Raw genomic sequence first — 72,089 nt, 5'->3', positions numbered from 1 at the left:
TCTGCTCTAGCTACTATGAGAGCACAAGATTGTTTTATTTTCATTTTTTCGTAAAACGTCTATATTTGCGTCGCTGCACCGTGCAGAAAATGATTCTTCTTGTAAAATAACTCGTCTCTTACTCGTCGCCTAGTGATGACACGGAAGCGTGTGATTATTTCTTTCTGGCTACTTGCTCTTTATAATGTTTATCTTAGTGTGCAAATAATTCATTCCTTCATACAAGAGTTGAGAGTTAAAAACGATAATTTTCTTGTATGAATATCACGGTGGAAGAAACAGTCTGTAACTCACGCCAGGGTGTTCTGTTTAACATTCACTCAGATTCAATTGTTAATTGTTTGGTAGCTGTGTGTGTGTGTGTGTGTGTGTGTGTGTGTGTGTGTGTGTGTGTGTGTGTGTGTGTGTGTGTGTGTGTGTGTATGTGTGTGTGTGTGTGTGTGTGTGTGTGAAGAAAAAAGTGTACTGGAACAATCTTATACACAACTTAGGCAAATAAGTGTTAATAAATACTATGTTGCAGGCAAGGGGACGCAAGGCAGATTTGACGGATGGTGGCCTAAAGTCAAGGCAGAACTCACACCAAGGAAGGACTTGCTGCTTCTGAAGATCATCCTCAGTTTACAGTCATTCTGTGAGTTCTGATATTTCTTTTATGGGGAGAAGAAAGTGAGAGGTACTGCAGAAAACTATCGATATACCATACGATTTTGGCAGAAGGTGTAGAGCTACTTGGAAAAAAAAAATGGGGGTACTAGATAAAGTTATCAGTTAACAGTGATCTGTTCCATAATTCACACAAGAGTGGCTTTGGATGTGTGTGTTGTCTGTGAACCAAGTGTATTCGGCCCGTGCAAGCCGACTGGGTGCAAGTATACTTAACAGAATGCGACACTGGTTCAAACACAGCACCCCTGACGTCCACCAATGCAGTACGTGTCCAGAAAAACGCTCCCAAAGTACATTACCCTAGTGGGAAGCGAACACTCGTTATTTAGTGTACGAAAACGCACACTTTACCACTGTACCACAGAGGTTCCATATATATATATATATATATATATATATATATATATCTATATATATATATATATATATATATTTATCTGTGGATATAGGATATAGGATCTGGATTAGGATCCGGCCAAAAATGTAGTCAATTCTTTCTTCGTCCATGGTCCACTTTCCACAAAATTTAATTGAACTTCATTGAGAACTTTTGGAGACATTGTAAAGGATACTCCGGATCTGGATCCGGATCCGGCCCAAAATGTAATAATTTCTTCTCTGGCCCTTGAACCACGATTGCAGACAATTTAATCAAAATCTGTTCATAACTTTTTGAGTAAAAATGCTAAGAGACAAACAAGCCAACGTAAAGTAAAGTAATACTAATGACTGGTGTAAGAGAGTCGTAATACAAGCTGTTGAAAATTACGCTATTATGATGATATATCTGAAATTGATATCAAGCTTTTAAATGGTTACCAACAATTCCAACAAATTTTACCATCACCAAGTTATATCTATCTATCTGTCCATCTACATATCGAATATTCTCGATGTCTGTATACCTAATGTTCTATTTATCCATCTATCTGTGTGTGTGTGTGTGTGTGTGTGTGTGTGTGTGTGTGTGTGTGTACCAAATTTGTGCACATACCAGAAGTTTCAAAGCAGGAAAAGGGAGCGAAGGTCTCGTCATTACCAAAGGTGGTTTTGGCTCTGGCGTCGGTCACCCATAATGTTACTTTTATTCCACAAACGTTCCATGTATCTACCGTAGAAAAAAAATAATGATTCTGCATAGGCTTCATAGACCATCGCGTATATACCCTGTCATAACTGTGATTTGTTATTGTAGACTGATCAAGCACTGTCCTCCCTGCAAAAAAAAATCTGGGTTAAGCTATCATTTTACTGTCATATTTAAGATTTTTTTTTTCAGTAAGACGAACGAGACACATGAGAAAATGGTGCACTCTGTCTCAACTGCCCTTCCTGTAAAGAGAAATAATGGTATACCTCTGCGTGATAGTCTCAGTCCTTCTCTGGCTAGAAGTAATTTTGAATTTTCCTTTTAACTAGCAACATAGTAGTGCCTTTTAATTAGGCAGTAGTACAGAATGGACAAAAGTTTCCCTAATATTTCGCTTAGTCTGCACATCAGCTTCTTCTGTCGCTAATATTCCTAAAATGAGGGAGGCTCAGCATATTTCTCTAGTCATTTTTATTAAAAAGTGTTTGTAAGGAAAGTTACGGAGTGTGAAGTAAATGCAGTGAACTAATAGCTATTGTACCTGTGTCCATAATCTAATGAGACCAAACATATCGCATTGGCCGCCCATTAAACGGTTCCAGTTACTGTTTTGATGAGTGGAAAAAATACTAGCCTTGCATATTATTATTATTATTATTATTATTATTATTATTATTATTATTAGGTGTTCATAGAGGAAGGGCGAGAGAAGGTGTGGACTTCTCAGTGAGCTCGGAAGTGCATCAGTGTGTGACTGAATGGAAAGAAGTATCACTGAGACTGATGTGGGTGAAAGCGTAATTTGAACGTGAGTTGTTGGTATTTGTGAGTGCATATGGGCCTGATAACGAAAGGGATGCAGAAGAGAGAGAGTCTTTCTGGAATGATGTTAATGAGTGTCTGCAGAGTTCTGGAGCGAATGTGAATGTGGTAACAATGTGAGAGCTGAATGCTAAAGTGGGAAATGTAGCAGCTGAAGATGTAGTTGGTATACATGGTATGCCTGGAAGAAATGAAAATGGGAAACGACTGATTGGGATGTGTAATTCACCGGGTCGGTCAGGATCACTTGATGGTCGTGATCGTCAGCTTTTACCCTCCCGGAAGGGAGCTGAGAGCTCATATAGTCCGATCTAAGGGCAAGGCTGTGACCTTCACACACGCACACACCCGTCCCCTTGCTCCAGGGGGACAGTAACCACCCACTTCGTCAGTGAAACTTTTCGCAACCTGAGCGAGGCGCGAACTCCCGTCCACCAGTTGGCAAGCGAGAGCGTTACCACTGCACCAGCGAGCGGTGTTGCACCACCTTGAGAAGATATTCATAAGCATGCATGGGTAAGACAGGAGGGTGGAAGGGTTGTTGATAGAGCATTGATGGACTATGTGGTTGTGTCCAGGATGTAAAAGGAAGATTGTTGGATGTGAGAGTTTTGAGAGGGGAGGGTGGAAGTATGTCTGACCACTACCTGTTGGAGGGAAAGTTGGGAGTAGGTAAGAGATGGACGAGAGCGAGGGTAGTTAGGTGTGCCAGGGAGGTTTTGAAAGCGAGTGAGATGGATAAAAGAGAGAAAATGATAGAGTATCAGGAGAAATTAAAAGATGAGTGGAACGCAGTGAAAGATCACGAAAATGCCAGTGTGGAGGAAGAATGGCAGTTGTTTAAGAGTGCAGTAGTAGGGCATGCAGAAGAGGTGTCTACTGTGAGACGAGTGGGTGGTGGTGTAAGAAAAGGAAGTGAATGGTGGTGCGAGGAAGTAAGTATGGCTGTGGCTGGGAAGAGACGTGAAGTGTGGCTGCAGAGGAAGGATGAGGTGTCATATGAGAGGTATAAGGAAAAGAGGAATAGGGCGAGAAGGGCTGTGCGTGATGCTAAAGTGGCATCAGACGAGAGGTAGGGTAGACGGTTGACTGAAAATTTTCAATACAATAAGAAAATATTTTGGAAGGTGAAAAGGGTGTGAAAGGGAGAGTCTGTAAGGAAGAGTGAGTAAAAGCAGAGGATGGAAGGATGCTAACTGAGATAGATGCAGTAAGGAAGAGATGGGTGGAGTATTTTGAACGATTGTTAAATGTACAGAAGGAAAGGGAGGCTGAGACTGTGTTAGATGGAAGGGTGCAAGGAATAAATGTGTTGGGAGAGTTGAATGATTCTTTGATCACGATGGAGTAAGTGCAGGAGGCGGTAAAGGAGATGAAAACAGGGAAAGCTGCAGGTGTGGATGGGTGTGCTGTGGAATGCCTGAAAGGTGGTGGAGTGACTAGTGCTGAGTGGTCAGTAAGATTGTTGAATGTGTGTTTTGTGAGAGTTATGGTGCCAGTTGAGTGGGCAAGTGCTTCTGTGGTTCCGTTGCATAAAGGTAAGGGTGTTAAGTATGAATGTACCAACTTAGGGGTATAAGTCTGTTGAGTGTTGTAGGTAAGGTGTAATGCAGAGTGTTAATTAAAAGAGTTAGAGAGGATACAGAGGGTGTGATTGGTGATGAGCAGTGTGGCTTTAGGAGAGGGAAGGGATGCGAGGATCAGGTGTTTGCTGTGAGACAGGTGTGTGAAAGATATTTAGCAAAAGGCAAGAATGTGTTTTGGGCGTTCAGGATGTAGAGAAAGCGTATGATAGAATTGATAGGGAGGCTTTGTGCACTGTTTTAAGATTGTATGGACTTGATGGTAAATTGCTGAAAGGAGTGAAAAGTTTTTACGTAAATAGTAGAGCGTGTGTAAGAGAGGGAAATACTGTGAATGAATGGTTTCCTGTAAGAGTGGGGCTGCGGCAGGGATGTGTCATGTTGACATGGTTGTTTAATATTTTTATTGATGGTGTTGTAAGGGACGTGAATGCAAGAGTGTTAGGTGGAGGTTTGAGTCTGGTGAATCCTGATGGTAGAGAGTGGAATCTGAAGCAGCTACTGTTTGCGGATGATACTGCACTGGTGCCTGATTCAGAGGAGAGATTGAGACAGCTGGTAGAGGAGTTTGGAAGGGTGTGTGAAAAGAGGAAACTGAGAGTAAATGAGAATAAGAGTAAAGTGATCAAGTGTACGAGGTTGGTAGACGGTAGGAGGATGAATATAGTTCTAAATGGTGAGTTGCTTGAGGAGGTTGAGTGTTTTCAATATTAGGGCCACATGCTGCTGTGGATGAAAGAATGGATGCAGAAGTGAAGTTTAGAATGAATGAAGTAGAAAGGTGCTGAGAGGAATGAAAAAAGTATTTAATGTCGTTCACTTAGAATGGATGTATATAAATAGAAGGAGGTATGAGGGTGTTGTGGTACAGACTGCGTTATATGGGGCTGAAACATGGAATATGGGTGTAGCTGAGAGAAAAAAAAATGAATGAAATGGAGATGAGGTGTCTGAGGAATATGTGTGGAGTGACGCATATGAATCAAGTGAGAAATGATGAAGGCGAAGGAGGACTGGAGTTGTGCAGGAGATGGCTGATCGAGTTGAGCGAGGATGTTGTGATGGTTTGGGCATATGGAGAGAATGGATGATGAGCAATTGGTGAAAAAGGTAACTGAGTCAGATGTGAGAGGTGTAAGGCTGAGAGGAAGACCACGAACAGGATGGATGGACAGTGCGAAGAGAGCACTGGATGCGAGAGAGATGTCTGTTGAGCAAGGAAGAGTGGCTGCACGTGATAGGAATGACTAGAGAGAAATTGTGAATGAATAAATGGTGACGCAGCCCTGAGGTGATATTCTCCCGTATTTGGTCTGATCAGCTGATCAGGTCAGTTGCGGGTGAGGGGATGGGTCCATAATGTTGTGGCAGGTGTAAACCAGCTCTGCTGTCAGGCCCTGCTGCAGATGTTGCTGACTGCACTGCGCAGTTGACATTCGTGTTGTGTGGATGGAAGAATAGATGCAGATGTGAAGTCTAGAATGAATGAAGTAGGAAATGTGCTGAGAGGAATGAAAAAAGTGTTTCATGTCGTTCACTTAGAATGGATGTAAAGAGAAGGAGGTATGAGGGTGTTGTGGTACTGACTGAAGGGATCTGTCCCTTCTACCCTTAGGGCTAAGATGTGAATGAATGTGTGTGTGTGTGTGTGTGTGTGTGTGTGTGTGTGTGTGTGTGTGTGTAGATGAGCGTTTCGTCCTGTCTTGGCTACCTCCTTTTCATTGTGGGAAGCAGCCTAGGTATATAAATAGATAGATTATTATTATTATGCTTATTATTGTTGTTTTTGTCGCTGTCGTCGTTAACATTATCATTAACATCAACATCATCATTATTATTATTATTATTATTATTATTAGTTCCTAAAAAGAGACAGGCCAGAATCGTCCTGTCTCGGCTACCTCCCTTTCCTTGGGGGAAGCAGCCTAGGTATATAGATAGATAGATAGATTATTATTATTATTATTATCATTATTATTCCAGCCATAGCCAGTGCTGGGTCTTACCTCGTAGTGTTCATGCAGCAGCTGGGCATCACTTACAGCGAACTAGCCACCATGGCTGCCTGCCAACCCATTACTTCTGTCCTCGGCCCATTTGTATCAGGTAAATATTATCACCTGCAAAAGTTAGTTAACCGTTATCTACTAGTATTGCTTCCTGTCTTCTATCATTACTATCACATCTCCCCCTCCCCCTTTCTCTCTCTCTCTCTCTCTCTCTCTCTCTCTCTCTCTCTCTGAACCTAATGTATCATAGCACTACTGGTGAAGCAGATTATGCCGGGTAAGTATGTGTTTTAATGGGTCTGTGGGTGAGTCAATGTGGAAATGGTCCCTTGAAGAGCAGGTTAACTGTGTATATAGGTCTTGGGTTTGCATTGTTTAATGAACAAAAATAATGTTCTTGGGGGAATGAGTCCTTGGGGGAAATAGACCTAATGGAAACATAGGTCCAGTGGGTAAAAAGTCCATGAGGCAAATAGGTCCATGGGATGAAAAAATTCCATGTGGTGGTTTGGCCTTTCCCCATGATGATACAGTAGGTCCACGAGGGGGAAAAAAAAAACTCCAAGAATAAACAGGTCTGTGGAGGGAATTATGTCCGTGGAAGAAGAACATGTCCAGTATCGTAATCTTTCCTTTCCTTGACATTCTGTGTCCTACCTCACCCCACCTGCAGTTGTTACGATATTATTACCGTAGGTGCCATTCACTTCCTCTATAACCCACGTTTAGTCAATTCACCAAACCCTTCTCCTCCTCCTCCACCTCCTCCTTCATCTCATCTTTCTTTTTCTATTCTCTTCCACCTTCTTCTTCTTTGTTTTCTTCCTGTCAGGTCTGGTGGCTGACAAGACGGGTCGCTACAAGGTGGTGATCTGCTTAAATATAGTGATGACTGCTGCAATGATGATACTGTTGACTTACGTGCCAGCCAGACAGCCCACAACACTGAGCCTCACGTGTGCCAGCGATGGGCATGCCTTTACCTGGGACCACTGTGATTTGTGCCACCATCAGCATTATAACCATCCATTAAACTTGGTCCTTACCGTCAGTGTCACGGTGCTATGGTTTCGCACTTAAACTCTTTCAGTCCAGTATTCCTCTCTCTCTCTCTCTCTCTCTCTCTCTCTCTCTCTCTCTCTCTCTCTTAATAAGCTTATGGTTTTGATGATCGTTATTATTTTCCTTTGCAATTTTTTTCTTAGATCTTGACGACATTGTTCAGGAAGGTACCCTATGGCAACTCAAGTACTTGTGCCAAATATAAATGACCTTCACTTATTTTTGAAGGTCATATACTCATTTTTGGTGCAAAAATTACATATTTGAAATATCTCAGAAACTGTTTGAGATACAGTTATTTGGTTGAAAATCCTATGATAAAAAAAGTTTCAGAATTTTAGTTGAAAATTTTGCCATTTAGCCCAGAAAAAAGTACCAAATTTCAATCTGTTCAGTGTTTTCTTTGTAACACGTTTTAGAGAACCACAGAGGCTGTAACTTAACAGAAAAAATGGTTGTGGTACCCCTCATTATCTGAAAGGAATATGGTTACAGTTAAGCATACACTTCGCCAGTTAGTGAGACATGTTTTTAGGCAGTGAAAAAAGGAGAATTTGCATAACTTCAAAGACAGTCAATAACAGAATTAGTTATGGTGGAGCTTCCTTCTTTTGCCTACTCAATAGGTAAATATGTATTATTGTTATTATTATTATTAGTAGTAGTAGTATTAGTATTACTATTATTGCCAGTATAATTTTTCTTCTTCTTCTTCTTCCTTGTCTTCTTCTTCTTATTATTATTATCATTATTAAAAACAATAATGAATAGTACTACTGCTACTACTACTAATTACTAGGCTTCCCCATATAAGTGGCAAGGGTTATTGTTATCGTCAGCATTATTGAGCCATACCACATAAATGGCAAAGCTTAATGTTTTATTATTATTAGTTTCCTTTCTCTTTTTCTTCTTAGCTCTCGATGATATTATACAGGAAGGTGCCTAAGTGTAACCCAATTACTTGTGCCAAATATGAATGACCTTGACCTTTTTTCAAGATCATGTAGTCATTTCTGAAGCAAAAACTGCATATTTGAATTTGAAATATCTCAGAAACTGATTGAGATACACCTATCTGGCTGAAAATCCTGTGATAAAAAAGTGTACTGAGAATTTTGGCTGACTGTTTTGTCATTTAGCTTAGTGGAAAGTATCGAATTAAAATTTGCTCTGTGTTTTAATAGTTTCACGTTTTAGAGAAAACCACAACAACCGTAAAGCTGTAACTTTACCGAAATATAGCTGCGGTCCCTCTCATTGTCTGAAAGGAAGATGGTTGCAGTTATTGTGACAAATGTAAAATGTATCCATGCTATGCTTCATTTATTTCTTCAAACCATTGTCATCAGATCTTGTTGACATTACACAAGAGGCTACCTTAGGCTAATCTAAGAATATGTTCCAGATATGAGTGACCTTGAACTACTTATAAAGATCACAGACATGTTTATGATGCCAAAATTTCATACTTTAAATACCATTAATCGTTATGGACTTCCTTATTGTGGCTACACAATACATAAATAGGTAAATAGTTATTATTATTATTATTATTATTATTACTACTACTACTACTACTACTACTACTATTACTACTACTACTACTACTACTACTACTATTACTACTACTACCACTACTGAAACTGCTACTACTACTACTACTGCTACGGTTATTATTGCTACTACTACTGCTACTACTACTACTACTACTACTACTGTGATTGTTATTATCATTATTATTATTATTATTATTATTATTGTTGTTGTTGTTGTTGTCATTGTTGTTATTTATTGCAGCCACTAGACGATTTTGCTTATTTTATGAAGAATACCAAGTAGTGAAGGGATAATGAAGGATTTTTTAGAGAAAAAAGTTTTAAACTCGAATTAAAATCAACTGAAGAACATGCGAAGCAAATGATAAAACTTCCCTTATTTACTTGTTCTCTCTCTCTCTCTCTCTCTCTCTCTCTCTTTAAGTGAACGTAGGATGATCAGATTTGTGTTTGTATGAATATGATCTGACCCTTGACCCCACCCACTGAATCCTTTAAAAGTATTCTAAAACATGTTAGATAAAGAAAAGGAAGAAAGTTACGGGGTGTATTTGGCCAAGGAGTAATATTACCAGGTTTGTAGCAAAGGGATGGTGAAGGGATGACAGTGTTGTGAAAAGCTGTTTGGAGAAAAAAGAAAGGACAAAAAAGCTGAGCATATATACAACACCAGATTTTGTCTCTCCGTCCAAAGGCAGACGCCTTCATCCCGGGGAGGGTGACCACAACGAATCACCTACATACCAGCCACTACTCCACCTTTAGCCTGCCTCTCTCCAGTTCACACTCAGTTAACTCATATACCTCTCCACCCATCCCTCCCTCTCATCATTGTTCTTTCCAGTTACCGTCCCCGTCCACGTCACTGATATTCTCTCCAAGTCAGTCTCTAAATCTTCATCGTCTCTACAGAGATAAAAGGCCAAAAAATGCCCTCTCTCTACCTAGTCCCACTGTGACTCTTGCCACCATCACTTATCAGCACATCACTCACCCTGCTTCTTCAGACCAGTGGCAGGGGGCTAATGATAGGGGTTAAGGGTAGAAAGCTAGTGGCTGAGAATAAGTGGTAGGGTAACAGGGACAGCAGGGTAAAGTGAATGACAAGGATGTGAAGCTAGTGTTTCTCGATCCAGGAGTATATCTAGAAGAAGCTCTGTCAGTGTCTCCTCTCTCGAGTTTTTAATGTGACGTGCTTCACCCTAGCAGACTTTAGCGACCATAGCAAAGCCTCACCATACAAACCGCACCACACACCATATCACCCTCTCACAACACACCACATAAAATAACCACACCACAAAAATCACCCTTGCTTACCACACTACACCACACCACAAAAATTCACCCTCGCACACCACACCACACCACACCACAAAAATCACCCTCACACACCATACCACACCACATCACACCACAAAAATCTCCCTCGCACACCACACCACACCACGCCACAAAAATCACTCTCGCACACCACACCACACCACACCACATCACACAACTCGCTATACCACCCTCTTAACACACCACATAAAATCATCCTTCCACACCACACTACACCGAGGGGATTGGTCGAAGGGCCCTGAAACTATCGTATCTAGTACTTCTGGACTTATTCTAAACTGAAGAAGATCCCCAGTCACATTCAGCTCAGTAAGGACAAATGAAATCAGATGGGGGATCAGTATGCCTAGTAACCGAGGCCTATCATTCTTAATTCATACCTATGATTCACCGAACTTCATGCAACCACGACTTGCTCCTGATGTTGTGAGAGTGGCCCAGTTCTGTCAGGTAAACAAACCGACTGAAGTGCATCATAATGAACAAGACGATGGGTTATATCAATGTTTATTGCCTGCAGAAGCGTCAGTAATGCAGAGAGTACATTTTGTTGAGGTTTTGTCTTACCCCTAGAGTACGACCCGGAGTTTATCAGTGTTATATGAAGGCTCCTAATTGTTCTGCTGAGTGAATTGTGAAAATAGGGAAAACGAAACTGTCCAAGAATCGGATCGGTCTGGAAATCGAAGTTGGGTTGTTTCATTTGTAAGTTGGATGCACTGACCAAAACAGCACAGGCTCCCCATACCAGCAGTCTTTACACGACGCTCTTTTATAGCAGTGCCACGCCTCACCTGCTTGAAATTACTGCACTCCTGTCACTTTACCTTGACTTAACACTGCCATCTCAGTATCTTCAAACCTGAGTTGTAGTTGTTATGTGGAGTATCCCTGGTCTGTCTGGCCGAACAGCCCCACCAAGCACAGGCTAACAACCCCTCCTGCAGGGCCATCTTGTACAGTAAACTGCGAGACGTTTAATTATATGACAGACAACGCCTCGCCAAAGCGAGGTGCGGGAAAGTGTAAAGATCCGGTTCATGGATGGATGCCACATTTGCGTCTTTCCATCCAGTTAACAGGGGCACCATTGCGGGACCAACATCATCCGGTAAATTTGTTTTTTGGTTACCATCCATCACTGTAAATTGTTTCCTGGGTTGCAGGAAACCATTCGGCTTGTCGCTCAGAGTAGAGGCTCCTGAAGTGAAGAGAAGAGTTACAAGAGGGGTGGGAGAAATAGGAAAAAGGGAGGGCAGACACAGAAAAAGAATGATAAAGTTATAGACGAAGCAGGCAGGACTATATCTAGAGAGTGGATGGTGGTTGCAACCACTGACCACTCTGAGTTGCAATCACTGGAAATAATGATGGCCAAGAAGGGTTATGGAAAGAATCTAAGGCCATAGAACTGGATTACTATTATAAAATTGTGGTAGTCACGAGGTGTTGTGGAAAGGATGAATGGCCATATCATTATATTTTCTGCCACTGAGCTACGTGAAATAAGCAACAAAAGAAAGGAATGCTTGGTTAAGTCAGGATGAAAGAAGTACAGTACAGCATCATAGCCTTATGGAATCATGTACGAAATTACCGTTCAGCATCATAATCAGGAAAAATACAGTTCTGTTTTAACGTTTCAAGAAGCCCTGCTGAGATATGTCAAGAGGTCCTTTTCCCCTGATCCTCTCCATTCAATGTCGTGTTTTTAATTTTAGCCTTGCAATCGGCTGACTTATCTATTCAACTTTGGACAGACTTTTCAAGGTAGAATGGCTATTTATAGCGTTCATTTGTCCCTTTACTACACGAGGCTACAAACTGGAAAAAAACAAAAAATCTAAGGGAAACAATGATAATTTATGAAAACAATTAATCAGATGGAAGAGTATAAACATAGACACGTAATTATTAATTACAAAGTGTAATAAAAGTATGATATCGTATACATTGTTTCCGTTGTGATATGTGAGAAAATTCAGCAAGTTATTCTCTAGCTAATTATGAGTCAAATGCTTAAACATGGGTTGAATTGTCAGTCATTGCGGAACTTCAATTACTGATGAACTTAGGGGCGAAAATGGTCTCCTTCATAATTCACCCGCAAAGTCATCAAAAACTGTCGCATTATAAAGGCTGAGAATTAGACCCATGATGACATAACATTTTTACTCAGTATTATTCAGTTTTCTCTCCATAAAGATTGAGAATTAGACTCATGTTGATACAGCAATGTTTACTCAAAATTAACCAATGAATATCCTCGTGAAGCTTCTTATGTCTCTCGCGGGACACTGTATAAAAAAACTACAGCAGTATTCGATATCCCAATAGGACTGTGTGTTTTCGTGCTCGTCGCCGCCAGACCACATGCGGATGTGCTTTACCGGCGATCACACTACCTGCATCAACCTAAACACCACCAGTGGGGTAAGAAAATGACTTCACCCACTTGATGTGATTGAAATATTAAACTCGTGTGTGTGTGTGTGTGTGTGTGTGTGTGTGTGTGTGTGTGTGTGTGTGTGTGTGTGTGTGTGTCGTTCCATTTGAGTGTCCTGATCTGTCTGTCTGTCTGTCTGAAACTGTGACGTGGTGTCAGTGTGTGAGTGTGTGTGACCATGGCGTGCATCGACATTGTTCAAAAAGGCTCCCTAGTACTGAGTACATTATGGTACTCTACTGCTGTGTATTATTTATGTAATCTTTCATGTTATAAATAAAATAAAATTATCAAGCAATAGGTTGACAACTTGAAGTACTGAAAATAAATCGCAAAGGTAGAGGAAAGATTTGCAACCCCGGAGTCGTGTGGACGTGATGCTGCATGCCAAAGTTGCCACCATCCCTCTTTCGGGGGATAGGAAGAGGACTGAGGGACGTTTTTATAAACGGACAGCTTTATTGCCTGTCATGTGTGTGGTACCACGTGAAGGCACACCTCTCCAGCAATATACAGCTGTCAAAGAACAGAATAACAATTGAATAGCAGAAAATAAATCTGCCAAGATGAAGGTGCTGGAAAGCCTCCCATCCATGTTTCACAGAGTTAGGAGGATTTGTAGCACCTCTTTTTGAAGGGTTTATTTTCCACCGTGCACTCATGTTCCCATCTGTATAACTCATAGCTTTGATATATCGACACAGATTTTGTAAACAGACGAGAGTGTAGGTGTAAATTTATCGTATGCCAAAACAAACTGTTTGAGAAGGGGTGCCAGAACTCTTCCTAGGCTAACACTAATATGGCCCATTGTAAACTGAAGTGACATGGGAAAGAATTTATAACAGATTTCCACCAATGTACGAGTATGGGATAAACAAGTCTCCGTAACAGCATTTTTTTCACAGATCGTCTTGTTTTTCGTATCTTATTAGTATTTACTCAAAGTTGATTCTGAATTCTTTTTGTAGCTGCACAATATGAGACGAGACAAACGTATAATCACGGAATCGTCTTAAAAAAATTAATCTTAGGAGAAAAATCTGAGGCCTCTGGTTTCTGATAAAACTGTGTGATTTTCGGACAGGTGGCGCTGAACGGTACAACTATGCTGAGTGATAATTGCAGCCCCATGTGGTCTGAGGTGAGGTATAATGATGATGTATTCCGGAACCTGACCTGCCCAGCCCACTGCCCCATCCACTGCCAGGTGGCCACCCAGCCCACTTGCCCAAATCCCACCCATCCCGCCAACAACCCTGCCACTTTCTGGGCCTTCTTGACTGTCAGACTGCTATGGATCCTCTTCTTGTCATCCTACTTCTTCATGATGGTTTGTGTATCATTAGTAGGTGTGAACATGGGCGGATCCAGGAGTGTTGCCGATGCTGCCCAGTGCACCCCCTTGCTTCATCACACGGAAAACTAGTGTATATCACGTTTTATAGAATTCATCTTTTACAGGCTATCATGTTTATTTTTCCCATGAAAAAATCACGTAACATCCTTGGTTGCAGCGTTACTTAGTTGGTTGAAAGAACGGGGTTGCCAAACTCTCATTACTGTGGGAAGTGATGTGAATAACACCTCAAAAATGTTCCTAAATCCGTCCCTGCAACTCCTGTTGTCACATTTCCATGGCTCACCATCACAGTCAGAGTTCGCCAACACTTTCCTTTCAGCAGAGGCGATGGAAGGGGTTATACGACATATTTTTTTATGAGATAACTATGTGAAGCACACAAGAAAGGGCATGAAAAAGGAAGCTTACTCTCTAACGTTTGGGAAAGAATGAGAAGTATTGAAGGCAAGACACATGTGAAGCAAATAACAAAAAAGTTTGAAAAGGAAGTTTACTCTGTGATGTACAACTATGAAGGGCAGGACACAATGCTGGCAAAGTAATATCTGCGACCTACTGTTGATGTTAGCAAGATTTTAGTAGACACTGATACCTGGGGACACTCAAACGTATTTAGGTGAGGTTTAGCATAACGTCACCGAATTAACGCAGAAAAACATTTTCGTACACAACTTCACTTTTTTTTTTTTTTTTTATGTGTCCGACTCTGGACAAAGGCTTCAGAGCCTACATCTCGGGGGCAGTAGCCTATCCCAAGGCCCAGTAGTCCTCCTACACCTCCACATGTCACCACTTCGGCGCTAACACCCACCGTCCATATTGAATACATGCTAGGGCTGTCTCATACAAGACTGGTGTATTGGTATTAGCGGGGGTATTTTTACGACATGTCGGCGGGTCATCTGGTAGATCAGGAAAGTCTGCTTTTAATGAAATTCAAATATAAGTAAGAATTCAACATTCTGTGGAGTTCTTCGTGATATTGCAGATACGATTTTTTGGGGAGTGGGTGGATGGGTGGGGGGAGATAGAAGACTGGCATTCCAAGACCGTTCGAGATACAGACTTGTAATTTTCAGGAGTGATGTATCTTGGATGCAGGCTTCATTTGGCACAAAAAAATTTTTCTAGCACTAGCGCCCTGTATGTTATTTTTTTTTTCAGTTTTTGTTCTGTGCAGCAAAAGCTAATGAACTGATTGCATTGCAGATGTTCCAGCATGTAGTCGTCAATATACTGTACACTAGTGTACCTGGGTATTGCTATTGAGATGCAACAGATACTTTTTGAGATACTGAGGAAAATAAAAATGGGTGGCTCAATCCTGAAAGTGCTCAGTCAGAAAGTATTTGGGCGATTTCGGCCTAACTCAGTGGAAATGTAGTTGGCCATGGTTGAACATGATTTGCACAGTACTAATGACCTTGATCTCAAGGTCACAGGTCAGAATCTGTAAAAAATATGAGTCATAACAAAAGTCCCATAATATTAGATATATAATAAGCTTTTTTTTTTTTTTTTTTCAGAATCCTTAGAGTGTCTACTTTTTAAGATGTCATAACAGCAATAATGACAAATCAATATTTTTTACTCTTTTTGACTATTTTCGAACCTACCATTAAATACTGTGTATATTTCATAGACTACACCATATATGATGTACATTTTTTATTATTTGTCATTCTAATCTGGAATGCGACTATCTGGAATGTGTAGTTCTTTGAATATTGTTTCAGTAATTTAAGAATTCTAGTTATTGCTATTATTGTTATTATTATTATTATTATTATTATTATTATTATTATTATTATTATTATTATCATGGGGTGATGGGGGGCACCCATCTTCCACTCAGTGTGGAGATGCCATATGATCTCTACACAGAGTGACAAGCCAAATGATTTTCTGTACTCAGGAAACCATTTACTGCACTAGGTGGTAACCATATAACTGGGGTTTTTGGCAGGGTTAAGTGTCCCCCAGATTCCCTTATCCATAATCACTTAAGCATGACTGTCGTTTCACAGAGCCTCGGAGGGCTCAACCAAATGGGCAGATTCGCATGGCCATGTGGAATGTGGTGTGAATGAGGAGAGCAAGAGGGTGGAAGTGGTGAATGTGTTCAAGAGTGCAAGATATGCCGTGATGGCATTGTGTGAAACGAAGATGAAAGGGTGTGAAATGGAAGAGTGGGAGGGTGTAAAATGTGTAAGATTGGGAATGAATGGGCAAGATGATGCAAGGAAGGAGTTGCTTTGTTGATTAATGAACTGTGGCAGAGTGGAATGAGAGACAACAAATGTGTCAGCTCGAGGTGTATGTATGTCAAGTTCAAGTTTGAGAAAGTGAAAGTGGCAGTGACTGTAGCATATCCACCGTGTGAGGACAGGAGTGAGAGAGAGAGAGACAATTTGTGGGATGAGCTGGATGAAGCAGTGGAAGAAATGCCCACGAGCTATAAAGTGATCGTAATGGAGAATATGAATGGAAGAGTATGCACTGGTCCTGAGGATGACATAATGGGTTGTTATGGAGTACCAGGAGAAAATGATAACGGGACATGACCAAAGAATATGTGTCAGGAGAGGAAGTTGTGCATTTGTAATTCATATTTCAAACACAGAGATGCACAAAAATAAACATGGTATAGAGAGAACGCGGATCGTATTGAAAGAAGCCTGATTGATTACGTGCTCGTAGAGAGGTCGATGATGGGAATGGTTGCTGATACGAGGGCCGTGAAAGGACGATGTGGAGGTCTGTCAGATCATATGACTGTGGTATGCAAGATCAAGCTGAGAGGAGAGAGGTCGATCAGGAGAGAGAGTAGCAATTAGGGCAAAAGACTGAAAGTTGAGAAGCTGAGGATCAAAGAAATGGCAGATGATTACAGGACCATAGTAGAGGAGGAGTTAGAATCAGTGAACTGGAATGAAATAGATCTGGACAGCCTGTGGAATGCATATAGGGATTGCTTAGTTAGAAATACTAAAGCAGTGTGTGGTGTGGCAAGAGTAACAACAAAAAGAAAGGTACGGGATGGTGGGATGAGGAGGTTAAGACAGCGGTGGAGGAAAAGAGGAAGAAGTGGCTAAAGTGGTTACTTGAAATAAGAACTGAATATAATGAGAACAAGAAGCACATAAAGATACTAATGAAGAGGAAAAAGGAGGTAAATGATGATGTGGGAAGAAAAATGAATATGAACTACTCTGAAAATAGGAAGTTATTCTGGACAGAGGTCTGGAAATGTAGAAGTGAAAGCGGAAAGAAATGAGATGGTGTGAAGGATGTAGGTGGTAGATTACTAAGCCATGGTGACGAAGTAAGGACCAGATGGAAAGAATACTTTGAAAGCCTGATGAATGGGAAAAGAGAGAGCAGAGCGGCTGTAAACATGATTGGTTTTGGGGTTGGGCAGAGAAGAATGCAGTGTCAGGAGACTTGACACTCGCACAAGTGAAGAATGTTGTGAAGCGGCTGAAGAATGGGAAAGCAGCTGGGGTTTATGAGGTGTATGCAGTGTTGCTTAAGTGTAGTGGAAAGAGTGGAATGAAGTGCTTGTTGGAGATATGTAAGAAGGTATGAATGAGTGAAGCTGTGCTTGCAGAGTGGAAAAAGTTTTTTTTTTTTTAATGCGAGGAAGAAGGAACCAAAGACCATGAGCCCGCAGCAACAGTCCCCTCCAAGAGAAAAACAAAACACAATAGAGAGCCAAATTCAAGATCCGATCATTTTGAGGTGCCTGGACACACTGCGTTTGAAAGACTGGAGATCATAGGCAGCAGGAAATACAGACAGAGGGAGACAGTTCCAGAGTTGACCTGTTGCATAAATGAAAGACTTGGAGTAACGGTTAACTCTTGCATTAGAGAGCTGGACAGAAAAGGGATGAGAGTTTGCTGCCAGACTGCCAGATGGGTGCTATGCGCCCGTCGTAGAGGTGGAGGACTGCAAGTAGACAGTTCAGAGGAACAGTGACCATTAAAGTAGCGATAGAAAAGAGATAAAGATGCAACAGTGCGGCGAAGAGACAGAGGTTGAAGGGAGTCAGTAAGAGGAGGAGAGTTAATGAGACGAAAAGCCTTTAACTCCACCCTATTGAGAAGAGCTGTATGTGGGGAGCCTCCCCACACATGAGAGTTGTACTCCACACAGGGGCGGATAAAACCCCTGTATAGGGTCAACAATTGTGCAGGGGTAAAGAAAGAGCGGAGTCGGCTTAGCACACCCAATCTCTTGGAAGCAGTTTTTACAAGAGATGTAATATGATCTTTCCAAGATAAGTCCCGAGTAAATGAAATCCCAAGCATGTTCAAGGATGATTGTACCCCTGTACAAATATAATGGTGAGTGAAGTGAGTGCAAGAATTATCATGGCAAAAGTTTACTGAGTGTGGTAGGGAAGGTAAATGGAAGAAATATTATAGAGAAAGTACGAGAGATATCAGAAGCCCTAGTGAGTGATGAACAGCATAGCTTTAGGAGTGGCAGAGGATGTTTGGATCAAATATTTGCAGTAAGATAGATAGCAGAGAAGGCTTGTGAGAAGGACCATATGGGGTTTATGGCATTCATGGATTTGGAAAAAGCATATGACAAAATGGACAGAGAATGATTGTGGAAAGTTTTGTGCATGTACGATGTAGATGGTAAGCTGCTAGGTGCCGTTAGAAGTTTTTATGATGATGGTGAAGCATGTGTAAGGGTCAATGGGCATCTAAGTGAATGGTTCACGATCGGTGCAGGCGTGCGACAAGGTTGTGTGATGTCCCCATGGTTGTTCAAATAATATGTGGATGGGATGATGAGAGAAGTAAAAAGACGAGTGGTGGAGAGAGGGATGGCATTAGTAATGAATGGTGATGGATGAAATATCTCAAATTTGTTATATGCCGATGATGCAGTACTGCTTGCAAGTACCAGACAAGAACTTGGTAGTTCAGTGCAGAGTTTTGCTGATGTCTGTGAGCATCGTGCCTTGAGAGTAAATGTAAAGTGATGGTTATTGAGAGAGAAGGTGACTCCCAGTGTGATGTTACAGTGAATGGAGAGAGACTGGAATTGGTGAAAGAGTTCAAATACCTGGGTACAGTGATAGAAAAGATAGGAAAATGCGCAAAAGAAGTTGAAAGTAGAGTGACACAAGAAAGAAAAGTACCTAGTGCAATGAAGGCCTTGATAAGAAACAGAGGCTTGAGTGCTACAGCTGCACGCAGCTTACTTGAAAGAGTGTCAGTGCCAACTTTAACATTTGGATGTGAGACTCTGGAGTGGAATGAAAATGAAAAGTCAGGAGTAAGACAGTGAAGATGGGATTGCTGAGGAATGAATGTGGAGAGCAGAGGGTGGATAGGACTTGATATAATGTAATTCGTGATAGATATGGAGTGAGAAAGTCGGTGGACACTGTCACGGGGTTTTTTATGTATATACAATATTAAAGTATAATATTCAATAATCTTGAGAGCACGACAATGAACTGTCTTGTGAAAATCAATCAATAATTACTTTATCCGGCTTACTTCGCCGATTCTCTAAGGACGAGAATTTATAAACTTTCTCAACAGTACACAGCAGAGACTAATGACTCACTCGTGCTTTTTATTAGTACTGTTGGCCTCTGGAGAAAGTGACTCCACCCCTGACAATCAATAACTAAAGCTATTAATGATAACAGGTTCTTGCTGATGCATTAACTCCTGGTTGCACAATGGATTTTAAGCTTAATACAAAAGGACTGGCCTAAGTACCAGTTATGAATAGCAAAGCATTTATGCAAACTAGGAGCTATAATGAAATAAGCTTAATATGGAAAATAAAACACGAGTTTACATTACATTAAGCTCAAGAAAAAGAACTGTTAATTTATTGATTACAACAAAATAAAATTAATGTAACATTTCAAAATGAATTCAAAATAAGGAGATCGCACGCACTCACTCTCTCAGAAGCTAACTCTTAAACAAAGGGAAAAACGAAAAGAAATACTGGTCAGAAAAGTGGACAAAGCGGATGACTGGGCATCGTTACTGAGGAAGGACACTGCACACGCTGAGCCTCTCGCCAATCACGCTAGGTGGGAATCCAACAGCGGCGGTGGGAACTAGGTGTCGTTGCTAGGGAAGGAAGCTGCCACACACACTACCTGCTTCCGCGACGCTCAAACCTTGACTAACTTCAAATCGTGAGAAAGAGGCGAGTGTCGAGCCGCACTTGCTAATGGCTAGAATGAGCAAAACATGCCCATAACAAAGTACTCAGCGGAGGTGCTAAAGTCGCGCACAAAGACAATCATTTATGACACAGTGAAAAATTGTTCTGAAAACACTCCCGATCGGGTGAATACGTGGCGGTTAAACTGAGCGATAAATACTGGGATTCCACTAGAATTCGCGGTTTCCCACGAAAGTTAATGTCACCAGCTTATTTAAATATAAAATCTCTCCGACTCGTGACATTATGCCCCATGAAAATCTTTTTTTTTTTAGAGAGAGAGAAAAAAAATTCAATATACATACATATAAATCCTAACTCAGTCACACAAGATTCACACTGTGGTGTGTGTGTGCTATCCTGCTACAGGAGAAAGTCACAATCACCAGTGAGCGAAAAAAAAACTCGTATTTATGTCAATAGGAGCAAGCTTGAGGGAAAAACTCCTTGACAACAGTGAAAAATCCTGTACTCAGGTCAAACTGAGCAAAAAGTTCGCTACATTTACATTAACAACTAATTGTTATGTAACATGATGTATGTAATAGACGGTGTAGGTGTGACAGTTGTGGTGTAACTGTACCTACGTGTAAAATTACATAATGCAAATTTATAGTAAATAATGACGACGAGGCAGAAGAGAAGGGGCGGCAGCATGCGACAGGGATGACCAGCTGTTCTGCACGGCAATGCTGCACCCACCAGCTGCACCTGCGAAAGGAATCAAGGTGGAGCATCAAAAGTGTCATTTCTCTCTCTCTGCCCAGCAATCAGTACTTATGTCAATATTAACCGGGAAACATAGTCTTAGGATTCACAAATCTCTCAGGACCCTTATAGTTTACTGGTTAATGCTTATTAACTAGGAAATGTGCCAGTTCTTGAATTGCTCAAATCTCTTAGAACTGGCAGTTTACTAGTTAACCTAAGGTTACTAACCAGGAAACGTGCCAGTTCTTGAATTGCTCAAATCTCTTAGAACAGGCAGTTTACTGGTTAACCTAACTCTACACTTAACCCCTTAACCGCGGGGCGTCACTTTCGTGATGCTTGGGAGCAAGGGATCATACCGCGGGGCGTCGCTTTTGTGATTCTGTGTTATTTTGAATTCACCCGGGCTTCCAAGTGGGGGTTGTATCATCTATCAGTACTGCCAATGTCCAACACTAGTCAGCACTCCTAATCTCATCTGTACTCCCATCCATTGTTGACAATTTAGCCATTTCTCCCCGTTCTTGACTCCCCTCCCTACCCCCCCTCCATTACCCTATTCTCTCACCTGCCCGGCCATGCTACGCTAAGTAAATCTTCCCTGGAATTTTTCACTGATTTCATCCATTGAAATAGGCCCTATGTCGTATTCTTATACCAAATAATATATACAAGAAAGAAATAAGGTAAGTGAGAGTGCCATACACCTGGAATTGGCTAATTATCACCTGACAACACCTCACGTGCACTCGTTCGGTAATTTTCGCTGTTTTTTCCCCCTTGAAATATGCCGTATAATCTATTTTCGTAATAAATATACATGTAAGGAGGGAAGGGAGAAGCCTAAGTGATATTTACATTCACCTGGAACTACCTAATTTATAATGTATTGTCTAGATTTCCTGCCAATCATATCAGTGCTACACAAAACTGTTTCAAGATTTAACATTGGTAGCTCTGATTATATATCTCCTAAGTAGGCCTCTAATCTATTTTCGTAATAAATATACATGTAAGGAGGGAAGGGAGAAGCCTACGTGATATTTACATTCACCTGGAACTACCAAATTTATAATGTATTGTCTAGATTTCCTGCCAATCATATCAGTGCTAGACTTAGCTGTTTCAAGAACCAATATTGGTAACTCTGAATAACCCCTAAACAGGCCTCCAGGCTGGCCCTGCGTTATCAGTTTACTCTCATCTTCCGAAGTGAGGGGACGTATGTTTCTTCTTGCTGACTTCAAGGCCTTTTTTTCACCCCCATGCAAATGGCTCTGTGACCTTTACCCCCTACTAAACCTCGTGTGGAAAGAGGTAAAGGGCTGACAATTGATAAAAGAGTGACTATGATCTTTCTATTCAGTAAAACAGTGCAAGTGGAATTGTAAATAATGTGTAAATAATGTGTAAACAGCAAGTGAAAGTAATGAATGTAAATATACGTGAACAATGGAAAATAGTTTTATAAGTTATTTCAAGTGACAGTGCACAACACAGTGTAAATAAAATAGAAATGTAAATAACGTAAATAAAATAGAGAACGTAAATAGAAATGTAAATGAGTAGTATTATAAGAATACGAGTATATACCCTAGGAGTAATGAAAGTGAAAGTTTCACTCTAGCATGTCTGAATGCTGTGAGTTACGAGAGTGAAGATGAAAGTGACATTCACTCTCAATGCCAGTATACAGGACGAGAAAGTGAATGCTACGTATTTTACTGAAAGAAATTGAATCCCTACAGTGACAATAAACTAATACTACTGAAGGAAACTTATGGATAAAGACTGTAGATATATATAAGTGTTATATAGTAATAGAAATATAAAGTGTGAGGGGTTTTATGAATAATAAATGACAGAGTAACAAAAGCGAACTAGTGCCAGTGCGACGATCAGATGCGCTCGTAATTTCCATTGCTTTCACAGTGTTTTTTTTTTTAGTATGGATCCCAAACTACTTGAAAATTGTAGAATAGTGTTTATAGTGTTTGTATCTGGCTGTGGTAATCATATTACGGGTTGTCAGGAAGTGTAAAGTGGAGACTTCGTTACCCTACTTCAGAGGTCTCCACAAGTCCTACGGTAACGACGAAGGCTCAACAATCATTCCAGGAGAAAGCTGAAGGTATTTGCCATAAGCATATGTAATTTTATTATTCTAGGACTAATAACTGATTTTTGGCAAATATTTTTTGAGAGTCTGTCGGAGCCAAAATAACCCCGCGGCACACGCAAGTCATTGGTAAACAAGCCCGCGGTATTGGGGTTAAGGTTAATGACAGGAAGCTAAGAATCGCTACGCAATCTCGGGCAGGTCACGTTTTAACACCCACCGTGGGTGTGAACACTCGTGTGGATATTGTGCATTCTCCGGGAATCCTCAGAGAGGCCTGCAGCTCGAGACGTTCCACAAGGTAATTCATACACAACCTCGGACTGTCTCTGAAGGGTTCTCAAACTTCTCCCTTAACTTATGGTATACATGTATGTACAAGGCCTGGACATACTGCGTCCTGTGGGGCCAACGGGTGAGACGTCAGGTCTACACTTTTAACTGGGAACCAGGCTGGTCCTTGGATTATTCAAATCTCTGAGAACGCCTACCTTACGGAACCCAGCATACAACAGTTGCCCGTGTTAGTCAGGAGTTAGCAGGTGAGATGTCAGATCTGCACCTACTTCACCACTGCCCTGTCTCTCAACTGACTCAGAGATTACGGGTGTGGTTTCAAACGGCGCAGGAAGGACATGTCCCTGATTAGTGGTACGTGGACACACATTGCAGGAACGCACAAACCTATCTATTTCTCGTCCCATCCCTGGCCAGAAGAGGTCAGCTCGGATACGGCCCTGGGTCTTCCTTTTGCCCATGTGACCTCCTCAGGCTGAACAATGACCCCATTCTAACACTGCTAGGTGGTACTTGGCGGGAACGACAAACTGCAGTCAAACCTCGCCCTTGGGTGTTCGTGACTCACAGTAGAGCCGTCCTTGTTTGCAAAGGAACTTGGCTTGACCTCCCTTTGAATACTTTATCACTCTACCCTTTTGTTTCTTTCACACGGCAGCAAGTGTCGGGTCAGAATGTTGTTCTTGAACAACAATTTGGCTACACATCAGATCTTGCGGCGACTCAATGGTCACAGGGGTGACACAATTTGGAGCCTCAGCCATGGCTCGTGTTACTGCAGCCAAAGTCTGAGTAGCGTCATCTTCGGTGCAACTATACTTGGCACTAGGAATGTTGCCTATGATTAGGTCAAATAAAGGTTCTGGCATGACAACTGTGAGTGTCGTACCAGTGTAAAATGGAGATGCCACCTGGATATGTGCCTCAGGGAACAATCTCACTGATCCATCAATAAGGTTAGCTTGGATCTGTCGACCTGTGTACTGCTCAGGCCGAACTAGACTCTGCCTGACAGAGCAACCTGAGGAACCATTGTCTCTCAGGACCTTCACAGGGATGTCTCCCACAAACCCTGGCTGAACAAGGAAGGCACTGTCACCTGTGGGAGGGCCTGTGGAGGAAGCAGCTAGCCACTGATTAGGCTGCTGAATAAATGATGTGGCAAACATGGTGCCTTGTGAACTAGATACCTGAGGGGTCGTACTCACTGCCTGGGGAGATGGAGCATTGGCCATCTGTGGAGGGGGGGTTCGCTGTCGCTGTGGGACTAGAGAACTGTGGGGGAGTACCCGTACTGGTAGGGGCGTGACCACCGTGCTGCTGCTGAAGAATGAAGGCTGTGTTAGCCTCCTGCCTCCGAGGGGCTGGTGCTGAAAAGGACAGTTCCGACGGTCAGTTGAGTGGCTGATACTGCTGCTGGTTAAGGTATTTGTCGTACCTCTTCCACTCAGGTTTCTGGGTATTTTGCCCCTGGTCCTTCGTCTGCGATTTTGGACCTTGGCCATTATTCTGACAACTGCCTTGTTCCTGGGGTTCAGTCTGAGATGGTTTCCCAAAATTATCAGCTTTCCTGTTCCAGGTATGCTGCTTGAGAGTTTGGTACCCGTATGCAGTGAAAAATGCATCAGCCTTCTTCATCATTTGGCTGGCATCCCTTACCTGGCAGATCTTAAGCTGAGCCATAAGTTCAGTAGGCCACAACTTTTCTAGCTGCGTGCGCAGCATAAGGTTAATTATCCCCTCACGTGTGGAAGGAGTTTCATCTTTCTCCATCCACTCATCTAAGTAAGCAGTAAGCCGGTCAAGAAACTGAATGGCAGTCTCTTTTTCCTGTAAACGCGCCCTCATGAATTGACTCTTGGCATGGTCAACTGTAAGACTGTACGCTTTGACAAGTGTGGCCTTCATCATCTCATATGTGAGATTGTCTCCACGAATTCTGTAGAGAATATCGAGGGCAGGGCCCTCAAACAGGCTAAGAAACTGAAGCCGCTTAGCTGCATCATCCAGCTGGTACAGTTGAGCCATGTCTTCAAAACGAGCTATGTATGGCTCGATTCGATCACCTTCTTTGTATGGGGGAAGCTTGATGTGTGGAGTCGCCATAATATGTGCAGGGATAGCGCTCGTGGTGCTTGGGCCAGCTGCACCAGATGTGTCTGAAGCCAAGGAATCTCGCTTAAGCTTCAGCACTTGAAGTTCATGTTTTTTGCGTGCTTCTCGCTTGGAACGTTCGTGTTCTGGTTCTCTGTCTCGTTGTTCAAGTTCATATTCGTGTTGTTCTCGCTCTTGTACTAACTCGAGTTCACGTTGTTTTCGCTCGTGTTCATGTTCTCTCTCACATTCCTCGCATTGTTTTCGCTTGTGTTCACGTTCTGTTGCGCGTTCTTCACAAGCATCTTTCTCACATTGTTGCTCGTAATTAAACCGTGAGAGGACATAGCTTTGGATTTTTTCTGGGCCAGTAAGGCCCATACCTTTAGCTTCCTGTACATAGACGTTGCCAGCCATGATGCTAATTCAATCTAAGTAAACTAGAGACTCAGTACTGACTCCAATTCTCAGAGAAAAATGCCAGTAATCAAGAATAAAGAATATAGGCACAGGTTAGTGGTGACCAGTTTTATCTAATTAAACTGGTAAAGAAAGAAAATTAAACAAACAACTGTCTGTGAAAACTATTACATAAATTAATAAAAATGAATTAATAATCACCAGTAAGATAGTGCCTCTAAACTTTAATGATAAATGCCTAAGTATGAGTGAGTGAGTATTATCTCATGAATAGCTTTAGAGCTAGGAGTTATTATCCTGGCAAGGTCGCCAAATGTCACGGGGTTTTTTATGTATATACAATATTAAAGTATAATATTCAATAATCTTGAGAGCAAGACCATGAATTGTCTTATGAAAATCAAGCAATGATTACTTTATTCCGGCTTACTTCGCTGATTCTCTCATGACAAGATTTTATAAACTTCCTCAACAGTACACAGCAGAGACTAATGACTCACTCGTGCTGTTTATTAGTACTGTTGGCCTCTGGAGAAAGTGACTCCACCCCTGACAATCAATAACTAATGCTGTTAATGATAACAGGTTCTTGCTGATGCATTAACTCTTGGTTGCACAAAGGATTTTAAACTTAATGCAAAAGGACTGGCCTAAGTACCAGTTAAGAATAGCAAAGCATTTATGCAAACTAGGAGCCATAAGTGACATAAGCTTAATATGGAAAATAAAACACGAGTTTACACTATTTTAAGCTCAAGAAAAAGAACTGTTAATTTATTGATTACAGTAAAATAAATTGACGTTACATTTCAAAATGAATTCAAAATAAGGAGATCGCACTCACTCGCTCACTCAGAAGCTAACTCTTAAACAAAGGGAAAAACGAAAAGAAATACTGGTCAAAAAAGTGGACAAAGCAGATGACTGGGCGTCATTACTGAGGAAGGACACTGCACACACTGAGCCTCTTGCCAATCACGCTAGGTGGGAATCCAACGGCGGCTGTGGGAACTAGGCGTCATTGCCAGGGAAGGAAGCTGCCACACACACTATCTGCTTCCGTGGCGCTCAAACCTTGACTGACTTCAAATCGTGAGAAAGAGGCGAGTGTCGAGCCGCACTTGCTAACGGCTAGAATGAGCGAAACATGCCCATAACAAAGTACTCAGCAGAGGTGCTAAAGTTGCGCACAAAGACAATCATTTATGGCACAGTGAAAAATTGTTCTGAAAACACTCCCGATCGAGTGAATACATGGTGGTTTAAACTGAGCAATAGATACTGGGATTCCACTACAATTCGCGGTTTCCCACCAAAGTTAATGTAACGAGCTTATTTAAATACAAAATCTCTCCGACTCGTGACAGACACCAGAATTGAAGTGAGTGTATTGAGATGGTATGGTCTTGTAGAGAGAATGGATAACAATAGAGTGGTGAAAAAAGGTATATCTGACCGAATTTGAAGGAGGAAGGAGGCAAGGTAGGCTAAGGAGAAGGTGGAGAGATATGGTGGGTGAGTGTGTGAGGAAGGAAGGTTTGGAAGTCGGTGAGGCTATGAAACTGACAAGAGATTGAGCTGGCTGGATGAATGTTGTGAGGAGAAGTGCATGATCAGGGTTTTGGCACCCCTTTTTAACATGGCAGCATCCGCATTGACTCAGTCGGACACGTTTATGTGAAGCTACAGAATGTGGTGAATGTTTTTGACGTATCCGATAGTGCCAGGATTCGGGGGGCTTGAATGATGAGTGAATGGAAGCATGGCCCATTGGATTGGGCAAATTTGGGCTGGTGGGACATTGCTACTCCTCATCCTGCCCAAGGGTGGGAAAAGAGGTCCGAATGATAAACGATGATGATGATCATCATCATTATTATGACCCCCTAGGGGTAGGGTTTTTTTCAAGAATACTCCCCCAGTATCCCTGCTTGTCGCACGAGGCAACTAACAGGGTAGGCGGAGGGTTACTGCCCCTCCCCGGAAATCAACTAACTAAAAAGACAAACAAGAAGCCTCGGACAAGGACTGACCAAATGATGATGACCAAGGACCGGACAAAGGACATGGTACCGATTGCAACATGGAATGTAAGGGGTGGGAATGATAAGGTGAAAGAGAGAGAGAGAGATCGTCCAGGTGCTTGAAGGTGCGAAAGTGAATGTATGTGGACTAACTGACACTAAATGGAGAGGTGAGAGTGCGAGAGAATGGGAGTATGGATGGGGTATATGTGCAGGAGTAGGTGAGAATGAGAGGGCAAAAGGAGTGTGAATTGTTGTGAGTTAAAAATGGAAGAAGATCATAAGAGAGTAAGAATCAGTTGGGTCAAGGACTGTGTGGGTAAGATTGAAAGTTAGAATACAAATGTGGGCAATTGTGTACGAGTATACGCCAATGTGAATCGTGCAAGCAGAGTGAGAGAAGATTCTGGACAAATGTAGAAGTTTGCATGGAAAGGTTTGGAAGGAATAAGAGTGTTCTTGTTCGTTGATACGAATGGTAAAGTAGGGAATGTGAAGGTGGATGGAATAGTCGGAGAGTGGGGTGTGCCTCCTAACATAGATGAGAATGGCAGTGTGTTAGTAGACATTTGTGCTGGGAGGGGGTTGGTGATAGTCAATATCTTCTTCAAGCACAAAATGATGCACAGGTATACATGGCAAGTGATGAGAAGGGTGGGTGGTGACCTGAATGAAAGGAAGGCAATGATTGATTATGTGTGTGTGGATGAAAGAATGCAAACATGTGTAATGGATGCAAGAGCTTATAGAGGTTGGGGAAGTGTACTTTCAGACCACTACTTGGCGGTGGCCAGAATCAACACCCAAGTAAGATGGAGAAATAGGAGAAGGGAAGGACGGGAAAAAGGAATAGTTGCAAGGAGAGTGGAAAGGTTACACGAGGATGAGAAAAAGGCAGAATATAAGAGAGAAGTGGAGGAACTATTGGGTAAATATGAAGTGGAGCAGATGCAGGACATGGAAGGTGTGTGCAACATATTCACAGAAAAAATGTGTGCAGCATGTGATGTGGTGAGTGGAGTGAGGAGAAGACGGAGGGGAGTGCAAGGAACAGCGTGGTGGAATGAAGTTGTGAGACAGGCTGTGGCAAAAAAGAAGAAAGCATACAATGAATGAATCAGAAATAGGGGCGTGGAAGAAGTTGAGAGGCGGAAGAGAGAGTTATATGTAGAAAGGAAGAGAGAGGTGAAAAGATTAGTAAGAGAAAGAAGAGAGTGGATAAGGAAATTGGAAGGAATTTCAGTGTAAATTGGAGGGACTGAAAGAAAATGTTCTGGAAAGAGGTGAACAGAGTAAGACAGGGTGGCAGTGAAGTCAGCAGGGGAGTGAAAGATAAAAATGGTAGATTACTAGTGGAGAAGGGAGAAAAAGTGAGCAGATGGAGAGAACGCTTTAAAAAATTGTTGAACATAGAGGATGGAAGTAATGCGAGTATAAGTGGCTGAGGAATGGCTGGGAGAAGGAGGGAGGTGAGAAGATAGGAAGAAATCAGTAGGATAGAAGTTGTGGAAGCAATGAAGAAAGTCAAACTGGGGAAAGCCCCGGGAATTGATGGAGTATGTGGTGAAATGCTGAAGCATGGGGGAGAGATAGTAGCAGAATGGATGTGGAAGATGTGCAGATTGGCCTGGGAGGAAGGTAGAGTCCCGGAGGATTGGAAGTCAGGTATAATTATTCCCTTGTACAAAGGAAAAAGGGAAAGAGATGTGTGTGGTAATCATAGGGGCATGTGCTTTCTTAGTGTAATAGGAAAAGTGTATGGTAGGATGCTTATTGACAGAGTTAGGGAAAGAACAGAGGAATTAGTTGGAGAAGAACAGGGAGGCTTTAGGAAGGGAAGAGGTTGTGTAGATCAGATATTCATTCCTAGATCTTTAGTGGAAAAGTTTATAGAGAAGGGAAAGAAATTGTATGCGGCTTTCATGGATTTGAAGAAATCATATGACAGGGTATATAGACAAGGACTGTGGAAAGTATTAAGAATACTCGTATATGGAGTAAATAGGAAGTTGTTGAATCCTGTGAAGAGTATGTATGATGGTGCTAAGGCTGCAGTGCGTGTGGGTAGTGAACTGAGTGAATTTTTCTTTTGAAGGTTGGGTTGAAACAGGGATACGCCACGTCTCCATGGTTGTTCAATCTGTACATGGAAGGTGTAATAAAAGAGGTACAAGGTAGGGCAGTGGATGATGGAGTGGCCCTGGTGAGAAAGGGTAGTGTTTGGAAACTCCCTGTGCTGTTGTTTGCAAATGATACTGTGTTACTGAGTGAAGACGAAGGGAAGATGCAAGGCTTGGTGGATGAATTTGGGAGAGTGTGTAAGAAACGGAATCTAAGGGTGAATGTAGGGAAGAGTAAAGTGATGGTCTTCAAGAGAGGTGAAGTCAGTGAATGTACAGTGAGGTTGGATGGTGAGGAATACGTTTAAGTACCCGGGTAGCGTGATGAATAAGGATGGAAGTTTGGAGGTTGAAGTGCTAGAAAGGGTACAACAAGGAAGAAAGGTTGCTGGTTCCTTGAAAGCAGTGATAAGAAACAAGGAAGTAAGCATGGAAATGAAAAAATTACTACGTGACAGTACTGTGATACCAACTCTAATGTATGGATGTGAAGCTTGGACGTTGTTGGAAGGACACAAGTCAAGAGTGAAAACAGTGGAAATGAGTTATTTAAGATAAGCCTATAGAGTCACATGGAAAGACAGGCTGATAAATGAGGATATAAAGGACCGTTGTGGTGTGGATGTGGATGTGATAGGGGGCGTTAGGAGGAACACATTGAGGTGGTTTGGCCATGTGGAGAGAATTGAGGGTGAGAGACTGAGGAGGAAAGTGTATGTGAGGTGGAGGGGGGATAGGGAGAGGGAGGCCGAGGATGAGATGGAGGGATGGGCTGGAGAGGTATATGAGAGAAGGGGGTGTGAGCTGGGAGCAGGACAGTGATATGGCGGGGGACAGGGCGACGTGGAGGCGATTTGTTTGTGGCCACCCCGTATGGGATTGAGGCTTCTGGCAATAGATAAATAGATAGAGATGATGATTATTATTATCATCATCATCATCATCACCATTGTTCTTCTTCTTCCTCTTCTTCTTCTTCTTCTTCTTATTATTATTATTATTATTATTATTATTATCCAGATTACACCTAAATATTCTCTATAGTCAATTTGTTTCCATCCAGAGTATCTGGGCGACTCTCACCCATTGAGTACTAAGTCGTGGTAACATGAAATTCTAGAAGCTTTAGTTGTGAGGCAGAAATGAGTCTCGTTGGTTAGTAGTCAAACCATACAGTCTGACTACACTTGGTCATCAACTGAGCTTAAATGGGTTAGGTTTTCCCGTGGACTAGAAAAGGAGATTGAGAAACTCTGTTTTTACTTAAAGTAAATTTAGAAAAATGTCACGAATTTGAATGCATATGTCACGAATTTGCATGGATATTTTTTAAAATATTTTCTTATGCATATTCTTTTTTTGTCACGAAATTGCATGCATATGTTGCCTCTCTGGTATTATTTATTATTCATTACCATCCCAGGACGCAACGACCCTGGCCATGATTAAGAAGCGAGGTGGAGACTTTGGGAAGCAGCGGATTTTGCCCATAATCGCAGGCAGCATTGCCCCACCCATCACCGGTGCACTGATCGACTGGTACAGTACTGGTCTCGGTGAGTAATCATAAATATTCTGTTAATTACGCAACTGAGAAGGTCAAGAAGGTTAATAATTGTTGTCAAATATATATATATATATATATATATATATATATATATATCTATATATATATATATATATATATATATATATATATATATATATATATATATATATATATATATATATATATATATACAGAGTGAAGAGCTCTCAGTAGCGACAGCATATTCATTACTGATGTTTTCCCTAATCCTTTTACTTTATTAAGGCCATCCTTGCAGGCGGTAGACACTAACTACTGTCGGCGCTGATATGTACTGAAAACCAACATTCACCAACCTCCGACCCAATTGGTCTAGTTTTTGCCACATCATTTATGTAGTTAATTCCATTGACTCAATCATCTAGGGTCTGGAGTATTTGTTCAAGTTATATCATACTGTACCAAGACAGTGGAGAGGTTCTTTATTAGTATTAACTACCATGGTACTTACAAAGGAACACTTAATGATTTCCTGCCTCTAAGTGAGGCATTGAATTCATTACCGGGCTAAGAGCCAATACTACAAAACGCCAGAGAATCCGTTTAAAGACTGGCAACATTAAAACTTTGATATCTCGGAAACTGCTTGTGTTATTTATTTATTCTTTTTTATGTAGCTTATGGTATTTCCTTTATTGCAATAAAAGGTACCGGAGCCAACCCACCCCCGAATCACATCTTTTGTACGTTTCTGCCAGAATCGTGCTAAGTCTGTTCTTCGCTCTGCTAAAAATTATTTCATCCGTACTAACTTCAATTCTTCCTGTTCCATCTGGCACCTTGCCAAAAACCTTTCTGACAACTTTGCCTCATCATCCTTCCCTCCTATTTTCTACTCTGATGGCTCTGTAGCTATTTCTTCTACTGATAAAGCAGATCTCTTCGCTCAGACTTTTGCATCCAATTCCACCTTAGATGATTCCGGTGCTGTTCCTCCATCACTTCCCCCCGCTGACTTCCTCATGACTAACATTAAAATTTCTTCAGCTGATGTATTTTCTGCCATCACAGACCTCAATACTAATAAGGCATATGGGCCTGATGGAGTCCCTCCTGTTGTTCTCAAGAATTGTGCTTCTGTGCTTACACCCTACTTACGCAAACTCTTTCGCCTTTGTCTATCAACTTGTACCTTTCCTTCTTGTTGGAAGTTTGCTTTCATTCAGCCAGTCCCAAAGAAGGGTGACCATTCCCAACCCTCTAGCTATCGTTTAATTGTTTTAACATCCTGTATCTCAAAAGTTTTCGAGTGTATTCTTAATAGAAAAATTTTAAAGCATCTTTCCTATCACAACCTTCTTTCTGATCGTCAGTATGGGTTCCGTCAGGGACGCTCCACAGGCGATCTTCTTACCTACCTTTCAGACTCCTGGTCATCCTCCTTTCTGGACTTTGGCGAAAGCTTTGCCATTACACTTGACATCTCAAAAGCTTTCGATCGAGTCTGGCATAAATCTTTAATTTCCAAACTACCCTCTTACGGATTCTATCCTTCTATCTGTGCCTTCATCTCTAGCTTCCTTTCTGGTCGTTCTATAGCCGTTGTTGTAGACGGCCATCGTTCTTCTCCTAGATCTATTAACTCTGGTGTTCCTCAGGACTCTATCCTATCACCAGCTCTCTTCCTTTTATTATCAATGACCTTCTAAGCTGTACATCTAACCCTATCCACTCATACGCTGATGACTCCACCCTTCACCTTTCCATTCGATTCCCGCAACGTCCATCTCAGCAGTTACTTCAACAAACAAGGGATGAGGCTATAGGACACCTAATGTCTGACTTTGCTCGTATCTCTAACTGGGGTAAAAATAATCTGGTTGTTTTTCATGCATCAAAGACTCAGTTCTTACACCTATCAACCTGACAAAATCTTCCACAGGTATACCCACTAATGTTTAATAATATTCAACTTAGTCCTGCATCATCGTTGAACATGCTTGGACTTTCATTTACTCGGGACTTATCTTGGAAAGATCATATTATACCTCTTGTAAAATCTGCTTCCAAGAGATTGGTTGTACTAAGCCGACTCCGTTCCTTCTTTACCCCTGCACAATTGTTGACTCAATACAGGGGTTTTATCCACCCCTGCGTGGAGTACAACTGTCATGTGTGGGGAGGCTCCCCACATACAGCTCTTCCCAATAGGGTGGAGTCAAAGGCTTTTCGTCTCATTAACTCTCCCCCTCTTGCTGACTCCCTTCAACCTCTGTTTCTTTACCTCACTGTTGCCTCTTTATCTCTTTTCTATCGCTACTTCAATGGTCACTGTTCTTTTGAACTGTCTGCATGCATTTCTCCACCTCTACGACGGGCACGTAGCACCCGTCTAGCAGCAAACTCTCACCCCTCTTCGGTCCAACTCTCTAATGCAAGAGTTAACCGTTACTCCCAGTCCTCCATTTATGCAACAGGTCAACTCTGGAACTGTCTCCTTTTGCCTGTATTTCCTGCTTCTTATGATCTCCAGTCTTTCAAATGCAGTGTGTCCAGGCATCAAGAAATGAATGGATTTTGAATTTGTCTCTCTCTTGTATTTTGTTTTTCTCTTGGAAGGAACAGTTTTGTGGGCTCGTTGCCTTTGGTTCCTTCTGCCTCATTTTAAAAAAAAAAATAACCTCTATTTTCCGCTATCTGTCATTAATCATGATGATATCGTGTGAAGAAGGATTTTTTTGCCCCCCATTGCCTGACCGATCGTATAAGAAAATATTTTGATCCTACTAATAACTACAGAAATACATAATAAGAGGCCAATAATATATTAACATAATGTCCCAGGGGTGTCATACTGTGGAATAAAATCAAAAGTTCTATGACATATGTATTATTATTTTCACAATAATAGCAGCTTAAAGGTCGGAAACTTTGTGCGTGTTTTTCTTGGAGTTTTTAACCACCAATGAACACGAGCCACATCACAAACATCAAGAAAAACATAATAAATTATTATATTGCTGATAATAATAGAAAAGCAAGACAGCATTCAATGTATGAGGACATTATTAGAAAACCCCTGTAACCTGGATGATAAAAAAAAGAACCCATAACTCCATCTTGTCAATCTCTGATTTTTATCTTAAAATTACTAAGGAATTTCAGTGGGTTATGATCGGTATAAATGACTATGGGGTCAAAACCAGAACACAAATAAAATGAAAAATGCTGTAAACCCAAAATCAAGGCCAAAAGCTCTTTCTCAATAGTTGAGTAGTTCTTTTGAGGTGGAGTGAACTTTGTACTGTAATAAGATACAGGGTGTTCAATACCCTGATCATCCTCTTGCAGCAAAACAGCCCCAGCTCCCGTATCACTTGCATCAACAGCCATCTTAAAAGGCTTAGCAAAATTTGGAGTAGCGAGCACTGGCTGACTTAACAGGATAGCTTTAAGTTTGCTGAAAGAGGATTCACAGTTATCGGTCCAAACAAATTTAACTCCCTTTTTCAGTAGGTCTATAAGTGGTGATACAAGAACTGAAAAGTTAAGAACAAATCTCCTGTAATAACCTACCATTCCCAAAAATCTTTGTAGCTCTTTCCTACTTTTAGGTCTGGGAAGATCACTTATAACCTGAACCTTAGCTGCTGGTGGTGCAACATGTCCATCACCAATTACGTACCCAAGGTACTGAACTTTAGCTTGACCAAACTCACACTTTGATAAATTAGCTACAAGATTAGCCTGAACCAAACGCTCAAGAAATTTACTGACACGGCATAGGTGATCTTTCCAGTTGTCACTGAAGATTAATACATCATCAATATAAACAACACACCCTGCCAAACCCTCTGTTACAACATTCATGAGCTTCTGAAATGTGGCTGGTGCATTCTTCATACCATATGGCATTACAGAACATGCAAAAGTCTTTCCTAGTGTTACAAAACATGAGATCTCCCTAGCACGTTCAGTCATAGGTACTTGCCAGTATCCCTTTAACAAATCAAACTTACTTATGTACCTAGTCTTTCCGATCTTGTCTATGCAATCTTCCACACGAGGGAGAGGGTAAGTGTCTGTTTTGGTTATCTGATTAACACGTCTGTAGTCGATGCAAAGCCGCTGTGACCCACCTGGCTTAGGGACTAGAGTGACAGGAGAACTCCACTCGCTCTAACAGGGCTCAATCATCTTGTCGTTCAACAGGTAGCCAAGCTCCTTCTGGATGAGAGGAACTTTCACTGGGTTCACACGGCAAGTAGGCAGTTTAATTGGCTTTGCGTCACCAACATCGACATCATGCATCAACACAGTGGTTCTTCCTGGAGTAGCACGGAACACTTGCGGGTACTCCTGCAGTAATGCCGAAAACTCCTGCCTTTCCTCGGGAGCTAGATGAGAAAGCTTGGTCTGGAGATCATTCATGATATCAGGATTCTTCCCCAAACTATCACTCAGGCTCATACTGCATGGGAGAACTTCACTTGCAGACCCGGGTGGAACAGCTACAGTGCAGACTGGGTTATTTTCGTCCTGCCTGTGATATAACTTTAGCATGTTGATGTGACAAAGTTGCTTGTTCTTTCTACGATCTGGTGTGGCGATGACATAGTTGACATCACTGAGTTTCTTCTCCACGAAATAAGGACCACTAAACTTGGCTTGAAGAGGTTGCCCATGCACCGGTAGCAGAATCAAAACCTGATCTCCTGGCTGAAAGTGGCGTAACCTGGACTTCTTATCATACCAAGTCTTCATCTTATCCTGAGCAGCTCCTAAATTCTCTCTCGCCAGCTGTAAAGCAGTGGACAGCCGTTCTTTGAACTTCATCACATACTCCAGCAGGTTGACGTCATCTTCCTCCGACAGCCAGCATTCCTTGAGTAGCTTAAAGGGTCCTTTTACTTCATGGCCAAACAGTAGTTCAAAAGGTGAGAAGCCCAGTGATTCATATGGAGATTCTCTTGCGGCAAATACAACAAATGGAAGACCTTTATCCCAGTCTTTCTGATGTTCCAAACAGTATTTCTTGAGCATCGATTTGAGTGTTTGGTGATATCTCTCCAATGCTCCTTGGGTCTGGGGATGGTAAGCTGAAGACGTGATCTGGGTGATGCCCAACTCTTTCAGAGACTGCTTGAAAACATTTGACATGAAATTACTTCCCCGGTCTGACTGTACCTCCTTGGGCAGACCAAACTTTGTGAAGAACCCTAGCATTTCCTTAACCACGTTCTTTGCTGAGATATTTCTAAGTGGAATGGCTTCAGGATAACGAGTAGCCATATCAATCAGGGTCAACACATAAGAAAATCCTGAAGAAGTCTTAGGAAGAGGGCCCACAATATCCACCAACACACAGGTGAAAGGCGCCTCAAAAGGAGGAATGGGAACTAGAGGTGCAACCTTTTCGGTCTGATTACACTTCCCCACAACTTGACAGGTGTGACAAGACTTACAATACCAGGAAACATCTTTGAAGATACCTGGGCAGTAGAAGTGTTTCAAAATGCGTGCCACAGTCTTCCTCACCCCAAGGTGTCCTGCCAAACTGGAATCATGAGCCACTCTAATGATATCCTGCCTACAAACACGAGGGATGACAACTTGATGTACAACTTCCCACTCACAGTCGGCTGATGCTGTTGGGGGTCTCCACTTCCTCATAAGTACTCCTGACTTTATATAATAACAAGTAGAAGCACCAGCTGACTCTTCCTCACTGCAAGCAGAGTTAGCTAGACCTTTCAACTCAGGGTCAGCAACCTGCAACTCAACCAACTCTTGAAGAGACAAATTATCAACACTACGGGGTACTGCCTTATCTGGTGAGTGGTCCAAATTAGCAAGAAAAGTGTCAGCTAGGATAACATCATCATCATCATTATCCTCTAAATCACCAGTAACTTTAGACTTAGCCCTAGTGACAGCACATGCAGGGAACACATCAGGGACATCACAATCACGGGCCGCAGCCATTGGCTCACTAGACAACTGAGGAGCTGGACACACTTGACTTCCACCAATATCATTTCCAAGTAAGAAAGTTACACCTGACATTGGGAGTGTCTCAACCAACCCAACCATAACGGAACCATTAACAAAACCAGACTCTAAATTCACTCTGCACAGAGGGACAGAGAAGTAATTATTCCCTACACCTTGTAAGATTACAGTTTCATCAGAGGAATTAACATTAGAGCCAAGAACACTGGTCAGCATAAGGGATTGGCAAGCACCTGTATCACGATATATTTTAACTGATTTCCTGTCATTACTGTCCAGAGGACTGACAAAACCATCAGACAGGAAATTAGCACATGAACTCTTGAGAGTGTCACCCACGTTACTGCTCAAAAGAGGAGCTCCATCATGAGAATTTAATTTAGGCCTCAAAGCAGGTTCAGTTAACTCAGTTAAAGAATTCTAGAAACTCTCAAGGGTGGACACTAGACCAATTGACTGAATATTTAAAGACTCCTTTTTGTTCACATCACGCTGTCTCCTGAAACATTTCTCCGTAGTATGACCAAGCTTACTACAATAAGTACATTTACTTTTCTGAAATCTAGAGGTGGAGCTGGTATTTACTTCCTGAGAAACATCATCTTTATTCTCTTTCCTGTTACCCGTACTCTGAGTAGAGGCAACGTACTTACTCTCAGCTTTCCTTTTTTCTCTAGAATATCTCTTGTGAGTGAGAACATATTCATCAGCTAAAACTGCAGCATCAGACAAATTATCTATCCTTCTCTCATCAAGATATAGGCTTACATCATTATTAATACACCTTTTGAAGTCCTCCAGCAAAATCATCTGCTTAAATTTGTCAAAATCAGAATCCACATTCTTAGATTTTAACCACTGCTCTAACAGATCTTCTTTGATTTTTGCATACTCAACATGGGATTGCTTATCTTGCTTATGAGTTGTCCTAAATTTTACTCTATAGGCTTCGGGAACAAGTTCATAGGCCTTAAGAATCAAGCTCTTAACTACAGTACATCATAATTATCAGATTGATCCTGAGGCAAAGATGCATAAATTACTTGAGCTTTACCGGTGAGAACAGTTTGAAGGAGTACTGGCCAATACTTTTTGGGCCAATTAAAACCTGTAGCTACCCTCTCAAACAACTGAAAATACTTTGTTAAATCAGATTCATTAAAAGGAGGGACAAGTTTAATATTTTTAGCCACATCAAAATCATCAGAGCTAGATGATCCAGTTCCACCTTGTTTCATGCGATACTCATGGTCTGCCTGAATCCTAGCTAGTTCAATTTGTGCCTGAGCCTGTGCCTGTGCCTCCTGAATACGAGCATTTGCCTGAAATTCAGCCTCCTGAATACGAGCCTGAGACTCGGCCACCTTAGCACTGGACTCAGCCTCCTTAGCACGTGCCTGAAACTCAGCTTCCTTAACACGAGCCTCCTGCAGAGCTAGCTGTAACTTAGCTATTTCAATCTGTGTTTGCTCATTTGGAGGAGTTACATTAAACAAGCTTTTATTAATCATGCCAATAATTTGATCTTTAGAATGATGAGAGTGAACTGCAATTCCCAATTATTGAGCAACAAGCTTAAGTTCATTCTTTGTTCTGTTTTCTACATCACACACTGTTTGCACATTTGACAAAAAATCTTTGGCTTTATCAAGCGTAGTAATAGTAGACATCATGAATAAATCACAGTCACAAAATATCAAGCAATATCCTTATGATAATATCCTGAATATCCTGATAAGAGGTCGCCAAATTTATGTTACGGAACAGAGAAAGATAATGTACACTTTAAGTGAGAATACTAAAAATCACTACTGTCCCGTAAAGTTCCAGGTTCAAAACAAAAGAATTAGGTAAAATTACAAGTTAAAGTTTAATGCTCAACCTAACAACAAAACATTCAGGACTCATAAGGATAATGTAATGGCAAAAACAGGTTAAATATATGGTTAACTGCAATAGCCTCTATTAACACGAAATTAGCAAGAATAAATTTATCTAAGTCAGCTCTGATAAAATGAGAATACCGGATAATACTCAGTGAATGCAAGATATAATATTACAGATACAAAATATTATCAAAAATGACATAAAACACATGAATCACAAAAAAACCTTACTAGGCCTAAGAATTAACACTTTATGGTATACAGTACAAGGAAAAAAAGCAATAACACTTATACTCAAATTACACAGCTGCTAGGTGGTTGGAGACTTCCTGAGCACTCACAATAATAACAATTGCACAGGGGAGGACAGAGATGTGAACAAAATGAGGAGTAGATCTAAGTGGCAATAATGCAGAGACTGAGCTCATTATATAGGGGCCGACAGAGCTTGATACAACTTGTAAGAAGGACGCGCAAATGAAGCCATGGGGACAAAGAGTTGACAATCCTGCTCTGAACAACAGAAAGAACGACTTACTTTACTATAAGGGTAGAAGGGGGGAGTGAGGTAGAACACGCTCGTGATCAAACATGCAGCATAATTTACGTTAGAATTACACAAAGGATGATGAAATCATAGGCTATGTAACAATATATATATATATATATATATATATATATATATATATATATATATATATATATATATATATATATATATATTCACAATTCATCCCCCTAGTTCGCGCGTATATGGGCGGCAGAGGACGTTGCATACTAGAAATTCGCTCCTATATGGGCGGCACCCCCCTTCATGAGCAACCCTTGAGATGACTTTCAGACCTAAGTATACAGGGAAAATAAGACATATTAGGCTACCTAAGATAAAAGAAACCAACAAGATTATGGCTTTACTAGGTAAATCAACAAGGATATGGCTTAACTAAACCAACATGAATATGGCTGCTCACCTGTAGCCGTTATTGCTTTTTTGGGGGGCAATATCGTGTACTCACGGTCACCCCGGATTTGGGCCATTCTTCGCTGCCCGTCTCGCTTAAAAGGAGTTGAGTTTGTGTACTAATAAAAAATACACTAAAATAAAAAAAAAATAGGTCCTCGTGTAGAAGGGGGATAGCATACTTGGAACTTGCGTACTGTGAGAATGTACTGTATATATATATATATATATATATATATATATATATATATGTGTGTGTGTGTGTGTGTGTGTGTGTGTGTGTGTGTTTATATTGTGTGATGATAATCTGATAATTTTAACACATCAATCAAGTGGGGATCCATAAAGGACAATGTAATGGTATGTCTCAAGCTGCAATGGGGGTGGGGGAGATTGTTGAAACTGTTTGTGGATGTATGCATCCTTCACACCTCATATTCACATTTACCATTTCTTTTTCAGGTTACTCGGACTACACCCCTGCCATGTTCCTTTCTGTTGCCGTATTGTTAGTCTCGGCTGCCCTTGTCATCCGTCTCCGTTTCACTGTGAGTCTGTCCTGCCTCATTGCATGTTTCTTATCAGTTGTCATGTTCGTGACTGAATGATTGGTAGCCGTCAGTATTTCAGTCAACCAGGCTGATGGAATGCTGGCCAATAAAGAAATGGATGATGAATGGCTTGATATTTCTTTATATAAGTGATAGATGTTCTGACACATACTAGAGAATTAGCTGAAAATAATGTGTCTGGGGTGTGGGTAGTGGAGTGAAGTAAGACTGTGATTCAGGTGGAGCACACGGAGAACCGGATGGCGGCTGACCTGAAGAGGCTAATGACCAAGAAGGAGGTGAACGCTCTCCTTATCTTGGCATTTGCTCTCGGCACCAACTGGGGTTTCGTTTCAACCTACCTTTTCCCCTTCCTCAAGACCCTTGAAGCGCCAAACTCCGTCATGGGTTGGTAATTTCTGTATGACACTGTTCAGAAGAGAGAAAATTATATCTGTCTGTCTATCTGTCTGTCCATAACCAAATCCCTTAATTCAGGAACTCGTGGGTAAAATGGATTCTCCTTCATGTCATTCTATCATCTGCCATCAGGCTAACCTTTCTCCACTTCACAACCACCTCTCTCATATAGGTCTCTATACTATCCCTCCTTATCATTCTCGGTGTCCTTTTTCCAGTATCCACATACCCTTTCCTAGTTAGTCTGTCATTCTACATTCCCTCCACGGCCAAAACATCTTATGATACTTCCCTTTACCCTGGTAAAAGCAAACGTACCCACTTAAGTATGGTGAGTTACTTTAAATTTTGTTGCTTTACTCCAAGGCAAGCTTATGAGCGACTTTAGAACTGAAGGGGTGAGATACAGCTTTAATCCCCTTTATACGTACTGTAGAAAAACCGTAAAAAATATGTGATTCGTAAGAGGCATCTAAAAGTGATCAGGAACCCCATCGAACTTAAACTGGTGAAGGCGTACAAGATGCTTCCTCCTACCTCCCCCAGGACAGAAAGCGAGGACACCACCAATGACATTATTTATCCACTTCAGCTGGGTGACGACCTTACTTGGTGGCGCCGTTATAAGTGACAGGCTCCATTGCCGGGTTATACACTCCCAACTCCCTTCTATCCCACGTAATAAGGATGGTGAACTGTAGGAGAAGGAGAAATTCAACCTGCAGTCCACAAGTTTCATGCTTCAGATAAAGCAGGAGATACAACATATACTTCTTCTTTGTGCCCCAAAGTGATAAAAAAAACGTTATTTTGGACCTTCTCATTCAATGGAGATAACTAATTCGGCTACAAGAAAGTTATACAAATAAAAAGGTACTGAAATGACATATTAAATTACATGCAAAGTGTTCTGTGAACTGCCAGTTCACACATAACTGCTTGAGGCTAATGGGTGGTAACCACAGTTAAGTCGCCATCTGATGGGGAGTGGGAATCTACCGATGACGTACAGTAGGGCTGCACGTGCTGATAGTAAACCCCAGCTAGAATGCCCATTTGGCGGTCCCTGGAGGTCAGTACCTCACCTGCCGCAGTCACCACCACTAGCACCACCACTAAGGATTACAGCACGAATTGTAATTATCTAGTTATTGTTATTATTGCTTTGTTTAAAATGTTGGGAATGTCTTTTGAATTTACATGTATTTACCTTGATTTCTGAAACATTCACCTTAAACACCTTGGACCACAAGGCATACAAGCACTCACCAACATATCAAAGTACAGCAACTCACACGACATAATACCCAACATTTGGAAGCATGGCATTATCATCACTATCCCTCAACCCAACAAAGACCCCACGTTACCCTCCTCACACAGCCCCATCACACTCCTCTGCAACCCCTCCAAAGTCACTTCTCCCCCCTCGCCCACTGAACGACTGATACTATAACTAGTCACACCTCACATTTCCCTAGCCCAGTCACAACATGGCTTTAGGCCACTACGCTCCACAAACACCCTTCTTATAGACCTTACACAGAGAGTTTTCGATGGTATGAATTTAGCTAGGCCACCACACAGAACACTCCTAATCACACTAGACATCAGCAAAGCTTTTGATGCCATCCCCTGTCACAATCTCACAAACAAAATACTCAACACAAACATGCATAATAACACAAAAAGATGGCTGGCAAACTACTTAGCAGGCAGATGTGCACACATAACATTTGCCGGTCAGTCTTCTAACATCAGAAACTTCACAAACGGCGTCCCACAAGGATCTGTTTTGTCCCCTACACTCTTTAACCTATACTTGCACGGCTTACCCACACACCACAGATACACATAGTTTCCTATGCAGATGATCTAACACTTACATGTATGCACCAAAACGCAAACACAGCTGCACACATCATTTAACCTTACCTCAACACACTACACGAATGGTTCACTACTAACATGATCATAATAGCCCCAGCTAAATCTACAGTGACCTTTCTCACAAACTGGACAGCAGAACACAGTCACATCCCACACCTCACCATAAACAACACTCCCCTACCACACACACACACACACACACACACACACACACACACAATCCTTGGAGTAACATATAATACATCAGTGTCATTTAAACAAAACATCACAAACATTAAAAATATAATAACACCAAGACTCAGTGCCTTGAGGTCACTTGCCCATACAACATTCGGACACAACAAAGAAACCACCACCACAGTATACAAACAATACATACGTTCAGTGATGAATTATGCAAGCCCTGCCTGGGCTCCTAACCTCAAAAAAACACACAACACTCTACAGGCCGTACGGAACAAGGGCCTAAAAATAATCAAAGGCTGCACAGCTACGACACCCACAGACCACCTACATCAAGAAACCAAAGTCCTCAAAGTCAAGGATCACCTAGACATGAGAGGCACCCAGTTTCTTGCTGCAGCCTCCACAAACCCACAACATCCACTATATTACATGGCAGCACAGGCACCCACACCAAGGAACATCAAAACAACACCCAGCACACGATACCATACACAAATACTGTCATTTCTCCCCCCTCGCCCACCTCAGACCAGCTTCCAGAAGCATATCCACACTCAGCTTACTCGCCGCTCCATTCAGTCACCTAAAGACAACACATAGCTGCATGCACGGCCTCCTGATATCCACCCTTCTGAATCCTATCTCCCTCGTGAGGACAGGGTCCACCTGGCCAGGCTGAGATGTGGGCACCATCCAGCCCTCTTAAGCTATCAGAAGATGCTGGATGACTCTGTCGCTGATGCCTGTCCAGGATGCAACACAGCACCCTATACTATTAAGCACATTATGGAAGATTGCATTGCACACAATCACATACGCCAACAACACAACATACACTCTTTGAGAGCTCTGTGGGAAAGCCCGGTCTCTGTCACGGCCTTCCTAAGGGACCCAGGGCTGTTCGGCCAGACTGCCTAGGGAACAACTATTACTACTACTACTACTACTACTACCTTTATTTTTGAGAAGTGTGTATCTGTGTTTACATACAAGTACATACTCCTACAACCGGGAGTTCAAGATGATGATTGTCAATCCTGAAACCAAACACAAAGAAACAGACGCATATATAAACGTAAATAATTTATACGTACAGCAACAAATTTCTGCTGAATGTTACGATGAGCAAAAGTATTAATTTTAAAACAGCAAGGAGACTGTGATCAGAAAGAGAGAAGAATCTATTCAGGTGATGATGCGTATTTATGAAGACAAAGCATTTCCATTAGTTCATATGGATAAAAGGCACTAACCTATAATGCCAGACACAGAAGAACGGCGGAATGTTGGAAATGAAGTGCTGAAAGTCTTTATGTGGGTGAGATACTTATTAGATATAGATAAAAGACACCGACAGAGAGGTGTGGGGGAAGGTGTAGAATAACAGATTGAGTATGAGTGTCACATTATCAGTAATCATCATTATAGCACAGTTAATCAGACAAGCATCCCCAAATCCTCACACCTCTGTTGATGACCATGTATAGTCAGACTAAAGGATGGATTTACCAAGCACCAAAGGAAACTTATTTTTACCTCATAACTAGTGCTCAGTGAAGGTACAACTAAATATTGAAGTTATGGAAATAGTCCAGTTCCGTCAGATGAAAAAAGGACACTATCCAATCGTTGTCATTCTCAGTGTAATTATCGTTAAAATGTCGTGGCGAAGATCCAGATATGATCCTAAAACTCAGTATCTGGAAAATTATCAGCTGAGTTCTCACTGACGTCGGTCAGGCATCCTTTCAATCGGTATAGCCTACCAGCTTCCCAAACTCTCGGCTTTCTCTCCCACAGGGAAACGATCCACACATAATTTTTATAATTCTTGTCAGATATAGACCATTGCGTTGACCGAGGTCAAAAGCAGGGTGCAGACCTTGTATCATCTCTCCATGTTCATTCTTTACCAGATTCATTGCTATCTTCGCTGTCATTCCTTGCTTTTTCCCACAAGCATTGTGTTTAGAGAGGGCTGACTTCACGTGGTGGCACCGATATAAATGGACGGATTCACTGCCTGGTTATACAGACGTCCATCAACTCTCACTATCCCCCTCTAGGAGGATGGAGGGCTGCAGGAGAAGGGTAAGTTCAGCCTGCAGTCCACAAGTTTCAAATCCAGATGAGCCTGGCATTGCAGCTACAGTACTACTACTAATCTCACTTGTATATATCATATTCAGCATTTTTTTCCCACGCTGCCTACCATCCACAAACTTACTGATATACACTTTTCACCACTTAATTCAAATCATTTTTTTTAATGTGACTATGCTATTTAAACACTGGCTCTGTTACATTTGATTAACAGATTTTCTTTCTCCTCACCTTTCATTACTCTGTCTCTTATCCTATTCAAACTGTGCAATGTATTTCATATTCATGCCATTCAAACTGTGCAAAGTATTTCATATTCATGCCAGACAAAAATGTTACCTCTCTCTGTTTAATGTTTTGAAAACTTATGGCCCCTGTACTCAGTCCTCTGTTCCGTAAAAATATATATAGAACAAGAAAACCTTTGCTCATCTGAGCAGCTCCCCACTCTCCCTTTTTGCCTCAGTTACCTTCATTTCGTGTACTTGCGTCAAGGTGGGTATTTATGCCCTTCTACCCGTTCAAGAGTCTCTCCCATCACCAACACATTACACTGTCCTCACTGTCACCATTGATCACTTCAATAATACCTACATTAACGTTCACACCTTGCTGTTGATGTATGCGGAATATCTAAAACGAAATGGGGAGGTGAGAGTGTGAGAGAATGGGAGTATGGATGGGGCATATGTGCAGGAGTAGGTGAGAATGAGAGGGCAAAAGGTGTATGTATAGTTGTGAGTAAAAGATGGAAGAAGAGCATAAGACAGTATGGATGAGTTGGGTCAAGGATTGTGTGGGTAAGATTGAAAGTTGGAAAACAAATGTGGGTGATTGTGTGTGTGTATGTGCCAACGCAAGATCGTGCAAGTAGAGTGAGAGAAGAGTTCTGGACAAATGTGGAGATGTGCATGGAAAAGTTTGGAAGGAATGAGAGTGTTTTTGATTGGTGATATGAATGGTAAAGTAGGGAATCTGAAGGTGGATGGAATAGTTGGTGAGTGGGGTGTGCCTGCTGAGATAGATGAGGATGGCAGTGCGTTAGTGGACATTTGTGCCGGAAGGGGGTTGGTGATAGCCAATACCCTCTTCAGGCACAAAATGATCCACAGGTATACATAGCGAGTGATGAGAAGGGTGGGTGGTGAACTGAATGAAAGGAAGATAATGATTGATTATGTGTGTGTGGATGAAAGGATGCGATAATGTGTAATGGATGCAAGAGCTTATAGAGGTTGGGGGAGTGGACTTTCTGACCACTATTTGGTGGTGGCCAGAATCAAGGTCCAATTAGGATAGAGAAATAGAAGAAGGGAAGGACGGGAAGAAGGAGTATTTGTAAGGAGAGTGGAAAGGTTACAAGAGGATGAGAAAAAGGCAGAGTATAAGAGAGAAGTGGAGGAACGATTAGGCAAATATGAATTGAAGCAGATGGGGGACGAGGAAGGTGTGTGCAGGATATTTACAGAAGAAATATGTGCAGCTTGTGATGTGGTGTGTGGGATGAAGAGAAGACGGAGGGGTGTGCAAAGAACAGCATGGTGGAATGAAGAGGTGAGACAGGCTGTGGTACAAAAGAAGAAAGCATACAATGAATGGATGAGAAATAGGGGCGTGGAAGAAGTTGAGAGGTGGAAGAGAGAGTTATATGTAGAAAGAAAGAGAGAGGTGAAAAGATTAGTAAGAGAGAGTAGGAAGAGGGCGGATGAGGAATTTGGAAGGAACTTGAGTGTAAAGTGGAGGGACTGTAAGAAAATGTTCTGGAAAGAGGTGAAAAGAGTAAGACAGGGTGGAAGTGAAGTTAGCAGGGGAGTGAATGATAAAAATGGTAGATTACTAGTGGAGAGGGGAGAGAACACTTTAAGGAATTGTTGAACATAGAGGATGGAAGTAATGCGAGTACAAGTGGCTGTGGAATGGCCGGGAGAAGAAGAGAGGTGAGAAGACAGGAAGAAATCAGTAGGATAGAAGTTGTGGAAGCAATGAAGAAAGTTAAACTGGGGAAAGCCCCAGGAATTGATGGAGTGTGTGGTGAAATGCTGAAGTATGGGTGAGAGATAGTAGTAGAATGGATGTGGAAAATGTGCAGATTGGCCTGGGATGAAGGTAGAGTCCCGGAGGATTGGAAGTCAGGTATAATTATTCCCTTGTACAAAGGAAGAGGGGAAAAAGAAGTGTGTGGTAATCATAGGGGCATCTGCCTTCTTAGTATAATAGGAAAGGTGTATGGTAGGATACTTATTGACAGAGTTAGAGAAAGAACAGAGGAATTAGTTGGAGAAGAACAAGGAGACTTTAGGAAGGGAAGAGGTTGTGTAGATCAGATATTCATTCTTAGATCTTTAGTGGAAAAGTTTCTAGAGAAGGGAAAGAAGTTGTATGCAGCTTTCATGGATTTGGAGAAAGCATATGACAGGGTCAATAGACAAGGATTGTGGTAAGTATTAAGAATATATGGAGTAGCTGGGAAGTTGCTGAATGCTGTGAAGAGTACTCGTATGTATGGTGGTGCTAAGGCTGCAGTGCGTGTGGATGGTGAACTGAGTGAATTTTTCTCTTTGAAGGTTGAGTTGAAACAGGGATGTGTCATGCCTCCATGGTTGTTCAATCTGTACATGGATGGGGTAATAAAAGAGGTACAAGGTAGGGTAGTGGATGTTGGAGTGGCCCTGGTGAGGGTAGTGTTTGGAAACTCCTTGTACTGTTGTTTGTAGATGATACTGTGTTGTTGAGTGAAGACGAAGGAGAGCTGCAAGGCTTGGTGGATGAGTTTGGGAGAGTGTGTAAGAAACGGAATCTAAAGGTGAATGTAGGGAAGGGTAAAGTGATGGTCTTTGAGAAAGGTAAAGTCAGTGCATGTACAGCGAGGTCGGATGGTGAGGAATTGGAAAATGTGAGTACGTTTAAGTACTTGGGGAGTGTGATGAGTAAGGATGGAGGTTTGGAGGGTGAAGTGCTTGAAAGGGTACAGCAGGGAAGAAAGGTTGCTGGTTCCTTGAAAACAGTGATAAGAAGCAGGGAAGTGAGCATGGAAGTGAAAAAGTTACTACATGACAGTATTGTGATACCAACTCTAACGTATGGAAGTGAAGCTTGGACGTTGCTGGAAGGACACAAGTCAAGAGTGAGATAAGTGGAAATGAGTTATTTAAGAGGAGCCTGTGGAGTCACATGGAGAGACAGGCTGACAAATGAGGATATAAAGGAGCGTTGTAGTGTGGATGTGGATGTGATAGGAGGCGTTAGGAGGAACACACTGAGGTGGTTTGGCCATGTGGAGAGGATGGAGGGTGAAAGACTGACGAAGAGAGTGTATGTAAGTGAGGTGGAGGGGGGAAGATGGAGGAGGAGGCCGAGGATGAGATGGAGGGATGGGGTGGAGAGGTATATGAGAGAAGGGGGTGTGAGTTGGGAGCGGGGCAGTGAAATGGCGGGGGACAGGGCGACGTGGAGGCGATTTGTTTGTGGCCACCCCGAACGGGATTGAGGCGTCTGGCAATAGATAGATAGACAGATAGACCTTGCTGTCCATGAATACTCTTTATGAACTCGTCTACATTCGTCTTTCTTGCATTAAAAAAAAATTATCACAAACATTATTTTTCAAAAATCTTGCTTAAAATGTTATCATAGCCAAAACCTTGTATTTCTCGCTAAAGGCAGACCACCTCAAGCAACCCACAGAGTCATAGGATCCGGAGTGTTGTATTTAATTGACTGTTCTGAATGATTTTCTCTGGTTAAATGATTTTAAGGAAACTGCGCAGACCTTCATGGGATATATGATATACGTATATTTTCAGGAATGGCTCTTTTGGTGGGCAACCTTTTCTCCGTTCCAGTCATCTTCATAGGCGACAGGATCGTCGGAAAGTTTGGCTGTCACACAATCTTCATCACCGCCTTCTTCGTCTACGCCTTCAGGGAATTCATCTACACATTCTTCAGGTAGCTATCAATCTATCTATAGCCAGACTCCATAATCCTGTAAGGACTGGCCGTTTGATTTTGAGTTTCTTGTTTTATGGGGAGGGGCACGAACCTTCCTTCAACTCACTTGTTGACACGTAGGGAACACGTGTGCTTTAGTTATATGGTTACCACCCAGCGTTGTAAATGGTTTCCGTGCTTACAGGAAACCACTTGGCTTGTCACTGAACGTAAAGCCACCTGAAAAGGAAAGGAGAGTAATAATAAGTGACAGGAAAGATGGGAGTAATACGAAGAGAGGGTGGACACAGAAAAAAGAATGATAAACGTGAAGGTGGAAGTAGGTAGCACTTCATCAAATGAGTGGATGATGGTCCCTACCACCTACCACCACCGTATCTAATAACTACTCAGAAATCGCACTTTATATCATCACACTTATCACAGCTATAGTTCTTACGATCTGTGTGATGTTTAGCTTACTAACCCTCAAGTAAATATTATAAACACAGCTGCTCAGAATGTGTTTGTTAATGTCATCCTATATCATTTACGTCATAGTCAACATAATTTTCCCTCACACTTTCAAAGAATTTCGTAATGTTTTTATTAATTATCATCCCTGTTCATCGTCATCATATTTGTTCTTCTTGTGATTATTATTTGACCCTTTAGTCCAGTGGCATATTTGTCTCGTATTCTTACTGCCTCGAAAACATTTCATATATATTTGGACAGGTTACTCGTAAGGGAGGGGTTTCACACTTGGGCCATATTCTCGTTAGTTAAGGAAGCTTCATAACACCTCTTCCTATGTGATTCATTTTGCATATTACACCTTACTATAGTATTCTGTGTTATTTAAATCAATATAGTATCACAATACACTTCATAAATAACGTACAAAAGTATTTTAAGCATCCGAATCCAAAAGAAAAATATCGCTATGGCAGAGATGCTAAGGGGTCTCCGTAAGTGACATACGGCCCTTTAGCCTTCACTGATCACTTCAGTACTAATATATCTGCCAGAAATTAAATGAAATAGACTATAGATGATGACGATGATAATAATAATAATAATAATAATAATAATAATAATAATACATCGGACTGAAAGGAATAACACTACTGACACTGCTAATCACGTATGGTAAGAATCCTTGGCTGCTAATCACGTATGGTAAGAATCCTTGGCACCTCCGTCATTACCAGTGTGTTGCCCTGGTCTGGTGTGCAGGTTTTGCGATCAGGAATATCACTTCATATATTGGTCGAAGAAATATGAAACTCTTATACAGTGCTCTGAAAAGTCTGTTAGGTTTCGAAGGCAGCCTCACTAAGTTTCAAAAGTCATTGTTCATTGTCTTGCTATTTATCGTAAGGTGGTGGCTTTATACGAGTATTAAAGTTCGCAGTAGTACCTCCTTCACTTCTAAGGACGCTCAATTGCGGACAGTAATATAGATATATATTTTTGCTGAACGCTTATAAATATGATGAAAAGGCGACAGAGACAGAAATTAAATTAAAAAAATGACGGTCAGAGCACAAGAGCAGCGTATCAGGCCATAAAGGAGTTAACTGGGACTGAAAAGAGAAGGAAGGAAATACCTGTACAAGATAGAAATGGTAATTTGATGACTAAAGATTTGGATATAAAAGGAAGGTGGAAAGAGCACTTTGAATCTGTTCTAAATAGACCAATCCCAGCTGAAGAGGACATTTTGCCAGCCGAGAGAGATTTGCAGATAGAAACAGGGGATATAACTTTGGAAGAGGTAGCAAAATCTATAAAGGAGTTAAAGAATTTTAAGGCCCCAGGAGAGGATGGAATATTCCCTGAAATGCTTAAGGTGGAAAATTACGAGTTGATGAATGCGCTTTTGAAACTTTTTAATGTGGCTTGGGATAATGGTGGAATTCCAGGAGAGTGGAAAAATGGAGTGATTATAAAAATATCAAAAAAGGGAGATTTAAGTGTGTGTGGCAAATGGAGAGGGATAACTTTGACACCTGTAGTTGCAAAAGTCTTTTCCAAAATCTTGTTGAACAGAATAGAGCCAGTAATTGATAAAATTTTAAGAGAAGAACAAGCGGGATTTAGAAAAGGACGAGGTTGTAATGATCAGATTTTTATTGTAAGGCATCTAATGCAACAAGCTAATGAGATGAAAATGCCACTTAACATGTGTTTTGTGGATTTTGAAAAGGCGTTTGATACTGTTTCACGTGGAGCTATGTTGAAAATTATGAAATTCTATGGTATACCAGAAAAGTTTGTAAATATTATTAGAAGCCTGCAAGAAGGTACTTTTTGTAAGGCAATGGTGGATGGTTCTTTGAGTGATCCATTTCAAGTTAGGTCAGGAGTGATTCAAGGAGGAGTTCTTTCGCCATTGTTTTATGTTTTGGTTATGGATTATGTTATGAAATAGGTTGTAATGAGAACAGGTGCAGGAATTAACTGGAAAGAAAATAAGAAGCTGATGGATTTGGACTATGCTGATGATATTGTACTGATTTGCGGAAGTATTTACGAGATGCAGAGGGTGCTTGATTGTCTGGTGGAGGAAGGAGAAAAAGTGGGATTGGTAATAAATTGTAGTAAGACTGAAATTATTAATATGAACGTGGTGAACCAAATCGATTGTGTAATTGGGAAAAATGTGGTGAAGAATGTAGAAAACTTTAAATATCTGGGAACGATTGCATCATCTAATGGATCATTAAACAATGAAATTGTGGAGAGGATTAGACAGGCTTGGCGAGCTGTTGGAATGTTGAAATCTGTTTGGAATAATAATATGCTTTCGGTACATACTAAAGTGAAAATTTACAAGTCCATGGTTGGACCAATTTTAATTTATGGGCATGAGTCATGGTACAGTACAATTGCAACAGATCAGAAAGTATTAGGATTTGAGAATAAAATACTGAGAAGGATTCTTGGGGTAAAGTGGCAAGACAGAGTTACAAATGCAATAGTAAGGGATATTACGAGAGTGGAACCAATTAATGAATATGTGATACTGTCTCGCTGGAAGTGGCTGGGGCACATATACAGAAAAGAAGGTAGTTTAATACAGGATGTGCCAGAGTGGACTGCTAGAGGAAGAAGAGGTAGAGGTAGGCCGAGGGAAACCTGGTTGAGGACAATGAAAAAAGAAGCAGGAGAGGAGTGTTGTTGGGACCTGAAGGAGATGGCAAGAGACAAATATTGGTGGAGAGAGTTCATTGAGACCCTATGCATCCTGTGGGGTGCCACAGGAAATGATTGAATTGATTGATATGAATTGCTTATAAATCTCAATCAGTAGAGAGGTGGCCTGCAGTCCTACTGGACCCAGGTTCAAATCCCCGCTGGGGCAGGGAACAGTTTAAGGATTTGAATTTCATAAAATCAGGCTTTACTGATCTACCAGAAGACCCGCCGACATATCGGAACTCTGTCACGTTAAAAGGGGTGGCCAAATCCCTGGTTATGCGCTTCTCTGCACATAGTTAATCCAGCCAGCTCGATCACTAGTCAGTCACTTAGCTTCGCGAACTTCCATGCCTCTCTTCCTCACACATTCATCTACCATATTTCTCCATCTTCTTGGCCTACCTCGTTTCCTCCCTCCTTCAGATTCACTCAGATATACGTTTTCACCATTCTATTGTCATCCATTCTTTGCACATGGCCATACCATCTCAACTACACTTTCTTCGATTTTGGTGTCCACAGACTTCCTCACTCCGCATCTCTCACGAATCTCATTATTCCGTATCCTATCCACTCTCTGTACTCCACATACATTCCTCAACAGTCTGATCTCTACTGCTCTTATTCCTGACTTCTCATTTTCATGCCATACCATAGTCTTACATCTGCATGTTGAAGTTCTCACTAACACTCCAGGTTAGCCTTGTGCAGCTGCAGCACTCAAGCGTGTTTCCTATCAAGGCCTTCATAGCACCAGCCACTTTCCTTTCTTGTGTCACTCAACTTTCCACTTATTTTGCACATTATCGTCTCTTTTCTATCACTGTGCCCGGGCATTTGAACTGTCTCACCAATTCCAGTCTCTCTCCTTTCACTGTAACATCGCAATGGGAGTTACCTTCTCTCTCAATAACCATCACTTTACTCTTTTCCACATTTACTCACAAGGCACGAATCTCAGACATCTATAAAACTCTGCACTAGTCTACCCCGGTAGTTCCAAGTAGTACTGGATCATCTGCACGCATCAACTGTGAGATATTCCATCCATCACCATTCATTATCAACGCCATCCCTCTCACCATTACTCGTGTCTTTACTTCTCTCATCACCCCATCCATATATACACTGAACAACCATGGGGACATAACACAACCTTGTCGCACGCCCACACCGATTGTGAACCATTCACTTAGATGCCCATTTACCCATACACATACCACACTACCACCACGAAAGCTCTTAACGGGACCTAGAAGCAAACCATCCACACCGTATATACATATATATATATATATATATATATATATATATATATATATATATATATATTACGTGTCCGACACTTGGCAAAGACTTCAAGGCCTATTCTCAAGTCTTAGTAGCCCTCCTTGGGACCCAGTAGTCCTCCTACATCTCCACATGTCACCAGTTCGGCGCTAACACCCACCGTCCATATTTGATACATGCTAGGGCTGTCTCATGCAGGACTAGTGTACTGGTAGAAGCGGGGATACTTTTATGACATGTCGGCGGGTCATCTGGTAGATCAGAAAAGTCTGCTTTTTAAGAAATTCAAATCCTTAAACTGTTCCCTGTCCCAACCGGGATTCGAACCTAGGTCCATCAGGACTGCAGGCCGCGTCTCTACCGATTCTGCCACCGCCTCCTCCCAAAAAACCTGCCACAATCCCTTTCTGTCTACTTTGTCGTATGCTTTTTCTAGATCCATAAATGCCATAAACTCCTTATAGTCCTTCTCACAAGCTTTCCTGACTCTATGTCTCACTGCAAATATTTGATCCACACATCCTCTGCCACTCCTTAAGCCATCCTATTCGTCCCTCGCTAGGCCTTCTGATATCTCTCCTACTTTCAGTATAATAATTATTCTTCCATAAACATTCCCTTCAACATTCGATAGACCTATGCCACGATAATTCTTGCACTCAATTCGCTCACCTTATATTTTTATACAGGGGTACAATCACAGCCATTTTCCATCCTACTGTCACAGTTTCACTCATCCATGCCTCCTTACATGTCACCACCAAGCACTTCAATCCGATCTCTACTGTACACTACAGTTAATCATCTGTGCACATATCTCATGCAACCCGAGCTGTTTTCCCATTTTTCAGCAGACTCAGCGTTCTTCGCTTCCGTGAGTGTCACATTTCCTGGCACTGCATTCCTTCTCTACACACTCCCCAAACCAGTCATGATTACAGCTGTTCTGATTTCTCCATTCCCATTCATTAGTCTTTCAGAATATTACTTCCATCTGGTCCTTACTTCATCCCCATGGGCTAATAATCTACCACTTACATCCATTGCACTCAGATTTCTTTCCACTGTGTTTTCTACATTTCTGCACCTCTTTCCAGAATAACTTTCTGTTTTCAGTGTAATTCTCATTCATTTTTCTTCCTAGATCATAATTTACCCCCTTTTTCCTCTTTACATGTGTCTTTCTGTGTTTCTTGATCTTTTTTTGTTTCAGTCAAACCCCTGTCCTGTAACCACTCTGGCAACTTCTTCCTCTTTCTCTCCACTGCTCTCTTAACTTTTTCATCCCACAATGTTGTTCCATTCTTCTTCGTCGTTACTCTTGCCACACCACACACCGCTTTAGCATTCCTAGCTAAGCAGTTCCCATGTATTCCACATGTTGTCCAGCTCCAGTTTACTCCAAATTACTGATTCCAATTCCCCTACTTTTCCCGTGGATTCATCTGCCATTTCTCATATCTTCAGCTTCTCGACTTTGTCCCTCTCCCTGACTGCTCCTCTCTCTCTTGGTCCACCTTACTCCTCTCAGGTTAATCATGCTTACCACAATCATATGATCTGACAAACCTCCACATAGTCCTCTCACTGCCCTTGTATCAGCAACACTTCCCAGCATCGATTTCTCTATTGGCACATAATCAATCAGGTTCCTTTCAACCCGATCTCCATTCCCTCTGTACCGCGTATATATGTGCACCTTTATGTTTCAAGTAAGTATCACAAATGCACAACCTTCTGACCTACAGTCGTATTCCATTATCATTCTCTTCTGGTATTTCATTACTAGCCATTATATTGTTCATGAAGGACCAGTGCCCACTTAGTCCCTGCCACTTTCATCTACTCAAATTTGAACTTGACACATACATTTGGACCTGACACATTTGTAATCTCTCATTTCACACTGCAACACTTCATTCATCAACAGCGCAACTCGATCCTGCGCATCTCCCTCTCCCATTCATGTCCGACTTCACACATTTCACACCCTCCCACTCCTCCACTTCACACCCTTGCATCTTTGCATCACACAATGCCATCACGGTATATCTTGCATTCTTGATCACATTCCTTCTTCCACCCTCTTGCTTTCCTCATTCACATCTCTCACATGCCACACGGCAGTTCGAACCTATCCATTTGGCTGGGGACCTGGGCCGGTACTGGGCCCTCTGAGGCTCTTCGAATCGCCTGCCATGATTAGTGATAGTAATAATAACAGTAATCATCATCATCATTATCATCATCATCAATCTATTTATCTACCTGTCTAGCTATTGCTAGACGTCTCGTTCCCGTAAGGGATGGCCATAAACAAATCGCTTCCATGTCGCCATGTCCACCGCCATTTCACTTCCCTTGTTCCAGCTTACTCTCCCCTCTCTCACATACCTCTCCACTCCATCCTTCCATTTCATCCTTGGCCTTCCCCTCCCTCTTTCTCCTTCCACCTCACTCACATACACTCTCCTTGTTAGTCTCTCACTTTCCATCATGGCCAAACCACCTCAATGTATTTCTCCTAACGCTTTCTGTCGCATCCACACCACAATGCTCCTTCACATCCTCATTTGCCAGTCAATCTCTCCGTGTAACTCCACATGTTCCTCTTAGATAATTCATTTCCACTGCTCTCACTCTTGTCTTGTGTTCATCCAACAAGGTCAAGCTTTACTTCCAAACGTTAGAGTTAGTATCACAATATTGTCATGCAGCGACCTTTTTACTTCCATGCTCAATTCTATTGTTCTTACCACTGCTTTCAAAGGACCAGAATTTTTTCTTCCTTGTTGTACCATTTCAAGAACTTCACCTCCAAACTTCCATCCTCCCTCATCACACTGGCTAAGTACAGTACTTAAGTACACTCACATTTTCCATTTCCTCTTCATCCAACCTCCCTGTACATTCAGTGACTTCATTTCTCTCACAGACCTCAACTTTACTCTTCTCTACATTCACCTTTAGATCCCGTTTCTTACACACTCCTCCATACTCATTCACCAAGCCTTGCATTTCCCCATCGTCCTCACTTAACACTACCGTATCATCTACAAAAGAACAACACAGGGAGTTTCCAAAAGCTGCCCTCTCTCATTAAGACCACCCCAACATCTACTGCCCTACATCGTATCTCTTCTATAACCCCATCCATGTACTGTACACATTGAATAACCATGGAAACATGACACATCCCTGTTTCAATCAAACATTTAAATAGAAAATTCACTCAGTTCACTGCCCACACGCCCTGCAGCTTTAACCCCCTCATACATACTCTTCACGACATTCAACAACTTCCCATTTACTCCATATATTCTTACTATTTTCCACATTCCTTGTCTATCCACTCTGTCGTATGCATTCTCCAAATCCATGAAGGCCATACACAACTTCCTTCCCTTCTCTAGAAACTTTTTCACTAAAGACTTAAGAATGAATATCTGATCTACACAACGTCTTCCCTTCCTAAAACGACCTTTTTCTTCTCCAACTAATTCCTCTGTTGTTTCATTAACTTTGTCAATGAGTATCCTACCATATACTTTTCATATTACACTGAGAAGACAAATGGCTCTGTAATTCCCGCACACTTCTTTTTCCCTTTTCCCTTTGTACAAGGGAATACCTGACTTCCAATCCTCTGGTACTCTATCTTCCTCCCAGGCCAATCTGCACATCTGCCATATCCACTCTATTATCTCTCTCCCATGTTTCAGCATTTCACCACACACACCATCTATTCCTGGGGCTTTCCCCACTTTGACTTTCTTCATTGCCTCCAAAACTTCCATCCAATTGATTTTTTTTTCTCTTCTCACCTCCCTCCTTCACCCAGCCATTTCCCAACCACTTATACTTGCATTACTTTCATTCTCAATGTTTAACAGTTCCTTATAATGTTCTCTCCATCTGCTCACTTTTTCTCCTTTTACTTGCAACCTACCTTTGTTATCTTCTCTCCCCGACCAGCTACTTTATCACCTTGTCTAACTCTTTTTTCCTCTTGCCAGAACATGTCTTACTTTCCCTCCACTTTACACTCAAATTCCTTCCAAATTCCTCATCCACTTTCTTACTCTCTCTCTCTTACTAATATTTTCACCTTTCTCTTCCTTCTACATGTTACTCTCTTTCTGTCTCTCAAATTGCTTTAACCCCTGCTTCCCATCCACTCACTAGATGCTTTCTTCTTTTGCGTCACAGCGGGTTTCACCTCTATATTTCACCGTTCTGTTCTTTGCACCCCCTTTCGTCTTCTCTTCACCGACACATCACCCCCGATGCTGCATAGATTTCTTCTGTGAATATCTTGCACACACTTTCCACGTCTTCAGTCTGCTCCAAATCATATATATATATATATATATATATATATATATATATATATATATATATATATATATATATATATATGTAGAGAGAGAGAGAGAGAGAGAGAGAGAGACTATCCACTCACTCGATGTAGTGCAGCTCTCGGATGTCTGCCCTTTCCTCTCCATCCTTCTTTCCTTCCATTCTCTTCTGTCTTTCTTTCCTTCATTCTTTCCTTGTCCTTCTGCCTACGGGTGACTTTACACTCCCTCTTCTGTCTTTCTTTCCTTCATTCTTTCCTCTTCCTTCTGCCTGTGGGTGACTCTTCACTGAGTGACAAGCTAAGTGGTTTCCTGTACACCAGGAAACCACTTACTACGCTGGGTGGTAACCATATAACCAAATTTTGGCGCCTGGTGGTTTAGTGGGTAATTATTGCGCTCCAATCGGATTCAACCGGTGAAGGTTTATATCCAAGAGGTGGTTGGGGTTGATTGCTCACATAATGCCACTCAGGGATGAGTGAGGCTGGTCACTCTCAAATGTCGGGACCAACTGCTTATCCCTGGGCTCCTACGCTCCTCATGGGGCAATGTAGGATTGGATGATGGATGAATGGATAGATAGATAGATAGATATATATAGATGGATAGATAGATAGATCTGTATACATATATATATACACAGTTATATATGCAGTAGTTATATATATATATATATATATATATATATATATATATATATATATATATATATATATATATATATATATATATATATATAGTAATCCATCCAATATCCAATGCAATACAGCCAAAGGCATGTCTAGAAATTAAGTTTGTCCTGAAATTGGGAAAATGCCTCCTGGACAGGTGCTTATGGACCCTAACGCAGCCTAACTCAGAAAACCACCTACATAACTCCCTACCGACATGCATGGCACTTATTTAAGACCCAATTCACACAAATAAGGAACAGAAAGAACGAAATAAATGAAAAGGAACCAGAGAATGAGGATTTAGAGGTGAGTATGGAAAATATTTAGCAGTATCCAGGGTACTTACAACACGTCCTTGGCCGTTGCGAAGAATAAGCTTCCTCCTCTCAGACTCTGACAGTAAGAAGGTGCACCTGAAACACCTACAGTATTCCAGTGTTGCACTACACTTAATCCTTTGCACTCTGAATTCTAACTTCTTAACTCTGCACATTCTTTTCTTACTTGCTCTTGCACTTGAAACTCTCCACTAAACAGTAGCACTCAGCACTTATTCCTTTGCATTCTGAATTCTAATTTCCAAACTAATTTCCTAACACTGCACATTCTGTTCTTTACACTGCACAACACTGTAATTTCCCATGTGGTCTAGTGGTGAGTTTTTGCTGTTTATTCACTGTCAGAGTCCAAGAGTAGGCGTTGCAGGTGGCCGAGGGGCATATCGCTGGGACGTGGTGATGGACTACTCACTGCAGACGACTCTGAAGATAGCTGCAAACTCACATCTAGTGGCGACTCTGCTGTGGTTGATGTGCTGGGCTGTCGCTCGGAGGTGGAAGGCCTGTCTTGGGGAGGCAGTGATTTGGAGCTAGGGATGGGCATAGCTGGAATCATGGTCCTGAAGAAACTGTCAATGGTTGATTGATGTAAGGAACAGCGATTCTGATGAGTGATGATGTGCTGCGTAAAAGCACGCACTTCCTCCACAAGTCCCAGGGGCCCATCTCCTTGTCGCAGTCTGGGTGTTCTAGGTAATAAAAGAATAAACTCAACATGCTCCCGGAGTGCGCTCAGCTTGGGGATGACTGGAATAGTGGTGCACTGAGAGGAGTCCTCATCATCCTCGCTGTCCTCGTCAAAATCTTCAAGTTGGGTACTTGTACTGGCAACTGAAGATGCGATCCCGATATCAGACATGATCTGATACTCAGGATCGCCCTCATTGTCATCCAACCTCTCATGCATTTCGTCGACATCAACGTCGTCGCCAGCTGCACGAAGACGTGCATGGAAGTCATCTACGTCAAAAACCTAGAAAGTGCACCACTTCGGCTCCAAGAAGCAGATGAGACACCACTTTCCAGAATCTTGGCAGAGACTTCCCTCCATGCACTGACCCAGTTGTAAATGGCTGACTTGATGTTGTAGCAGCGAAGGTTTTCCACAGTCCGCTGGCCTCATGTGTCTCGTCTCTCCCTGCACTCATCCTCGTCCTCAAGAACAACCATCACCTCGTCCAGGAACTTCTGATGGTACAGCCTTTTCGTTGCCACGATCACTCCTTGGTCCATTGGTTGAATGAGGGCAGTCGTATTATGTGGCAAAAACAAGCACCTAATGTGGCCATTCTCAGCCACCAACTCCTTGTCGGACGGATGTGCAGGTGCATTGTTCAAGAGCAGGTGGCCCTTTATCTGGTCACGCAGGATTCCTAACGTGTTCGTCTGGTAATGGATGACCTCCTTGGCGAAGTGCAGTCTTTGAATATCTTGGCTGTGAACCAAGCCTCTACAGAATGGTACCACATGACAGGAAGGACATCCATCACCCCACGAAGGCACCGAGGCTGCTTTGCACGGCCAACAATAACAGGCTTGAGCCGGTGCATACTATTAGCATTGGCACAACACAAAGCAGATATCCATTGCTTTGAGAGCTTGTGGCCAGGTACATGCTTCTGTGTCTCCTCTGCTAGAGTGTTCACTGCCAGTGAGTGATAGAATAGACCAGTTTCATCATCGTTACAGACTTGACCGAGTGTGAGGCCCTCCCTGTCAATCAAGCTTTTCACCTTCTGCCAACACTCCTCTGCTTCCTCCTCGTTGGCATCCAGAGCTTCACCATTGGCCTTACCGTTGGATGCCTTGAAGTCTGGGGTGTCGTTTAGCCTGGTGAACTTCTTGGTGGCAGCCTTCAGCTCCATACCATGCACAAGCACACCAGCAGCATGTTGTTGTCGATACAGATCAGCGTAGAGCAGTCGATTTCTGCAAACCTGGAAGGGTATATAACCTTCCTCTGCTCGTTGTGTTGGTCATCAATGCAAAGTCAGCCATGTACTGGGTGAATTTGTCCCGGGATTTCTCAATATCAAACAATGTAGAGTGGGCCAGGTTGAATTCTTGGAGGATGCAAGACATCAGCCATCCCATGTCCACCTTGTCCAGTATCTCTCTCTTCTTCTCCAGAGTCAGAACCACTCGTTTCCTCTTCTCAGTCGGCGGGGCCATCGTCACACACACGAGTAAGAGGCAGCAGAGGAACAACAGGGCCTGCAACAGGAAGAGCACCACCACAAGAGCGAGCACGTGGGTGACCATGGTGACGAGCATGCACTGACGATGATGAGTAAGTGGGAAATGGAGAGGAGGCAGTGTTGCCCTAGCAGACGTCAGCGGATGTGTGCGGCAAAACATAGCTTGTTGGCACTGTGCACCAAGATCGAAATAAGGTTGAAAAAAATGTTGGATTTTTTTGCATTTTTGCGTTTTTCGGACAATTTTTAGCTCTGAAGGCCCGGGCCCAAAATGTCCAGACATTGGGGTGTCTGGGAATTGGGCGTCCGGATATTACAGGAATTACTTTTGTATATATATATATATAGATAGATACATAGATAGATATAGATATAGATAGATAGATAGATAGATAGATAGATAGATATAGATACAGATAGATATGATATAGATATAGAAATAGATATATATTATGCAAGAAAGAAGGAACCAATGGCTAAGAGCCAACAATCCATTCCTTCCAAGAAAAAAAAAAAAATGGAAAAGAGCCAAAATCAAGATCCATTCATTTAGCGATCATAGGAAGTAGGAAATACTGACAGGGAGACAGTTCCAGAGTTTACCTGTTGCATAAATGAAGGACTGGTAGCAACGCTATTCCACTTCTCTTATATTCTGCCTTTTCTTCATCCTCATACAACATTTCTACCCTCCCTGTATGAACTACTTATAATAATAATAATAATAATAATAATAATAATAATAATAATAGTAATAATAATAAAGATAATAAAAATAACAGTAATATATACTCAGAAGGTAGTAAAATAAATTAAATCACGTTAATTTACTGAATGCGTTAAATAAAAACATATACTCGGTACAATAATCAAGTCAGCTGTACAATGAATTTTGCGTATTCTATCTATCTGTCTAGTGCAATCCCGTAAGGAGTAGCCACAAACCTCTCGCCTCTATGTCGCCCTGTCCTCTGCTCTCCCTCCACTCACAACCCCCCATCTTCTATATCTCTCCTCTCCATCCCTGCATCTCATCCTTGGCCTTCCCCTCTCCACCCCTTCACTCACACACACTCTTCTGCTCAGTCCCTCATCCTCTATCCTCACCACATGGACAGCTTATCATCATCTTGTATGATATTTATATAATATTTATATGGACATACACTGCGTAAGGAATATAAAGACTATATCAAGGTACCATGTGCGATAAAAAAGAGCACTAAGAGTGTGCAACACACGTTCCCAACATCTGATCTATGGGCTGACAATATGAGTTTGCTCTATGATCCTGTCCTTGAAATTCTCAAAATCAAATTATTTCATTCTTGCCTAATCCTTAACACTTCCACCAGAATTGGTTAAGATCCGTCTGTCACGGGGTTTTTATAATAACACGGTAATTTTGAAATAAATGCTTAAATATTATTTAATTGATATTAATATTCAATAATATTAAGGAGCAAGGACAATGATTGTCTTGCTACATCAAGCAACGATTACTTTACGCTGACTTGCTACGATTCTCTAAGAACTAGAATTTATAAACTTTCTCAACAGTACACAGCAGAGACTAATTACTCACAAATGCTGAATTAGTACTGTTAGCCTCTGGAGAAAGTTACTTCACCCCTGACAATAAATAACTAATACTAATAATAATATCAGGTTCTTGCTGATGCTTTAACTCCTATCTGGCACAACGGATTTTAAGTTAATACAACAAGACTGGTCTAAGTACCAGTTATGAAGGCAAACGTTTATGCAAGCTAGGAGCTATATGGAAAATAAGCTTAATTTGGAGAAATGAAACAAGATTTTACTTTACATTAAGCTCAAGAAAAAGAACTGTTAAATTTATTGATTACAAAAAATAAATTTAACGTTACATTTCAAATCAAATCAATGAGACGCACTCACTCACTCACACAAAAGCTAAATTCTTACGCCTAGAAAAAAAACACCTTAATTAAACTCTTAAGACTAGGAAAACAAAAGGAAATACTGAACGATGAATGCTTTGTATCACCAAGGGGTGGGAGTTTGGAGAAACTGATACTCTGTGGAGCTTGGTGCTAGCTGACCTCTCACACTTCTGGAGCACAGGACCTCTCTCCGTCAAAGCCACAACTAGACTGAATTCAAAATACATTGTATGGGCAGGACGCACAAGCCACCGGAAGAAGGCGTGGCTAACTGTTTAGGCAAGCAGAGGCGAACAATAAAGAAACAATAGTATCGCTCAGTAGCGCACTTAGTGACGTGCATTAAATCGGTCACTTTTGAACAGTGACGAATGTTTTGAAAAGTATACCCCGAAATGGAGAGAGAAACGGTTAACTGAGCGATACACAGTGAGTTTTCCACTAATAGTTCATGGCTTCTCACAAAATGGAAATGTCGCGAATTGATTCGTGACATTACGCCCCTACAAAATTAAATTTTTTCCTTATGGGAAAAAATTTGTGGATATATATATATATATATATATGTACACATCCTAAGTCATTCACACAAGATTCACACTGTGGTGTGTGAGCTATCCTGCTACAGGAGAAAGTCGCAGTCGCCATTGAGCGAAAAAAAAACTCGTATTTACGTTAATAGAAGCAAGCTTGAGGGAAAAAACTCCGTGACGAGAGTGAAAATCCTGTACTCAGGTCAAACTGAGCGAAAAGGCGCTACATTTACACTGACAACTAATTGTTTTTTTTTTTTTTTTTTTTTATGTGTTCGACTCTGGGCATAGGCTTCACAGCCTGCTATCAAGGCCCAACAGTCCTCCTACATACCATACACCTCTTCATGTCACCACTACGGCGCTAACACCCACCGTCCATATTGAATACATGCTAGGGCTGTCTCATACAGGACTGGTGTGTTGGTATTAGCGGGGGTATTTTTACGACATGTCGGCGGGTCTTCTGGTAGATCAGTAAAGCCTGATTTAATGAAATTCAAATCCTTAAACTGTTCCCTGCCCCAGCGGGGATTTGAACCTGGGTCCATTAGAACGACAGGCCACGTCTCTACCGATTGAGCCACGCGGTGTAGGTGTGACAGTTGTAGTGTAACTGTACCTACGTGTAAAATGACACAGTAAATAATAACATGGCGACGATGAAGGCAGATGAGAAGAGGCGGCAGCGTGCGGCAGACGATCAGCTGGCCCGCACAGCAAAACTGCTACACCCATTGTTGAACCTGCAAAACCAATTAAGGTGGAGCATCAAAAGTGTCAGTGAGACAAAATTCTTATTAAGTTACAATTACTCTCTCTCCCTAGCAATCAGTACATGCTACGAAAAGTACACTCGAGGTCGCCATTAATTTTAGCACACGATTAGTGTCGGCAAGTTGAGAATCCTTGTGCAAACTTGGGTCTTCCATAGCCTCGAACTGCACACAGGTCCTCAACCTGTGCCTTAACCTACAGTTCTTATATTAGTATCAGGGAGCTGAGAATCCTTGTGCAAACTTGGGTCTTCCATAGCCTCAAGTCGCCTCTGCGGAGTTCTCACTTCCCCCTTAACCTACAGTACTTATATTAGTATCGGGGAGCTGAGAATCCTTGTGCAAACTTGGGTCTTCCATAGCCTCAAGTCGCCTCTGCGGAGTTCTCTCTCGAACTTCCCCCTTAACCTACAGTACTTATATTAGTATCGGGAAGCTGAGAATCCTTGTGCAAACTTGGGTCTTCCATAGCCTGAAGTCGCCTCTGCGGAATTCTCTCTCGAACTTCCCCCTTAACCTACAGTACTTAATATGTATGTACAGGCCCTGGACATGCTGTGTCCTGTGGGGCCAATGGGCGAGACATCTGGTCTGCACCCACTTCACCACTACCCTGTCTCTCAACTGACTCAGAGATTACAGGTGTGGTTATACACGGCACAGGAAGGACATGTCCCTGATCAGTGGTGTTACTTTGACACACACTGCAGGAACGGACAAAACTATCTATGTCCCGTCCCATCCCTGGCCACAAAAAGTCAGCTCGGATACAGCCCTGGGTCTTCCTTTTGCCCATGTGACCTCCTGAGGCTGAACAATGACCCCATTGTAACACTGCTAGGCGGTACTTGGCGGGAACGACAAACTGCAGTCGAACCTCGCCCTCGGGTGTTCGTGACTCACGGTAGAGCCGTCCTTGTTTACGAAGGAACTTGGCTTGACCTCCCCGTGAATACTTAATCACTCGACCCTTTTGTTTGTTCCGCACGGCAGCAAGTGTCAGGTCAGAATGTTGTTCTTGTACAACAAGTTGGCTACACATCAGATCTTGCGGCGATTCAATGATCACTGGGGTGACACAATCTGGAGCCTCAGCCATGGCTCGTCTTACCGCAGCAGCCAAAGTCTGAGTAGCGTCATCATCGGAGCAACTATCCTTGACTCCATTAATATTTCCAATGATGAGGTCAAATAGAGGCTCTGGCATGACAACTGCAAGTGTCGTACCAGTATAAAATGGAGATGCCACCTGGATACATGCCTCAGGGAACAATCTCACTGATCCATCAATAAGGCTTGCATGGATCTGTCGACCTGTATACTGCTCAGGCCGAACTAGACTCTGCTTGACAGAGCAACCTGAGGAACCATTATCTCTCAGGACCTTCACAGGAATGCCTCCCAGAAACCCTGGCTGAACAAGGAAGGTACTGTCACCTGTGGGAGGGCCTGTGGAGGAAGCAGCTAGCCACTCATGAGGCTGCTGAATTGATGCGGCAAACATTGTGCCTTGAGGGTTATAAGGAGATGGAACATTGGCCATCTGTGGAGGGGGGTTCACTGTCACTGTGGGACTAGTGAACTGTGGGGAAGCACCCACACTGGTAGGGACGTGACCACCGTGCTGCTGCTGAGGAATGAAGGCTGCATTCGCTTCCTGCCTCTTTTGAGCTGGTGGTGAAAAAGTTTGTCCCGACGGTCGGTTGCGTGGCTGATGCTGCTGATTAGGGTACTTGTTGTACCTCTTCCATTCAGGTTTCTGAGTGTTTTGCCCCTGGTCCTTCCACTGCGGTTTTGGACCTTGGCCATTATTCTGAGAATGGCCTTGTTGCTGGGGTTCAGTCTGAGACGGGTTCCCAGACTTGGCAGTATCTTTTCTGCTCCAGGTGTTTTGCTTACGAGCTTGATACCCGTATGCAGTAAAGAATGCGTCAGCCTTCTCTGCCATTTGGCTGGCATCTTTCACCTGGCAGATCTTAAGCTGCACTATGAGCTCAGCAGGCCATGACCTCTTTAGCTGTGTACGCAGCATAAGGTCAATTATCCCCTCACGCGTGGAAGGAGTTTCATCTTTCTCCATCCACTCATTTAAGTAAGCTGTGAGACGATCAAGGAACTGAACAGCTGTCTCCTTGTCTTGGAGACGAGCTCGCATGAACTGAACTTTGGCGTCGTCTACTGTGAGACCATACGCCTTAATGAGCGCAGCTTTCATCATCTCATATGTGAGATTGTCTCCACGAATTCTGTGGAGAATATCGAGGGCAGGGCCCTCAAATAGGCTAAGAAACTGAAGCCGCTTAGCTGCCTCATCCAGTTGATACATGTCTGCCATGTCCTCAAAACGAGCTATGTACGGCTCGATTCGCTCGCTTTCCTTGTATGAAGGAAGCTTGATGCCTGGGGTCGCCAGGACATGTGCAGGGAGAACGCTCGTGGAGCTTTGACCAACTGCAGCAGACGTGTCTGAAGCCAAGGAATCTCGCTTGTGCTTCAGCACTTCAAGTTCATGTCTCTCGTGTGCTTCTCGCTCGGCACGTTCGTGTTCTCGTTCTCTGTCTCGTTGTTCACGCTCGTATTCGCACTGTTCTCGCTCTTGTACTAGCTCGTGTTCGCGCTGTTGTCGCTCTTGTACTAGCTCGTGTTCGCGCTGTTGTCGCTCATATTCGCGCTGTTCTTGCTCATATTCGCGCTGTTCTCGCTCGTATTCGCGTTGTTCTCGCTCACGTTCACGAGCGTCTTTCTCACGTTCTTGCTCGTAATTAAACCGTGAGAGAACGTAACTCTGTATTTTCTCTGGGTCAGTGAGACCCATATCTTTGGCTTCCTGTACATAAGCACTGGCTGCCATGGCGCTAATTTATTAAGCAAACGAAACTGAGCACTGACTGCTTCGCAAACGAATGCTAATAATACAAATAAAGAATACAGACACAAGCTAGTGGTGACCAGTCTTATCTAGTTAACTGGCAAAGAATAAATCAAAAATGTAAATGACTGGGAAGACTCAATAATAAACACAATGGGTACGCCGACTTCCCAGGAGCAAATAAAATCGTCTGGCGTTACCAAGAATAAAGTACTAAATAGAGTTAAGTACTCTATGGATTAATAAAGCAAAAATTCACTTGCCAAATTAACGGTAAACACCAGTAAACTTGTGCCTATAAACTTTAATGATAAATTCCTAAATATGAACGAGTGAGCACTATCTCGTGAATAGCTTTATAGCTAGGAGTTAATATCCTGGAATGAGGTCGCCAATTGTCACGGGGTTTTTACAATATCGCGGAGTTTTTAAAAATAAATGCTTAAATATTATTTAATTGATATTAATATTCAATAATATTAAGGAGCAAGGACAATGATTGTCTTGCTACATCAAGCAACGATTACTTTACGCTGACTTGCTACGATTCTCTAAGAACGAGAATTTATAAACTTTCTCAACAGTACACAGCAGAGACTAATTACTCACAAATGCTGAATTAGTACTGTTAGCCTCTGGAGAAAGTTACTTCACCCCTGACAATAAATAACTAATACTAATAATAATATCAGGTTCTTGCTGATGCTTTAACTCCTATCTGGCACAACGGATTTTAAGTTAATACAACAAGACTGGTCTAAGTACCAGTTATGAAGGCAAACGTTTATGCAAGCTAGGAGCTATATGGAAAATAAGCTTAATTTGGAGAAATGAAACAAGATTTTACTTTACATTAAGCTCAAGAAAAAGAACTGTTAAATTTATTGATTACAAAAAATAAATTTAACGTTACATTTCAAATCAAATCAATGAGACGCACTCACTCACTCACACAAAAGCTAAATTCTTACGCCTAGAAAAAAAACACCTTAATTAAACTCTTAAGACTAGGAAAACAAAAGGAAATACTGAACGATGAATGCTTTGTATCACCAAGGGGTGGGAGTTTGGAGAAACTGATACTCTGTGGAGCTTGGTGCTAGCTGACCTCTCACACTTCTGGAGCACAGGACCTCTCTCCGTCAAAGCCACAACTAGACTGAATTCAAAATACATTGTATGGGCAGGACGCACAAGCCACCGGAAGAAGGCGTGGCTAACAGTTTAGGCAAGCAGAGGCGAACAATAAAGAAACAATAGTATCGCTCAGTAGCGCACTTAGTGACGTGCATTAAATCGGTCACTTTTGAACAGTGACGAATGTTTTGAAAAGTATACCCTGAAATGGAGAGAGAAACGGTTAACTGAGCGATACACAGTGAGTTTTCCACTAATAGTTCGTGGCTTCTCACAAAATGGAAATGTCACGAATTGCTTCGTGACACCGTCCAAAACTAGTTGTACTGACCTTGGCCTTTGACCTTTTCCTGTGAGCTTCATCATTGACTGATGATTCTCAAAATCGAATTTCTTTGTCCTTGTTTTAACCTAAACCCTTCTTGGCTCGTATCTCTGACTGGGGTAAAAATAATCTTCTTGTTTCAAATGCATCAAAGACTCAGTTTTTTACACCTATCAACCCGTCAGAATCTTCGCAGGAGTACCCATTAATGTTTAATAATATCCATCTCAGTCCTGCATCATCCTTGAACATGCTTGGGATTTCATTCACTCGGCATTTATCTAGGAAAGATTGCATCTCTTGTAAAATCTGCTTCCAAGAGATTAGGTGTGCTAAGCCGACTCCGTACTTTCTTTACCCTGCACAGTTATTGACTTTATACACGGGTTTTAATCGCCCCTATTTAGAGTACAACTCTCATGTGTCGGGAGGCTCTTCTCAATAGGGTGGAATCAAAGGCTTTTCACCTCATCACCTCTCCTCCTCTTACCAGCTCTCTTCAGCCTCTGTCTCTTTGCCTCACTGTTGCCTCTTTATCTCTTTTCTATCACTACTTCAATGGTCACTGCTCGTCTGAACTGTCTGCTTGCATCCCTCTACCTCTATGACGGGCGCGTAGCACCCGTCTAACAACAAACTCTCATCCCTTTTCTGTTCAACTCTCAAATGCAAGAGTTGACCTTTACTCCCAGTCCTTCATTTATGCAACAGGTCAACTCTGGAACTGTCTCCCTCTGTATTTCCTGCTTCCTATGATCTCCAGTCTTTCAAACGCAGTGTGTCCAGGCATCTTGAAATGAACGGATCTTGAATTTTGCTCTCTTTTTTATTGTTTGTTTTTTTCTTGGAAGGAACTGTTTTCCAGGCTTTGCCTTTGGTTCCTTCTCCTCACACACAAAAAAATACAATGTTTATATCGAATAAAAATCGATTAGGAATCTTGTCATGTGACCGTGACCTTTGATATATTGTTCTAAAATGAAAATTATATCTATTCTATCTATCTATCTATAGCCCGACGCCCTAATCCTGCAAAGGGTGGCCGCACACAAAACGCCTCCAAGTCACTCTGTCACCCACCATTTGACTACCATCCCCCCAACTCACCCCCCCCTCCCTCATATACCTCTCAACTCCCTCCCTCCACCTCATCCTCGGTCTACCCCTCCCTCTCCCTCCCTCCACCTCACCTACATACACCCTCTTAGTCAGTCTTTCATTCTCCATTCTCTCCACATGTCCAAATTATATACGGTATATATATATATATATATATATACAGTATATATATATATATATATACAGAGAGAGAGAGAGAGAGAGAGAGAGAGAGAGAGAGAGAGAGAGAGAGACTGTAGCACCAGTCGAGCAGGGCAGTACTCCTGAGGTGGATGGAAAGCTGATGACAGGGAGAGTTGGAGCTCCCGTTTCATCAGCCCTCAGGACTAGTTCCTGACCATCCCCCTTTGCTGAACTTTTTCAGTGTCTCAGTTACACAGAGAGTAGGCCAGCATGCTCTCCAACACAAATTTCCCTAACTATCTACACCAAACTACATGCACAGTACACACTACACTTCCTTTTCCAAAAAAAAAAAAAAAAAAAATCATGGCGTCTCATCACCCAGCCTCGGAGTCCCCAGGGGGGGGACCATAAATGCCCCCACCTTCCGCCCCTCTCCCGGTGACGACTCGAGGTGCCTGGAACCACTGTCTGACTCTCTTCTTCTTCTTCATTTCTGCAACATTCGTGGCCTTTCCTCTAACTTTCGCTCTGTTTAGCACCACTTCTCCTCTAAACCTCACCTTCTTTTTCTAACTGAGACTCAGCTGTCTGAGGCAACTGACAAACTGAAAGCAAACCCTTTTCTGTATCCTCCTACTTTCTCTATACTCATTTCAAAGCCAAAGGTGGCTGTTGCGTATATGTATGCAACGAATTATCTTGCTTTCGTGTTCCTGAACTCGATTCTTCTGAATACTCTATACTCTGGCTACGGCTTTCCTGTCATTCTCTGACTAAATATATCTGTGCTGTTTACTTATCCCCTAATTTTACTGACTATCAAAAATTCTTCGTCTATCTTACTTCTACAATGGAACACATTCTATCCATTTCTCCTTTCTCTGAAATCTTCATTCTAGGAGATTTCAATATTCACCACCACCTTTGGCTCTCCTCTCCTTTCACTGATCCACCTGGTGAACAAACCTACATCTTTTCTATCCTTAATGACCTAGAGCAGCTTGTACAACACCGTACCCGTATCCCAGACCGCCTTGGAGAGAGCTCCAACATACTTGACCTCTTCCTTACAACTAATCTTTCTGCTTACACTGTTAATCTTTTCTCTCCGTTGGGCTCCTCCGATCGCATCCTTATCACCTTAACCTGTCCTATCACTCCGGTACGGCCTGTGGGCCCTCCAGGGAAATGTCGCCTGTGGCATTTTGGAGCCACGGATTGGGAGGCCCTGAGGCAGTACTTCTTTGATTTTCCCTGGAGTGATTATTGCTTCCATGGCCGGGAGCCATCTGAGTGTGCCTTGTGCATTACAGAGGTTATTCTCTCAGGCATGGAAGCATACATTCCTTTCTCATATCCTTTGACTAATGCAAGAAAGCCTTGGTTTAATAATGTTTGTTGTAATGCTGTCTGCAACAAGGAGAGGGCCTACAAAAGGTACCGGAGCCAACCCACCCCTGAATCACATCATCTTTACGTTTCTGCCCGGAATCATGCTAAGTCTGTTCTTTGCTCTGCCGAAAATAATTTCATCCATAGTAAATGCTCTCAACTCTCTAACTCGAATTCATCTCGCTCCTTCTGGCACCTTGCCAAAAACCTTTCTAACAACTTTACCTCATGATCCTTACCTCCTCTTTTCTACTCTGATGGTTCTGTAGCTATTTCTTCTACTGATAAAGCAGATCTCTTCACTCAGACTTTCTCCTCCGATTCCACCTTAGACGATTCCGGTGCTGTTCCTCCCTCACTCCCCGCCTCTGACCTCCTCATGGCTGACATTAAAATTTCTTCAG

At 42.0% G+C, this 72,089-nt stretch overlaps 1 protein-coding gene across 1 annotated transcript; it reads left to right on the top strand.

Annotated features, from left to right (window-relative positions):
• Window positions 1-31,389: 31,389 nt before the first annotated feature.
• LOC145396148 (uncharacterized) lies at window positions 31,390-49,437 on the top strand. The gene is made up of 4 exons (XM_080269591.1): window positions 31,390-31,504; window positions 40,798-40,883; window positions 41,126-41,294; window positions 49,289-49,437. Exons 1-4 carry the CDS (start codon window positions 31,390-31,392, stop codon window positions 49,435-49,437), a joined length of 519 nt encoding a protein of 172 aa, XP_080125717.1.
• Window positions 49,438-72,089: the final 22,652 nt, after the last annotated feature.

This window comes from Coenobita brevimanus, chromosome 35 (genome assembly GCF_032717465.1).
Source record: "Coenobita brevimanus isolate Jiangsu-jjx chromosome 35, ASM3271746v2, whole genome shotgun sequence".
NCBI classification, from domain to species: domain Eukaryota; kingdom Metazoa; phylum Arthropoda; class Malacostraca; order Decapoda; family Coenobitidae; genus Coenobita; species Coenobita brevimanus.
The sequence above is the reverse complement of the archived record's forward strand: the minus strand, read 5'-3'. Positions and strand labels throughout refer to the sequence as shown.

Bases quoted from the DNA above. Each gene is read 5' to 3' on its own strand.
- LOC145396148 (XM_080269591.1), top strand. From the start codon at position 31,390: ATGATTAAGAAGCGAGGTGGAGACTTTGGGAAGCAGCGGATTTTGCCC. The intron at 31,505-40,797 runs GTGAGTAATCAT...TTTCTTTTTCAG, and splicing joins CTGGTACAGTACTGGTCTCG to GTTACTCGGACTACACCCCT. The intron at 41,295-49,288 runs GTTGGTAATTTC...GTATATTTTCAG, and splicing joins AGCGCCAAACTCCGTCATGG to GAATGGCTCTTTTGGTGGGC.